This window comes from Arachis ipaensis, chromosome B1, assembly GCF_059453495.1.
Source record: "Arachis ipaensis isolate K30076 ecotype BB chromosome B1, ASM5945349v1, whole genome shotgun sequence".
Taxonomy (NCBI): Eukaryota; Viridiplantae; Streptophyta; class Magnoliopsida; order Fabales; family Fabaceae; genus Arachis; species Arachis ipaensis.
In genome coordinates this window covers 88,260,250-88,332,338 of record NC_142436.1, presented here as the reverse complement: position 1 = coordinate 88,332,338, position 72,089 = coordinate 88,260,250, and the positions used below count along the sequence as shown (strand labels likewise).

The following is a 72,089-nucleotide window of genomic DNA, read 5'->3' as shown; positions in this document are numbered from 1 at the left end:
AACTTTGAGTGGTAAAGGTGCTAGGTAAACTTAGATTATTGGGTTCTCTCTCCTTACCTCAATTTCTGGTTGATTACTCTTTTATGTATGGGATAATGCCTCCAAAACATGAGCTAGAGGGTAGAGTCAACTCTTGAGCTTTGGACCAGTTGAGTTCTTCATTTTTTTCCAAGAAATCAGAACAAAAAATCAGGGTAGAAACAGCAGAGTAGAGTGGCACAGAGGTGTTGGAAAGATGGACAATAATAATCTATACCATTGATATAATTTTTGGCTCCAAGTTTCATTTCTAGCCCTTTGATTTAAATCAGAAAAAGTAACCATTATTTTATTCTTCTTTGTCGAATGGTGTATCCTCTTCAAGGTAGCTTCAAATGGCTATTTTATGTGTACAAGAATGGTAACTCAGCTGCTGTCTTTTTGGTTTTGAGTCACTTCAACTTTTGATTTGACTTTGCCTCTATTATTTTATTTTTTTGCCTTCCCTCTTTGATGTTTAATTAAAAGTAAAACACCTTTTTTTTTGTTTTTAGCTTTATCCGAATTGTTCAACAGCTGAATGTTGCAACAGATAGTGTCTTCACTTGAGGCTTATTTGGAGTGTTATGGGTTTGGTCCAAGTTGATTTTTGAGCTAAACACTGATATACACTCAAAGCATTAGAAATGGGCTGCGTTTTTATCGTTAAACTCTTAAGATGGGAATGCACAAATATATATTTTATTAAACCACTTTTGGACTTTTAACCCAACCAAACTCATGTTTGTCATCATTAATGAATTATTTTTTCTTAACTCAAGGATCTCCTCCTTGATTACAAACATGAATTATAAATGAATTAAAGGGATTGACACAAAGTAGATGTTAGACACTTCCCTTGGTGATTCTATTTTGAATTTCATGGATAGCTCCCCCCTTTCTTTTGTAATGAGTGCTCTCACTTGATGGATTGGAGATAAAGTACCTAAGCTACAAAATTTCAACACTGCAACCAAAAAGTGTACCAAAAAATGCGCTTTTCATGATTGTGAGTTAGTTAAAGTGATTCATCTAAAAACAAAATACAACTGATCGAATCACATATGAGTCAGCCACTAAAATGTAAAATATGTTTTTCATGATTGTGAGTCAGTTAAAGTGATTCATCCAAAACTAAAATAAAACTAATCGAATCACATATGAGTCAGCCACTAAAATGTAAAATACAGCTTATGCAGCACATAAAAAATTAATCTTTTACTTCTTATTTATCCTATCTATCAATATCAACCCTTTTTCTTCTTTTACTCCCCTTTTTGCCATCAAAGAGGGTAAAAGATACTCAAATAGCATTGTACAAGATAGATTAGAGACCAAAAATAAAGTTATCATCAGAAAAGTATCAAAAGATTAGTTATTTGTTAGTAGAAAAATCTCCTGCATTTGTGCTCTGAGCCCTAACAGATACTGAGACCCGAGGTGATTTCTAAGTTAGATGAAAGAGTATTGGAATATTCGGTGAAAATGATTCCAAAGAATAGATTCATGTCTATTTCTGAGTTACTTCAATGGAAAGACAATAGGAATGTGGCGGTGAGTTATTTAGGTGGGGTACTAATGACTGCACATGTTTAGTAGTTTTTAGGGATCTTTTGCATTTACTTAGATTTTAAATAAAAATTTTTAGGTTTTCTAGTAGAATTTTCTAACTAATCAAGTATTTGTAGTTGTATTAGTATTATTTTGATTTCAGGTGTTTTTGTTCTCAAGTAATCAAGAATTAAAGCCTTTTTAACAAGAAAATACAAATACAGTTCAAGGAAGGTCTAACCAGGTCCAAAAGCATCAAACTGAACACCCGACGGCCCTGCTCAAGCTAGCATGGATGCCCGGCGTTCATACATAAAAGTCCGGCGGCCAGCATGTAACACCCCAATTACCCTAAGCTTTACCTCTAGCCATAAAGTAAAGGTTAATTAGAGATTACGACAATCCTAAGGCTTTTACATATTTATATATAGAAGGAAATAATATATTCTAGAAGCTTGATGAAGGATTAAGCTCAAAAACAGAATTTCAGAAGCGCGAAACGTTCACACGAAACTAACGCACAAGACTCAGGGTTTAGATGAAAGAATAAAACATATATATAGATACAATATTATTATAATCATAGAGAACTAGCCGCAGCTTGCGGAGTTTAAGCCGACTTGTTACAGGTAGAAAGATACAGAGGTTTAGAATTAAAATAGCTTATACAACCTATCTCTCAAATAAGCCTCTAAGGCCATAAAGATAAATACACAAAAGGTGAGAGAATACTATGACGAAGTAAAACAGAAATAAACAAGGAACGAACCATACTCTGCTCTGTCACCATATCCACAATCTCACCGAAGTAGATTACGACCTGCATCTGAAAAATAATAACAAAGTATGGAATGAGAACCGGAGGTTCTCAGTATGGTAACAGTGTCCAATGATGTAAGATGTAAGGCTCCAGAACGCCGAAGGCAATCTTAGAACTTCACATCACATACGAATATTCAAGCTTAGAGCAATTATAAGTAAATATATACAGAACTTAAACCATAAATTATAAGCAGGGCTATTTAACTTAGGGAATTTCTAACTAATACTAATCACACCGCTGTATCCCACAGCCCTCGCCAACCTAACCTCTGTGCGATCCCATTGCCACCGCCTACCTAACCTCCTCAGCACCAGACAATCACAATTAATACAAACAACTAAAACACAGATAATATTCATCTACAACAAGTAGTTCAAGAAGCAGATAGGCATGTTATTCAATTAGGCAAGACATTACAAGTAAACACAGCATACAAACAGATAAAAAATGCATATGATGAATGCCTGCCCTACTGGCTGTGATATCACATTGTCGGTTCAACTGCCAACCCGACACATCTCCATGGAGATGTCGCCCTTCGGAATTCTCATATGGGAACTCCCGAGATATAGTGCTCGGATCATTGTCCAGGTACCGGAGCCTGCACGCTCTATAGATCCAAAGGGATGTGAGCGGGATCTATTGCCACCGACCTCACATCTAAGCGCAAGCGGGATGAACCACCGCCCTTACACCGCCGCTGCTACCTCGAACAGGCGAGATCCAACCTCAGCCCTTGCCCGGGCGCATAGCGTCTCTTAGTTTCAATAAAAAGTAGTGTAGTGGTTTTCGAAATATTTTCAATATATCATGGATCCTTCATCTCATTTAGAGTCCTCGACTCATCTCAACCACTATTAATTCAACATTGCCATTCCTCATTCTCACTCTACCAACCCATCCTCAGTACACCAGAAACCTAAGCCTCCATTCTCTAATATTTCATAATAATCATCGACTACAACCCTTAGCCTATTTTCCATATTCCCATACTCGAAATTAAGTTCAAAAGCCTTAAAATGGTGTTATAGAAGCTTACAACCTTGTTGGGAAGGTGAAATAGTTGAAGACAAACTTAAATTTGTGAAACAAGGCGTGTGCGTCCGCACAGGGGTGTGCGTGCGCACGCCTAGGAAGATTTTGAAAGTGTGCATATGCATAGGAATGTGCGTACGCACAGGTACTAAAATATACAAGCCTGTTCACTCGCACAAGCTGTGCGAGCGCCCCCAACAGATGCCCTTCCCGACTTGTGCGTGCGCACAGGGCTGTGCGTCCGCACAGGTCGTAATTCTTCATTGATGTGCGCGCGCACAACCTATGCTAGCGCTGCCACCAGAGCCCTTTCCCCTGCCTGTGCGTACGCACAGGTCTGTGCGTCCGCACAGAATAACATTTTTGCAGAGTTGTGTGTGCACACAAGGCCGTGCGTGCGCACATATCAGAAAATCCTGAAATTCTGCAACTTTGCAGAATTTCAGATTTTCAACACCTACTTTGAATGATTATAACTTCCTCTACAAAATTTCAAATTTTGCAAACTTTATATCAAATCAAAGGGTTTTCAATAATCTTCAAATATAAACCAAATTAAACAAATTTTGAAAACCGAGGTAAAAGTTATGATCAGATCAAGTTCACCAAAAATCCATTTTTCCCAAAGGCCTCAAAACTCCAATTTTTCCAAAACTCACAATTCAAAACCAAACCAACCACAACCCAAACATTACCAAATCAACATAAAAGCCCATACCCTTTCTTTTCCAACTCAACCATCTATAATCCCAATTACACTACTCAATACCATCAAATTCCTTACTCATCAACATCCAAAACTATCATAAATAATCTTTAACCAACATCAAACATCAATCAACTACTTTAAATCCTCATCACTTAACCTCAACATTATCAATCATTGTCCACACTCATATTACCACACTCAACATAAACACTCACCAACATCAACCAACATCACAATTTATAATTAGCACCAATAACATCAATATTCCCCATCAACCTTTATAATCATTAAATACCAACAACATCATTATTCATCATCAATTCTTAAATACCAAAAACCTCATCAACAACACTAATCATCAATACTCATTAACACCACAATTCCTAATAATCATCCTCAACCACAATAATCCAATACAACCCACAATTATCATCAATTCACATATAAATATTCATACACCAACAACATTCAATCCTATCTTAGGGTCAACTAGCCTAAGTGTCCATGAACATTACATATTACATAAAGAAAACTGAAACCATACCTTGGCCGATTCCCAACCGTACCAAACACCAAAACGAAGCCACCAAGCTTGATCCAAACAAATTTTGAAAACCGAGGTAAAAGTTATGATCAGATCAAGTTCACCAAAAATCCATTTTTCCCAAAGGCCTCAAAACTCCAATTTTTCCAAAACTCACAATTCAAAACCAAACCAACCACAACCCAAACATTACCAAATCAACATAAAAGCGCATACCCTTTCTTTTCCAACTCAACCATCTATAATCCCAATTACACTACTCAATACCATCAAATTCCTTACTCATCAACATCCAAAACTATCATAAATAATCTTTAACCAACATCAAACATCAATCAACTACTTTAAATCCTCATCACTTAACCTCAACATTATCAATCATTGTCCACACTCATATTACCACACTCAACATAAACACTCACCAACATCAACCAACATCACAATTTATAATTAGCACCAATAACATCAATATTCCCCATCAACCTTTATAATCATTAAATACCAACAACATCATTATTCATCATCAATTCTTAAATACCAAAAACCTCATCAACAACACTAATCATCAATACTCATTAACACCACAATTCCTAATAATCATCCTCAACCACAATAATCCAATACAACCCACAATTATCATCAATTCACATATAAATATTCATACACCAACAACATTCAATCCTATCTTAGGGTCAACTAGCCTAAGTGTCCATGAACATTACATATTACATAAAGAAAACTGAAACCATACCTTGGCCGATTTCCAACCGTACCAAACACCAAAACGAAGCCACCAAGCTTGATCCAAAGATTCAACCAACTCCAACAAACACCAAAACTCAATCTAATATCACATATATATACCAACATCAAAACCTAATATACACAAAATAACTAAACACAAGGGTTTAGAGAAACCTTACCTTATCCAACGTGATTAGGGGTAAAATCCAATATTTATCCGCTACTAGAGATCACCTAAACAATCAAAATCACAAAATCTACTCAAAAACTAAACTTAAAAATGCAGAACTGCTAGGGATGGAAACTGGGGTGAGAGATTCAAGTTCTCACCAGATTTTCTTAGATAGGAACATAGAGCTCAACAAGAGCTTCGCGTGGCTACAAACGGCTCGTCAATCGGAGCTCCGGATCAAAAGTTATGGCTTCTGAAAGGTGGAGGTGAAAAGTAAAATCTCTCTTCTCCTCTCTTCCCCTAAAACTGCGCCTCCCTCTCTCATTTGGGTGGAAATGAGCTGAAAACCTCATTTAATGAGGGTTATATATGTTGGACTTGGGCCCACTTGGGCCCGGTCCAACCCGCTAAGTGTTTTTGGTCCGTTTGACCCACTTTGGGTCAAAACCTTTAAGATTAGTGTCCGGTTTTCAATTCTAAATTATTTTTGTCTTTTTAAAATAATAAACCAATCCTTCAACATATTATTTTCCAAAATATGCGGTACTGGACAGTCTAGAGCCAGTACTGCCAGCTTAAACGCCAGTATGCATTTTTACAAAAACTTTTTGAAAGAAATACATTTTCCAACTCAGAAAAATTCACTGAAACCAAATTTCTCATTTATATTTTCAAATTAAAACTTCTAAATTTTGAATCTATTCTAGGCACTAAAATTATTTTATTAAAACGATTTTACGTGAAAACGCGGATTCTTACACAGCATGGATGCTCGGTAGCCCTCACCATTCTCGCACACAAGCCTGCCGTCTAACCACACAAGCCCGGCATCGCTTTGTGCAACTAGGCCCACACCCAAATTTTCTCACTCCAAGTACGGCGTTCAACACTTCTCAACTCCGAAGATGTAACACTTAAGGCCCAAATTCAATTATACAAATAATGAGAAGCCTTAATCTCATCCAAAGATTCAAGATTTAAGAGATTAGTTATCATTAATTCCTTTTAGAAATATGCAGATTTGGTTGTTAGGATTTGTTTCTAGATTAGATTTGAATTTGAAATAGGTAGTTAGCTATCTTATACTTCGAAAGATAAGATTAGATTAAGTTTTTGAATTTGAATTCTAGATAGAACTTAGGATATAAATAAGTGAACAAGGTTCATAAGAGAGATCATCCACCGACAGATCACACAATATCTCTCATCATTAGGATTAGTTTCTTTTCTATTATGAGTCACTAAATCTCTCCTGTTGAAGGATAGGAGCTCTATTTGGTTTAAGGATTAATAATATAAGTATTTTTTTATTTTAATTCATGCTTATTTACTTTTTCAAGATTGGGTTTTGTTCTTCATAACTAAGGGTTAGAACTATTAGAAAATATTCTAAATCTATCTTGGATTCTGATTTTATATTTGAAAAAAATTAATTTTGAAATTAATTTAAAACTCATCTCACAATCTTCAATTATCCAGAGCTAGTTTGAATAAGTGACATATAATTCGGCTAGCGATAGTTCTTGAAGACTATGTGGCTTAAAAATCGAAATCGTTCTTCACATCTTCTCTCGTTTAGTTGACCAAGAGATTGGTGATTAATTGAGTTTAGAGAAATTAAATCACTAAGGGATTGAGGTTTGATTATAAATGATTTGCTGTGAAAAGATTTTTGCATGAATTGAATAAGAAAGCATAAGTATTGTTCTTCCAAGAATTAAACATCTCCGAGGCCTTCAACTTTCTCATCTACTGATTTTCTTCCAACTTCAAGCATTCTGCCAAGTCTTTTCTTCTCTATTTCTTTTTTTCTACAAGATCCACAATCCAAAATCTAAGGTTTGATCAATCTAATTATTAATTTAATCAGACGTTGCTTGCCTCAATCCGTTAATCTTGGGGAGAATGATATCCACTCATCGTGGTATTACTTGAACGATCTGGTGCACTTGCTAGTATCCCTGAGCATTAGTTTTCAGTCATCAAGATTTTGGCGCTATTGTTTGGGATTAATTTAGATTGATAACATAGGTCCGGTTAAATCACTTACTTAAATCTTGTTTTATTTCTACTTTTATCTCGTGTTATTTTATTTTCTTTTCTTATCTTTATTCAGTTTTATTCCTCTTTTCTTTTTTATTCTTCTTTTTATTCCATATGTTATGTTTGATTTCTTATTGTTTTTATGCATGATAGGAGAAGAGGATTGCATCCTCTCTGATCTAGAAATTGAGAAAATACTTGCACAAATAAGGAAGAAATCAAGGGCTAGGAGAGAACAGGAAGAAAGAATGACAGAGGATGCGCCTTTTGTATTTACTCATCTTACTATCCTGTCCCCTATCTTTCAAGATGATTCACCATAAGCAAAAACAGAAGTAGAAAAAAAAACATGCAGCAGCCGGTTGATCCATCAGTTGAAGGTGGCAATCCGCGTAGTCACCATACCCCCTTGCTCATCTCTAAATGCACCGAGGACGATGCAAACTTTTAAGTGTGGGGAGGTCGTCCGACCAATCGGCCATTTTTGGGTGAAAAATTCTAATCCTAACACTTTTACATTTCATTTTTTCTTTTTCTTCTATTATTAGGTCTTTTAGAATTTCGATGCACCACTATTTCGTGGTATATTTTATGATTAATTGAGTGGGTTTTATCAACTTTTCTCATATTTATCCAATGAAATAGCATGATTTTATAAATTTTCCTTAATTTGTGCTTAAGTGTAAAAATATGCTTTTTAGGCCTTTAATTTGCTAATTTTGATTCACTTTTGATTCCACTAGATGCCTTGATAGGTTTGTTAGTGAATTCAGGTTGAAAAGGCTAGGAATAGATCCAAGGAGTGAAGAAAAATACATGCAAAATGGAGAACTCATGGAAAATCAAGGATTTGGGGTGCATTCACCAACGTGCACGCGTAGCAGACAGCACGCGTGGAATTCTAGTCGCATGGCGATGCGTACGCGTGACATGACGCATACGCGTGGATAGCAAAAAAGCCAAGCGACGCGTACGCGTGACCCACGCATACGAATCGATGTTCGCACGTGACATTATTAAAGTGAAAACGTTGGGGGCGATTTCTGGGCTTCTCAGGCCCAAATCCAACTCATTTTCTGAGCCTATTACATGCAGAATTGAGGAGAGTCAAAAAGGGGAGGAATCACATAGTTTAGTTTTCACCATGCTTTAGTTAGTTTCTAGAGAGAGAAACTCTTTCTTCTCTCTAGAATTAGGTTAGATGTAGATTAGGAATTCTTAGATCTAGGTTAAATGCATGCTTTGATTTACTTTTCCTTTACAATTTCTTCTTCTTCTACCCTTGCTTTCCTAGTTTTGTATTTCATTACCTGTAATTGTTTACTTGTTGTTGATGCACTCTTGTTTCTCTTATTTTCCTTTAATGCAATTTGAGTTTGATTTCTTTTATTGTTGATTTTAGTTGTTGTTGTTAACTTCCTTGCAATTAGTAGTTATAGATCTACATTTCTTGCAATTTTATCTTGCTTTCCTTTTATGCCTTCCAAGTATTTGACAAAATGCTTGGAAGGATGTTAGAGTAGATCCTTGCTTTCCTTTTAATGGGATTGATCCTTGCAATTATCATGTTGTGGTTAGTAACAAGGATAAAGATCCTTGAACATCAACCCTTGCCAAGACGTTTTTATCATTTGAGTTTCCTTTACTTTCTTGCCATTTATCTTTCATGTTCCTTATTCAAAACCCCAAAATACTTGTCCTATAACCAATAACAAGAACACTTCCCTGCAATTCCTTTGAGAGACGACCCGAGGTTTGAATACTTCAGTTATTTTTATTGGGTTTGTTACTTGTGACAACCAAATTTTTGTATTAGAGAATTGTTTGTTGGTTTAGAAACTATACTTGCAACGAGATTTCATTCATGAAATTCTATACCATCAAATTTTCCCTTCATCAAAATGGCGCCGTTGCTGGAGAATTGCAATGGTGCTATGTTATTGGCTATTGTATATATTATGAATATGTTTGCCTTTTGCTTCTTTTTTAGCTTTGATAGTTGTATGACTTTGTTTTCTTTATTTCTTTTTAGCTCTTGTTTTTATTTTCTCTTTCACTATGAATTCTAATCCTTTTGGATATGAGTGTGGTTCAAACCATGTTGTAGGAAATGAAAGCTAATGAGGATTTGCATCAAAGATTTGGAGATCAAAGGTGGGAAGAGCCCCAAGCTTATAGACAACCTTCTTGGCAACAACCTCCACTAATGTACTATCAACAAGAACCATTCCAGGATGCATACAATCTAATATGTGTGATGACCCTCATTGTGGTTGTTAATCACAATCATCATATGCATGTGAACCCCCTCCTCAATATAGCCCTCCACCATACTCACAAGCCTCATACAACCATTCACCTCCATGTGATCCTAACCCATATCCACCATACCGACCACCATATGAACCATACCTAGAGCCACCATCATTCCGACACCAATACTCCCATGAACCACAAATTCCATACACACCACCTCAAGACTTTCACCAATATAAACCACCCCCAACTATAATACCTTTCCCTCAAACAATGAACCCTCTCTTCCTACACCACCTCCCATGGATGAAGATCTCCATGCCCTTATGCTAAAACAAAGAGATATAAGATCTTATATCCTAAGGCAACAGGAGGAGATGGAAAAGGAGTTTAAGGAGATACAAGCCAAGATGGCTATTATGGTAGAAGCCGTTAGTAACATAGCCTCATCCTGCCTAAGCTTGCGCGATCAAGGCACTCCCATTATTGAATGTGGAGAAGCAACCAAGGAGTTTAGTGAGGGAGTGAATTTAGAGCTTTAGGGTGAAGAAGAGGAGTTAAAGCAAGAAGTGCAACAAGAGGAGGAGGTAGAGATTATTAAACAAGAGAAAGTAGTGGTTGCAGATTTAAGATATGTTGCATACATAGAGGAATCACAAGTTTAAGAGCCCTCTTCCATGAAGCTTGATATTGATGTTGAGGAGAGTGTACAACCCCCGAAGCATATCATGGTTGCAGACTTTGAAGGGGTTGATCAAGAGATGGATTCAATCATTGATGAGTTTCTATCTAAAATTGAATCCTCTCCCATTGAGCTTGACATAGGGATTAAAGAAGAAGGTACCTCACTTTCCACCCACTTGGTGAGCAATGAAGAAGAGAAGGAATTGGAAGAAAGCTACCAAGAAGAAAGGTTGGAAGAAGCGGTACAAGCAACTAGCCCCCCTATATATGATGATTTCATATCAACATGTGATCCCTTTGAGCTTGACAAGTCCTTCCCCACTATGCTTGGAATTGATGATGAGGTAGATTTCACTCAACCTCCTATTTATGACTTAAGTGATGGGAAAGAGCTTGAAGACATTGGTGAAGAAGAATGTGAACTTGAGGAAACTTGGCAAGAGGTAGAGCTTGAAGAACCTTGCCAAGCGGTGGAAGCCTCTAGAAGAAGATGGACGGGAGTGCAGTATACATTATCAAGACCATTGGGAACTTCTCTACCTAGGTTACCATCTAATCCTTCATTTGAGTGGGTAAAACTTTTAACTCTTAGCTTTATTATCCCACTTGAATTCGGTTTGCTTAAAACGGATGGCCAACTTAGGGCGCTTTGCGGAATTAAGCGTAAGAGGAGGATATTTAGTGGTTGGCGTTCAACTCTGGTTTGTGACGTGTTTCTGGCGTTTAACTCCAGACTGCAGCGTAGAACTGGCGTTCAACGCCCTTTTGCATCGTCTAAACTCGACCAAAGTATGGACTATTATATATTGCTGGAAAGCCCTGGATGTCTACTTTCCCACGCAATTGGAAGCGCACCATTTTGAGTTCTGTAGCTCCAGAAAATCCATTTTGAGTGCAGGAAGGTCAGAATCCAACAACATCAGCAGTCCTTCTTCAACCTCTGAATCTGATTTTTGCTCAAGTCCCTCAATTTCAGCCAGAAATTACCTGAAATCACAGAAAAACACACAAACTCATAGTAAAGTCCAGAAATGTGAATTTAAGATAAAAACTAATAAAAACATCCCTAAAAGTAACTAGATCCTACTAAAAACATACTAAAAATAATGCCAAAAAGCGTATAAATTATCCGCTCATCAACGGGTGTGAAAACAAAGTGTGGGATCTCCGATCACATAAAGAGAATCAATGTTGGGAGCCCATGGTTTGTGAATAACTCCATTAAAGCTTGGAGTTATTAACTTTGAATGATGAAGCACAATGGAAGTCCAAGCATTGGTGGATGTTCAAGGATGGATTCAAGCGCAAGCCACCTTGATGAGAGCTCCCCATAACTCCAACTTAAGGACAATAAACAAAAGTGCTAGGTGAGAGACACCCCACCATGGTAATATCTTTCCTTTTCCCTTTTTGTAAATATTGGTAAAATAAGTTTAATTTCTTGTTTTTCTTGATTAGTAGAGTCTATTTGGGAGTCTAGTATGTTTAATAAGGTTTTATGGTGTTTTGGTAGCTGTTTGGAGGTTTGGAATGCTTGGTTTGGTGCAAAAACATAGAAAAAATTTGTAAAACAGAGCACCAATCTACGCGTACGTGTCACCCATGCGTACGCGTGAAATTAAGAATTTCGACCATCCACCCGCACGCGTCGCCCACACGTACGCGTGGATCCAAAATATTCACCCTCCATAGTAAAACCCGAGAGTTATGCGAGTTGCGTGCTGGATATGTGCCCCTAGCACAAAATCAACCCACGCGTACGCGTTATCCCATGCGTACGTGTCGCATCTCTTAATAACCTACCACGCGTACGCGTCTCTCCCATTTCACGCATCCACGCGCACGCATCACCTACGCGTACGCATGGATTCAAATTTTCACCTCCCAGCCAAAAACCAGAGAGTTGTGCCCACTTCATGCCAAGTTTATGCCTGAGGCACAAGTCACTCTAGGTGTACGCGTCGCTCTCTGATTTGCCATGCACGCGTACGCGTGGCTCCCATTTCACCATCTCACGTGCACGCATCACTCCATGCGTACGCATGGATCGCCTTGTTTCAACACTCCTCTTTTCTTCTCTCCTTTCCATTTCTTTCCTTCTTCTTTCTTCTTCTCTTTTCTTTCCACCCTTCACCCATCGTCCAACACTACCAAATACCATCTAATACCATTTCTTTTAGTTAGTTAGTTAATTAGTTGTTTAGTTAGTTTGATTCATGTTTATTTCCTGTTTTTCATTATGAGTGTTGGATTGCTAATCTTGTTTGCTATCCATTGCTGTTGATTACTGATAAGATGTTATTTTAACATCATTGTTGTTAATTATCATTGTTGGATTCTTTGTTGAGGTTACAATTTGCTACTTGGTTTTGAGCTTCTAACACTTAATGTTTTTGAATACCAAATACATATGAGAATTGCCCTCAAGCTTCTTTAATCTTTCTGATTTGCATGATTTGGCCACCATGTGATTTGAATCCCTTTCTTTGATTAGGCAATTTCTTGTTGGATGTTGTGCATTGATCTTCATGCATTGAGTTTCTTGATCATATGCATCCATATATTTTTGGCTTGAATGCTTTCATGCTTCTTTATTGCTTGTTTGGTTGTTTTAACCTACGAGTTAAGAGCATCTCAAGCATACTAGAATGAGTGAAGTGCATGTTCCTTTTTGTGTAACTGTGGCATAGCTTTTTATGCTAGTGTGTATTCTAAACCGCGTACAACTTAGAATGCATACTTGCTTTTATTAATGTCACGCTAATTCACTCACTCAATTCTAGTGATTATTACCTCATTCCAACAACGTATGCTTCCTAGCTTTTGCATTTACTTTTCTTACTATCCTGCCTTCTATTTTCAGGATAAGTCATCATAAGCAAGAACGGAAGTGGGAGATAGAACATACATCAACCGGTTGATCCACTAGCTGAAGGTGGCAATCCGGAGAGTCACTGATAACTCAAGTGTCACCAATTACTCAACCAAAGCCAAGGGAGAGAAATCTAAATCAAATTAAAAGCATCAATAACATGAATTTGAAGAAAGCAATCTTAAATCTGAAATACCTCAAATTGTATTAAATAGGAAGTCAAATTAAACATAAGAATTCATAAACCAAATAGCAACATAAAGTAATCAATGGGGGAAATAGATAAAGTAGAATACTAAGACAAATAAAAGTAGAAAAGAAACTAAATTAAAGGAACATTGAACCTGGAATTGAGAAAACGAAGAAATCCTAATCCTAAAACCTAAGAGAGAGGAGAGAGCCTCTCTCTCTAGAAAACTACATCTAAAATCTAAAATTGTGAATAATTGAATGAATGATTGATGAATCCTTTAATTCCCTCATCCTCCAGCCTCTATTCTGTGTTCTCGGGCTTGGGTTTGGGCCGAGAAGGAGCCCAGAAATCGCTGGGGGCGAATTCTGCAACTTTCTGCACGTGGCGTCTGTCACGCGTGCACGTCATTTGGAGATTTTTCTTGTCACGCGTACGCATCAGTCACGCGTACGCGTCGCTCGTGTTTTGCGCTAGGCACGCGTCCGCGTCATCCATGCGCGCGCGTCGCTGCCATTTTCTCAAAACTTCATTTTCTCGCGTTCTTTCCACTTTTGCATGTTTCCTTTCTGTCCTCTAAGCCATTCCTGCCCTATAAAGCCTAAAAATACTTAACACACAGATCACAGCATCGAATGGTAATAAATGGTGATTAAAATTAACAGTTTTAAGGTCCAGGAAACATGTTTTCACATATATCACAGAATAAGGAAGGAATTCTAAAACCATGCAAATTATATGAATAAGTGAGTGAAGAATTGATAAAAATCACTCAAATTAGCACAAGATAAATCATAAAATAGTGGTTTATCAGTCGCCATACCCCCTTGCTCATCTTTGAATGCACCAAGGATGGTGCAAACTTTTAAGTGTGGGGAGGTCGTCTGACCAGTCGGCATTTTTGGGTGACAAGTTTCTAATCCCAACACTTCTACATTTCATTTTTAGGTCTTTTAGGATTTTTAGTTGCATTTTCTTATTTTGCATATATATACATAATAAGCTTAGTCAAAATAATGAAATTTTCAATATTTTTATCTATAGGGCATTGACATCCCAATTGATTTGAGTAAAAATTTTTCATTAAACTTGCTCGAATTATATCTTGTGAAAAACCACTTATTTTCCTTCTTGTGTGCATTATTCTCTTTCTATGATTGTGATCTTTGATTTGTTTGATTCTTTATGTCCATTATTTTATGTATTCATGCATTTATATGAATGAGGCCATTGTTTCATTTAGCTTACTTACCCAAATAGCCTTACCTTTTATCTTTCATTGTTAGCCAACTTTGAGCCTACGATAAACCCACTTGTTCTTAAATTTAGCACATTACAAGTCTTAAAGCGAAAAATAATAAATGTCCTCTATTTGGATCTTTGAGTAGCTTAGGCTAGTGAGTGTGTATCATTCAAGTGTGGGGAAACTTGGGACATTGATTGAGTAAAAGGTGTGTGTTGTGTCTTTATTGAAGATCTTGGGAATTGGGTACATACTCATGTGTTAATTAAATGTAAAACCATATGCATTGATACTTTTGTATATACTATATTGCAAAAAGAGAAAAAATGAAATTTTTAGTTGCATTTTCTTAGTTTGCATATATATAATAAGCTTAGTCAAAATAATGATTTTTTTTCAAGGAATTTATCTATAGGGCACCCTCATTGATTTGAGTAAAAAATTTTTTTCATTGAACTTGCTTGAATTATATATTGTGGAACATGTTTTTGAGATAAGAACACATAAGCTTATAAATTTTTTAGCCTAATTGTGTGGTTGCATTGCATCATATAACCACTATTTTCCTTCTTGTGTGTTATTCTCTTTCTATGATTGTAATCTTTGATTTGTTTGATTCTTTATGTCCATTATTTTGTGTATGAATGCATTTATATGATTGAGGCCTTTATTTCATTTGAGCTCACTTACGCAAATGGCCTTACCCTTTTATCCACCATTGTTAACCAATTTTGAGCCTATTTTAATCCCCTTTTATTCATAATTTTAGCACATCACTACCCCTAAGTGAAAAATAATAAATTTCTTAATTTGGATCTTTGATTAGTTTAGGCTAGTGAGAGTGTGTATCATTTAAGTGTGGGAAGTTTGGAAATATTGGTTGAGATAAAAGTGTATTTTTGAGTTTTTATTAAAAATCTTGAAAGTTGGGTACATATTCATGCATTGAATGCTGAACCATATGCATTAAGCTTTTTGTATATATTATGTTATTGAAAAAAAAGGAATGAAAAAAATTTAATATAAAAAGAAAAAAAAAAGAGAAAAAGAAAGCAATAAAAAGGGGACAAAATGCCTCAAAGTAAAGTAATAAGAATAATGCATATGGGATGTGAATTAAAAAGGGAATGCATGAGTGCGTGAAAAAGTGAATAATGGGTAGTTAGGTTTTTGCATTTGAATTGTATAGGTTGTTATATGTGTTTAGTGAGAGTTTAGGTTAATCAAAGATGTAAATTTCAAACTCACTTAGCCATATATATCCTTACCTTGACCTCTGCCCCATTACAACTTTGTGAAAAGTCCTCATGATAATTGTATGCATGCATTGAATAATTGTTGATTGTTAGATAAAAACCAAATCTTAGAAAGCATGATTAGAGGAGAATTGAGTGGATCGACCCTAAACACTTGAGCGACTAAAGCGTATACACATCCGGTGAGGGGTTCGATTGTTCAATTCTATGTTTCCACCTATTATTATTTCTTATCTTGCAAGTTGTAAATTCTTTTCTAGAACTCAATTCAATTGTGGATTTGATTTGATTGTGATTGTTTTAGCCCTTATGTTCATATATGTATTCTTGAAAATTGACTTATTTTGACCAAGCAGTTGCATGCCTGTAGATAGGTTGCATTTAGATAGTTTACATGCATTGAATAAATGTTGATATCCTTTTCTTGTCTCTTTCTTGGTTTAGCATGAGGACATGCTTGGTTTAAGTGTCGGGAGGTTGATAAACGTCAATTTTAGGGTTTATCTTGTGTCGAATTTAGTGGATTTTATCAACTTATCCCACATTTATTCAATCAAATAGCATGATTTTGGAAATTTCTCCTAATTTGTGCTTAAGAGTGAAAACATGCTTTTAGGCCCTTAATTAGTTAAATTTAATCCAGTTTGATTCTACTCGATGCCTTGATATTTTTGTTAGTGATTTTAGGTTTAAGAGGCAAGGATTGGATCAAAGAAGTGAAGAAAAAGCATGAAAGATAGAGAATTCATGAATAATAAGGATTTGGTGGATTCAAGGCCATGCGTACGCATGGCCCATGTGTACGCGTAAGGAAGGGAATTCGCCAGGCCATGCATACGCGTGACCCACGCGTACGCGTGACAAGCAGCACGTGACCAACTTAAAGGCAACTCGCTGTGGGCAATTTCTGAGCTCAATGAGGCCCAAATCCAACTTATTTCTGAAGTATTTGAGGCCAAATTCAAAAAGGAATAAGGGGGGGGGGGAGCAATTAGTGTAGTTTAGAAACATGCTTTAGGTCATATTCTAGAGAGTGAAACTCTCTCTTCTCTCTAGAATTAGGATAGATTTAGGATGGATTTCTCTTAGGTTTAGAATTTAATTGTTGCTTTGATTTAGTTTCCTTACAATTTATTGTTCTTACATATTTGTTTTTTTAGTTTTATTTGCTATTTTCTTTTTGTTTCCTTTATGTTTATGACCCTTTGTTGATTTTAGTTTCATTTAATGCAATTTATGTTTTCATGTTCTTATTGTTTAATTGAGTTGTTATTATTGTTATCTTGTAATTGGTAGTCATAGATTTTTATATTTCTTGTTATTTTACTATACTTTTCTTTTATGCCTTCCAAGTGTTTGATAAAATGTTTGGTTAGATTTTAGAGTAGATTTTTATAGTCTTGGCTTGTGATTGAAGACTTAGGTCCCTTGAGATAATTGCACTACCACAAATATGGGTTTAGCGACACCAAAATTTGTAACGCCTTAAAACCGTTCTCTTAGATGGTTTTAGAGAACGGTTTTTTAAACTGTTGCTGTTGAAGTTCAATTTTTCACTATATTATAGCAACAAAATAAAACCGTTCTCTTTGACTATTTTAAAAAACGGTTTTATAACCGTTACAATAATTTGTTTTTAGCCAATAGTTTTTTATTGTTGTTTAAATATTTGTACAAAGGATACGCAAAAAAACCGTTGCCAATATTGTAACACTTTAAAACCGTTCTATTAGATGATCTTAGAGAATGGATTTTACAATGTTGCTGTTGAAGTTCAATTTTTCACTACGTTATAACAACAAAATAAAACTATTCTCTTTGACTATTTTAAAGAACGGTTTTATAACCATTACATTAATTGTTTTATTAAGAAATAATTTTCTAATGTTGTTTAAATAATTTAACAAAAATTATTTATGGAGAAAATAAATTTAAAATAAATATTAGTTTTTATTCCATTTAATTCCCACTCTAAAATTTAACATATAATATTTTTTTACACTTAAAGAAAAAGCCCAAAAAAATATTCAGAACCCTAACACAGACTTCCCGCTCGTTCCTTTTTCCTCCCTCTAGTGAGCCCTAACCCACCACCATAACCCACCATTCATCATCTTTCCTCCCTCTACTAGCGAGTCCTAACCCACCATTCATCATCGTATGTTAGCCATCGTTGCATAACTTCACGCAGCCCTCACCGTACCATCGAGCCCCAACCGACCGTAATATGAACTCTTTATTTTTAGAAATTAATCGATTAAGAGTAATTAAGTTAGTTTTATTGATATTTAGAGTTAAGTTCATTAATATTCTTGTGTAATTTTTATAATTGGTTATTTCACATAATTTAAAATTAAAAATTCAATAATGGAAGAACTATACATAATTTAATTTAAGTAATTTCTATTATGAATAGTTTATTATTTATTTTATTAATTTGAGTTCTGAGAAAATTAATTTATTAGGAATGATTAAATTGATTTTTATAAATACTTCAAGTTTAAGTCAATTAATATTTATGTACAATTTTTATTATAATTAGTATTTTATATAAATTGAAATTAAAGATTTGGTAATAGAAAAATAATGAAAAATTATATCATTTAATTTGAGTCATTGATATTTTTTAGTTTAAATTGTATTTCACAAAATGTGATTAATATGTTTATTTTATAATTTAAAATTCGAAATAATTATTTGAGCTCATCGATATATTCATGAATAAAATTTTATATTCTAATAAAAATAATATTTACAGTATTATATTTGAATTCTAAATTATTATTCTATCTCAAATATTTTATAAAATTATTATATTACTCATATATATTTTACCCTAACTCTAAATTTTCAAATCTTTATCTTTATAGTAATACAAATGGGAGTTTATATGCTGACGTGGCACTCATACGTTGAGTTTAGAAGTTTATTTGCTTAGGTGTCGTCACTAAAAATTTTTAAATTTATATTTATAAATTATAAATTATTATTTGCTGAGATAGTTATTTTTAAATTTTAAGTTATTTGTTTAGGTTGTTATACTTAGGTTGTTATTTTTAAAATTTTAAATTATTTTACTTATGTTGTTATCTTTATTTTTATAGTAATACAAATAAAAAGCTCATAGGTTGTTATTTTTTAAATTTTAAATTATTTTACTTAAGTTGTTATTTTTTAAATTTTAAGTTGTTTTATTTAAGTTGTTATTTTTTAAATTTTAGTAATTTTTTTTGTTGCAGATACGTTAATATATAGGAAATGAAGACCAATACATTAAATTTTAGCTAAAATATATTTTGTTGCAGCTACGTTTAAAAAAATTTAGTTACGAGTCAATTATAAAAATATAAATTATGAGACATGTATATTAAAGTGCATCAATCTCTTCTTTTAAATATATCCAAAATCTAAAATTTCTCTATTTATTCTAATGGCTAATATCAACAAAATTGGAAAAATTAATCCTACAATTGATAATTTGTGTGTACATATACGAATGATACGGTTATGAACACTAGCAAGTTATAGAAATTCTCCATTGTCATACTAAATTAAGATGGTTTGGCTCGATGAAGACGTGAGTTTCCTACCAATTTTTTAAATAATGTAAAATTTATATGATTTATATTTTAAATTTATTCTCATTTAATTGTTCTTTGATTTTTGTTTATCAATTCTAGGGAGGAAAAATACATGTCTCACTTAAGAGGGTTTTTGTGTCTCGATTTATGAATTTTCTAAGTGAAGGAATATCTTACCAAATAAGATATTTTGGTGTTGGACTTAATGTGGGTAACTTCAAGACTACACATCATGAGTATGTGGTTAATTTAAACCAACGTTTCAATGTGCACATACTTCCAGAATCGTCAAATATCCCACGATATGGATTTAATTTTGTGAGTTTTGACACTCTCAATACTTCTGGGTACGATTACACCTATTTGATAGTAAGTTTATTGTTTTAGAAAAAGTATAATTCATTGATTAATTTATTTTTTTATTGATAATTTCGGTTGTATTATTCTCTTAACAAATTGACAATAAACTTTTTTTTTAATTTAATCCATAATAGATGTTATTGGATATTTTGCTGAAATTAGGAGTGAGATGACTCTTGAAAAGGATAGCAAATCTACCAAGTACAATGTTATTGAATTAGAGATTGATAATAGGTAATTGTTTTTATAAATCTAAAAATTTTGATATTGACTTCATTGTAAATCTATGTATTTAAATTTATTTCAAAAGTTTATTTTCATCTTTTTAAATTGTTATTTCAACTTATTTTGTTATGAATATTTTTATATTATTAAACCTTTTGTTTCGCTTGAAGGATTTTAATTTGTTAAAAAAATTTGTTATCAATGAACATATCTTTTTTCTATTTTTTTTTATTAAAATGTCATCAATGGCATGTTAATATTAAAATATAAATAATAAACATAATTTGCAAAAAAAATTTATAATTTTTGAAAAATTCTTGATATTTTTTAAATAAAGATTGATATTATATTGTTAAAATTTTTTACTAGAATTTGACATTAGAACTCATTTATCTAATAAAATAAAATATATTTATAACTAAACTTTTCGAACAAAAATATTTAAAAAACTAATTTGGAGTATTATGGTAATTCTTTCGATGAAATGCTTAACAGATTTTTCAAATAAATAAAATAAATAAAATATTTTCTTATTTAAAAAATATATTTTTATATTATATATATATTTCATAAGTGTATCTTTATTTTTATCTTTATCTTTATCTTTATCTTTATCGTTATCTTTATAGCAATACAAAAAGGAAGCTCTTATACTGACGTGGCACTCATACATTGAGTTTGAAAATTTATTTGTTTAAGTATTGTTACTAGAAATTTTTAAAATTTTATTTATAAATTATAACTTATTATTTGCTTAACTTGTTATGTAAGACCCAGAATTTTAGAAAATCTTATTATGAAATAATTTCAATTTATTTATTCACTAAAGACTTTACTTTCATAAATTATTTTATTAAAAGTAATAAAACAAAGTTTTAATAATTAAAATAAAAAATTTTCTTATATTTTGTAATTATTGAATTATTTTCTATATTTAAATTATAAAGTTTAGTAGTTGTAAAATAATAAGATTTTTATATAATTTGACTTAAATAATTGATTTTTTGTAATTAATGCTTTAAGTTTCATAAATGAAGAAAATTAATTAGATTATTTTATATTTTAAATTAGAGTACTTGATTGAAAGCCAATTAGCAAATTGATACAACAATTTTAAGGATTAAATTAGATTTTAAAATAATACTCTATATCCTAATTTGATTAAAATTAAAACAAACCCTAATTTTTCTACCCTAACTCTCCTAACACTACCCACTGCCATTAACCCTTCTTCCCCAAAATCCAATACTCAGCAGCTTCAGGGAAACCAAAGAAAGAAAGAAAGGAAAGAAAGAAGGAAAGAAAGAAAGGGAGGGCGGAGAGGACCGAGGGAGAAGTAGGTCACGCGAGGAGAGGGGAGAGAGTGCGCCATGGTGCTCGTTCCGCTGCGCTCCTTGCCGCTGCTGTCATATCGCGCCAAGGGCTCAGGACTGAGGAAGAGAGAGAGGAGACGTTGGAGGAGAGGAAGGCCATCGCAGTGCCGCCATCCTTGCGCCAGTCGCTGCCGCTGTCGGTGATGAAGCCCGTCACCGCCATTTGCGCTTCTGTCGTGGTCAGAACTGCATGTCGCTGCTAGAAGGATCTTTAACACTACTGTTGCTCTTTGCGGAGGGAGAGAAAGAAAGTACGCCCAAGGAAGCAAGAGAGACCGAAGCTGCGGGAGAAGGAAGTGACGAACGAAGCTGTCGCAGGAACCACCGCTAGAGGGGGACTTCCCCGCCCCTGTTGGAGTTCACCGGAGCCATGCGGGGGTTGCTGCTATTCTGTCGTCTCGGTTCCTTCTTAGTGCAGTAAGTTGTTTTCTTCTGAAACCCTTTTGGTCACTGTTCTGTTATCTTATGCTGAGGTTTTGCGACGTTAATTTCTATAAGATTGAGTTTTGGTTATTATATATTGTGATTAGAGTTGTTGTGGTTGATGTGGAAGTGATTTGGAGTTGAGGTTGCGGCTGCCGTCGTTGCGGGCCAAAAGAAAAAGAGAGTTTTGAATTAATTTGGTTTTATAAATGACTTAATATTTAAGCCGGATTGATTTTGAAAATGATTTATTATTGAATTTGGTTCGATTTGAAAATAATTTGATATTAGAATTGGTCAAATTTTGGAAAATGATTGAGATTTGGAAATGGTTGAGAAGGGTTTGAGGAATGTTTGGATGGACTCGGAAAGGGTGGTAGAGTCCGAGTTTTAGAGGAGATGCTGCCAAAATTTTATAAAAATTGGAAGCTTCACTTGAAATAATTATTTAAAAAGATTTAGTTTTAAATATTATATGTTTTAAGTTTAATTTATTTAGAAAATAATGAATTATGTTTTGAATTGGAATTGTTGATGTACGGAATGGGAGAATGGATGATGATGATTCAATTTGAATGAAGGATGATGAGGACTGATTTTAAAGTATGATTTTTGAATAAGTTTGGAAATGAGATATAAATTGATGATGAAAGTGAATTAAAAGTAAATGAGACTTGCAAAATTGAGACAAATTGTTGACCCTCTGTACGTAAGATGTGACCAGGCACTTTAACTCTCCGGGTTCTCCCATAGGCAGGAATTCATCATATGCATCTATGTGACATTGTTTGGGTGTGCATATTGTAATTGATTTGCCTATGTGAATAATTCTATTTAATTGCTAATTGCTATACTTGACGTAACTGCTCTTGATTGTGTTTGAACCTCATTACTTGTGTTTGTGATTGAAATTGGTTGGGTTGTGGTGAATTGGATATTGATTGAGTTGTTTGGGCCTGAAGCCATGATTGATTATGTGATGGGCCGGAGGTCGTAATTGGTTTTTGTGATTTAGTAAAGTATGAAATATCAAGCTGGTTCAACATAGACTTAATGAACCTATGTTTGGAACAGGTTGGTCATTCATACTGTTAGAAAACTTTTAAGTTTCTTTTATCTGAAAAGGGAGTTTGGATTTCTGGTTAATTAACTGATTTATTTTAAAAAGGTTTTGGTCTTTTGATGGTTAAATCATCGGTTTTCAAAAGATTCATAAGACAACGTGAATCACTAAGCTTGAATACGATTTTCTTATTAAATATCTTCTTCTGACAATTCTGAAACTCAGTGGTGAGACCGTGTGGTTAGTGACGATGACTGAATTGTAGGTTAGGAATTTCTCAAAAATAGATGTTCATTGCAAGTATAGTTCCGAACCAACAATTGGCCATCAATCAAATTATAATCCTAAAGATGTCACAATCAACACAAAATAACCAGGAGTTTAAAATCTCGGGCCGTCTTCCCTAGGAACTAATGCCAATAAGTGCGCAATTTTGGTTGTGAGAATCAAAGGGGTTTTCAATGATTGCGAGCAATAAAAATAAAGAGATAAAAGAACTAGACAAAATTGAAATTAATAAAGCAATAAAGGAATAAAAGAACTATGTATGTAATATGGACAAGTAATGCTATAAAGTGATGGAAAAGTAGTTCAAAACATAAATGAAACCTTGACTTGGGATGAGTTATGGAGTCCCTTCCTTGCCATAACCACAACTATGATAATTATCATGAGTTAATCTCGCCTAGTTAACCCCAACATCGAGGAGTAAGTCAAGCAAGCATAATTGACCTTAATCCACAAGTCCTAACCAACTTACCAAACTAGTTGATAAAAGGCTAGTTTTAATGGAAACAAGAATCAACTAACTCCCCAAGAATTATCACTAAATGTTGGACATTATAGTTCTAGCAATCCATAAACTCATTTTCCCCAAGTTAAGGGGTGAAAATTTTCCCAAAACTAAGATTGGCATTTCATCAAACACCAAATGGGCATAATCATAAAATATGGCAAAATTGAAAAAATAGTAAAAGCTATGAACCATAAATGATTAAAAGCAATAAAAGTAACTTAAACAAATATGTAATAATCATCAAACATCAAATTAACTAACTAGAAATCCAAAATTACAAAACTATGTATAAATTGACAAGAGAGATGAAAATAAAAGAAAGTGTAGACAAAGAAATGTAATAAAAAGAAACAATTAAAGAAATACTTACAATGTAAATAGCAAATCCAAAAGCAAGACTTGAAGTATAAAATTCTACAAAACCTAATGAAAACCCTAAGAGAGAATTTCCTAATCTATACTACTCCTACTCCTACTATGTGTTTTTCTACCCTACAAGTGAGCTCTCCAAGCTAATGTGTTGAATTCCCTTCATATAGCACTTGATTCCAGCCTCCAAGCCTTCAGAAATGGGCCAAGAAATCTTCAAAATCACCCCCAGCGTGCTGAATTAATGAAGTCACGTGACTGCATCGACGCGTACGCGTGGGTCACGCATACGCATCACCAAACTTGCGCGCCTGTGCGCACGCACGCATCGCTGTGCGCACGCACGGAAACTGAGTCTCCCAAAACTTTATTTCTTCATGCTTTCTCCCTTTTTGCATGCTTTTCTATCACTTCTTCCATCTATATTAGCCTTGTAAACCTGAAATTACTCATCAAACACATCAAGGCACCTAATGAAATGAAAGTGGAATAAAATTGGTTAAATTAAGCACAAAATAGCATGTTTTCACAATTAAGCTCAATTTAGGGAGAAAACACAAAAGTATGCTATATGGATGAATAAATGTAGATTTATGTGATGAAATCCATCCAAATCAAACCAAAATATATCGAAAAATATGGACTCATCAGTTAGGTTCTCACCCCTACAGTTTTATCTTTTTAGGACGGATGAGGAAGTTTGCGGAGTTTTAGTTAAGTTCCTAATTATGATGTTTTTATCTGTATACATACGTTATAGACTTTCCCTTGCCTTTATTATTATATCCTTGTAAGAGGGATAAGAGTCTTAACTGTAATAATATATATGTATATAATAGTTGTAAGTTGTTTGAGTAGAAAGTTTTGAACATATGTATATGCTTGTTTATTTTCAGTTAAAAAGTATTTTCGTTCATTTTAAAAAGAAAATAGATACAGTTTCGAGTCAAAGGCTCCTATTTTATTATTAAGTATGTGAAGTTGTCGTAATTCTTCTTAGTATCAAAGTAGTGGTGCAGAATTTATAACCACAAACTAACCGGCAAGTGCACCGGGTCGTACCAAGTAATACCTCAGGTGAGTGAGGGTCGATCCCACGAGGATTGAAGGACTAAGCAATAATGGTTAATTGATTTACTTAGTTAGGCAAATAGAAAGTAGTGTTTGAGAGTTCAAAAAGCATTCAATTAAAGACAGGCGAATAAATAAGTTGGGAATAAAATATGGGGAAGGCAGTTAAGGTTTTAGAGTTATCTATTTTTTGGATTGATTTTTCTTATTAATTTATATTAATCATGCAAGATTCAATTCATGGAAAACTATATGTGACCAGACCCTAATTCCTTAGACCTTTCTAGTCTCCTCTAAAATTCATCAACAGCCAATTCCTTGGTCAATTAATTCCAATTAGGGGGTGAAGTTTAATTCTAGTTATTATGCCACAAAAATCCTAATTACCCAAATATAAAAAGGATTATATGTAACGTATCCCTTTAAGTCTAGATAATTAGAAATTTAGGAGAATATGTTTTCAAGCTATTGTTCAAGTAAAGAGCTTTTCCACGTTATACAAGAATGCAATTAGAAAGAGGGTCATACTTCCGTTCCACCCAAATTTATAAATTAAAGAACGAAAATAATTCTTGAAATATAAATCAGTACATGAATTAAAATAGAAAATAATATTATCAATCCATACAATAGATAGAGCTCCTAATTAAAATAGAAAATATATTTTTGTAGAAGTGGAATGGAATGTCCTGTGGAATAATTCCAATCCCCTTTTATATCTAATCCTAATTAATTTAAAATCTATCTTCTAAAACTAAAATAATATCTTTTCCTATTTTAAAATAAAAATTAAAGTTTAAATCAGAATTAATAGGAATCAGCGTTTTCTGCACTTCGCACTTGTCACGCGTATGCGTCAGTCACGCGTACGCGTCGATGGTCTTCTTCGCTTTTTCCGCGGAAGCTCCATCAAATTCAACCAAATACTACCTAAAATAAACAGAATTGCACAAAACTCAAAGTAGCATCCATAGTGGCTAAATGATAATTAATTCTTAATTAAACTCAATAAATTAAATACAAATTCACTAGGAAAAGATAGGAAAGATGCTCACGCATCACAACACCAAACTTGAATTGTTGCTTGTCCTCAAGCAACCAAACTAATATAAGCTTAGAATGTGAATTTGCATGAGAATGAGAGTTCGATTAAGCTCATGTCTCTTCTTATAGTGGGGTTTACAACTGCAATCTTGAATAGTTTTGGCATCTCACTCTCCTTTGAATCAGAAGGATATCAGTGTCATTCAGAATTAGAATCCGGATAATATTATGAATTCTCTTATCTTTTGTAACTCAATTTAACCCTTGAACACAACAATTTTTCTTTTCTTTGGTGCTTTACACCTTGAGCCTAGCCGTGACTTTAAATATTTTGTCTCAAGCTTCACTTGACACAGAAACACCACAAGCACTTGACTGGGGAACTCTTTTGAAGTTTTGATTTTTCTTTCAGCTACTCCTAGACAGTGGTGCTCAAAGCCTTTGGCATACTTTGTTAATTGCAATTGATCTCGACTCTAAATGTTTTGTCTCAAGGATTACTTGATACAAGAACACCACAAGCATGTGACGAGGGAAACAAGTCTTTGAGCTTTTAATCATGTCTAACCTCTCTAGTCATTGATGCTCAGAGCCTTGGACCTTGCTTCTCTCTTTTTTTTTTTGCTGTTTCTTTTGCTTCAATGATTAAATTTTTGTTTATTTCAGAGAAGTCATAATAATTTTCTAAATCCCTGTTCCTTGTACATCAACATTCTTTGATTTAAATTTAAATATGCACTGTTCATGTCATACATTCAGAGTTACAGAAAATACCACCACATTTGGATAAATGACATTAATCTAAAAATTAAACTCAATTTCTCATGCAATATATCACTTCTTTTTCTTTTTAGATTTAAGTTCAGTGAGCGGTACATGAGACAAATAACAGAATGAAACTAATTCTAAGAACTGAAAATACTAAAGACCATGCAAGCAATCAAAGCAATAGAAAACAGAAGACAACAAAATAAGAACAGAAGAGAAGTAGAATGAAAGGAACTCAACCACCTCAGTTATACTACTGGTCATCTCATTCCTCCTTGAAGAACATTCATCTCCCTTTGGTGCTATTAAAATAAGCAGAAAAGCCATAAGCGTATCGACAACACCAAACGTAAAGGTTTGCTTGTCCTCAAGCAAAGAAGAACTGAAAACAAAGAAAAAAAACTATTATGATGAAAGAAGAAGAAAAGGATAAAATAACAAGAGAGAATTAGGATTTGAGAGGGAGAGAGAATGAAAATTTAAAACTGGACGGCGAACTAGTGGAGGTGTGCGGCGCAGGCGACGCGTACGAGTACAGCACGCGTACGTGTGGGTCGCCCGATTTTGATAGTGACGCGTAAGTGTTTGGCATGCGTACGTGTGCCCTTGGTTTGTGCGAATCGTGCGAAGGTGGCCGCGCGCATGCACAACTCTCTGTTCGCGTGGAATGGGAACCAAAATTTTCATATGACGCGTGCGCGTGCAGCCATATGTGGAAAGGGCGCACACGCGTCAGGGACGTGTGCGCGTGATGAAGTTTGTGCGTCTGGAACACTTCCAGCCCCAAGCCATCACAACTCTCTGCCCATACACTCATTGACGCCGTTTTTCAGGGTCACGCATACGCATCAAAGACGCGCACGCGTGGGTGGCCATTTGCGCAAACGACGCGCACGCGTCAGGGACGCGTACGCGTGATGCGGCTTATGCGCCCAGCACAGTTCCAGCCCCACTCCTGCTCAACTCTCTGACCAATTTTATTTTTCACGCACACACATATAACGCATACGCGTCAGTGATGCTTGCGCGTCATGTGCTCGTTTTTTTTTGTATCGCCTGAAGTGTTTGGTTCCTATTATAAAATAGCTGCATGATCAGAAAAATAGTAAAAACTCAATAAAAATCAAATAAGTAATAAAACTACTTCTACAATAAATAACTAAGGATACGAAATTATCGGGTTGCCTCCTGACAAGCGCTTCTTTAACGTCACTAGTTTGACGGTCAGTTCTGCTAATTCAGCAGATGAGCGGACTTCTAGCGATCAATCTCACCTCCAAGATAGTGCTTCAACCTCTGGCCATTCACTGTAAATTTTCTCTCAGAATTCTCTTCCTGTATTTCCATATAATCATATGGTGAAGCTCTGATAACCACAAACGGTCCTGACCACCGGGATTTCAGCTTTCCGGGAAAGATTTTGAGCCTTGAATTATACGGAAGCACTCTCTGTCCTGGCTCAAAGACTCTGATGGCAATCTTCTTGTCATGCAGTAACTTGGTTCTCTCCTTATAGAGCTTGGCATTCTCATAGGATGAATTTCTGAATTCATCAAGCTCATTCAACTGAAGCATTTGCTTGATTCCTGCAGCTTCTGAATCAAGATTCAAATATCGGATTGCCCAGTAAGCTTTATGCTCCAGCTCAACTGGCAAGTGACAGGCTTTGCCATAGACCAACTGATAAGGGGACATGCCAATAGGAGTCTTGTAAGCTGTCCGGTATGCCCAGAGAGCATCATCAAGCTTCCTAGACCAGTCCTTTCTTGAAACACTGACGGTCTTCTCTAGAATCCTCTTAAGTTTCCTGTTGGAAACTTCAACCTGTCCACTTGTCTGAGGGTGATAGGGGGTTGCCACTTTATGATGGACTCCATATCTCTGCAGAAGAGAGTCCAGCTGTCTGTTGCATAAGTGGCTTCCACCATCACTAATGAGTGTCCTTGGGACACCAAACAGGCTAAAGATATATCTCTGAAGAAAGCTCATTACCACGTTGGCATCATTGGTGGGCAGAGCCACAGCTTCCACCCACTTGGACACATAATCAACTGCCATTAGAATATAGTTGTTTGAATGTGAGGGTGGGAAAGTTGCCATGAAATCAATATCCCGCACATCAAACAACTCAACCTCAAGAATCCCCTGCTGTGGCATTTCATGGTTGGTAGGTAGATTTGTGGCTTTTTTATATCTGTCACAGTGCTTCACAAATGCTCTTGAGTCTCTGAAGAGAGTCGGCCAGTAAAACCCGCTCTGAAGGACCTTTGTAGCTATCCTTTCACCACCAAAGTGGCCTCCATACTCAGAACCATGACAGTGCCAAAAAATCTGCTATTTTTCTTCATCTGGGACACATCTCCGGATGATACCATATGAACACCTTTTTAAATGGTATGGTTCCTCCCAAATGTAGTAATTTGCATCAGTCAATAGCTTCTTCACTTGTTGCCTATTGTACTCCTTTGGAATAAAATTCATGGCCTTATAATTTGTAATGTCTTCAAACTATGGAGCCTGCTGAATGAGGAACAACTACTCATCCGGAAACGTCTCAGTCACCGCTGTGGGTGGTTGTACTCCTGCTTCAGGCTCAATCCTAGAGAGATGGTTAGCTACTTGATTTTTTGACCCTTTCCTGTCTTTCATCTCAATGTCAAACTCTTGAAGGAGCAACACCCATTTGATTAATCTTGGTTTAGAGTTCTGCTTGGTTAGAAGGTACTTCAAAGCAGCATGGTCAGTATAAACAATAACCTTAGAACCAAGTAAATAGGGCCTAAACTTATCAACAGCATACACAATAGCTAATAATTCCTTTTCTATAGTTGTGTAATTCTTTTGGGCATCATTTAACACACGACTGGCATAGTAAATGACATGTACAAGCTTACCATGCCTCTGTCCTAAAACAGCTCCTATAGCAAAGTCACTAGCATCACACGTTAATTCAAATGGTAAATCCCAGTCAGGGGGAGCTATGATGGAAGAAGAGGTAAGGTTTGCTTTCAGAGTTTCAAAAGCATGCAGGCAATAAGAATCAAAGACAAAAGGAACATCAGCAACCAACAGGTTTCTTAATGGTTTAGCAATTTTAGAAAAATCCTTTATAAATCTTCTATAAAATCCTGCATGACCCAAGAAACTCCTGACTGCCTTAACATTAGTTGGCGGTAGAAATTTTTCAATTACCTCCACCTTTGCTCTATCAACCTCAATTCCCTTACTTGAAATCCGGTGTCCAAGAACAATACCTTCTGTAACCATAAAATGACATTTTTTCCAATTTAAAACAAGGTTTGATTCTTGACACCGTTTCAAGACAAGAGATAAATGCTTAAGGCAGGATTCAAAAGAATTATCAAAAACAGAAAAGTCATCCATAAATACCACAATGAACTTTTCAACCATATTAAAAAAAATTGAAAGCATACACCTCTGAAAAGTTTCTGGAGCATTGCAAAGTCCAAAAGGCATTCTCCTGTAGGCAAATACTCCGAATGGGCATGTGAATGCCGTCTTCTCTTGATCTTGAGGGTCCACTGCAATTTGATTATATCCAGAATATCCATCTAGAAAACAGTAAAAAGCATGACCAGCTAACCTCTCAAGCATCTGATCAATGAAAGGCAGGGGAAATGATCCTTCTTGGTAGCAGTGTTGAGCCTCTTGTAGTCTATACACATTCTCCATCTTGTGACTGTCCTTGTAGGAATAAGCTCATTCTTTTCATTCTTGATCACTGTCATCCCTACTTTCTTGGGAACTACCTGCACAGGACTTACCCAAGGACTATCAGAAATAGGGTAAATAATACCTACTTCCCATAATTTTATTACCTCTTTTTGGACCACCTCTTTCATAGTTGGATTGAGTCTCCTTTGTGGTTGCACAACTGGTTTAGCATCATCTTCAAGAAGGATCTTGTGCATACACTTGGTTTGACTAGTCCCCTTCAAGTCACTAATGGTCCACCCAAGAGCTGTTTTATGGCTCCTGAGCACTGAAATAAGCGCCTGTTCCTCTTCAGGCTTCAGGGAAGAGCTAATAATCACTGGATAGGAATCATTTTCACCCAAGAACACATATTTTAGAGAAAGAGGTAAATCTTTGAGCTCGAGCTTGGGGGCTTCCTCCTCTGCTTTAGGCGTGTGAACTAGTGCCTTCTGGGGTGGTGAATCATCAACTTCAACTAATTCATACTCAGAAATAGGATCCAGAATGTCATCAAGCACCTCAGCTTTCAGTACCTCTTGAACAAGTGGTTCAATAACATCTATTTTTTTACACCCTTCAGAATCATTAGGGTGCTTGAGAGCTTCAAAAACATTAAGGACCACCTATTCTTCATTGACCCTTAGGGTTAATTCACCCTTTTGCATATCAATCAGAGCTCTACCTGTAGCTAAAAAGGGTCTACCAAGTATAATAGAGGATTTTACCTCCTCTTCCATGTCTAATATAACAAAATCAACAGAAAAAATAAATGGTCCTACTTTCACAAGTAAATCCTCAACAACACCCACAGGTAATTTAATAGAAAGATCAGCAAGTTGAAGAGAAATACGAGTGGGTTTTACCTCCTCAATTTGAAGCTTTTTCATCACAGAAAGTGGCATTAGATTGATGCTAGCTCCAAGATCACATAAAGCTCTCTGAATGGTGACATCTCCAATGGTGCAAGGAATGACAAAGCTCCCTGGATCTGGCATCTTCTCAGAAAGGTTGTGTTGAATAATGGCACTACATTCCTTGGTTAACACCATTGTTTCTTGTTCCTTCCAATTCCTCTTGTGGGTCAACAATTCCTTCATAAATTTAGCATAGAGAGGCATTTGCTCAAGAGCCTCTGCAAAAGGAATGTTGATCTGTAGCTTCTTGAAGACATCTAAAAATTTAGAAAATTGCTTTTCATTAGAAGCCTTTTGAAGCCTCTGAGGATATGGCATTTTTGTCTTGTATTCATTAGCCTTTGGCAAGGTAGGATAAGTGTCAAGAGAATCTGGGAATGGGTTGTCAGCACGCTTAGGAGGGGCGTGCTCCACTTCTTCCTTCTTCTCCTCTGGAGCTTTCTTTTCAACTAACTCTTCATTGTCCCTTGTCTCAGAGCCAGCTATTTTACCACTTCTCAATTGAATAACCTTGCAATCTTCTCTTGGGTTCACCACTGTATCACCTGGAAATGTACTTGCAGACCTCTCAGGTATTTGCTTACTCAGTTGGCCCATTTGCACCTCTAAGCTTCTAATGGAGGCTCTGGTTTCCTGCATAAAACTCTTCATCATCTCCCAATTAGAATCTTCTTGGGATTTAGAGTTTTCCTGCTGAGGTGGTTGTTGCTGCTGAGACTGAAATTGGCGGTTATTGTGATTGTTCTGTTGGAAGCCGCCCTGAGAATTATTGTTAAAATTCTGAGGTCTCTGAGGTTGGTCCCTCCATCCAAAATTTGGGTGATTTCTCCACCCCTTATTGTATGTCTTAGAATATGGATCATTGTTGGGATTTCTAGGACCACTCCCCATGTAATTGACCTGTTCAGAAGAGCATTGAGCATAGTCATAATTATCATTTTGCACAAAATTACTTGTCATGTCATAAGAGACCTCTTGAGGTGAGTTTTGGGTGTTGATAGCTGAGACTTGTATGCCACCCATCTGTTGAGTAAGTAGACTTATTTGCTGAGACATAAGCTTATTCTGAGCAAGAAGAGCATTAAGAGCTTCTACTTCCATAACACCCTTCTTCTGAGGAGCCTCAGAGTTCACAGGATTCCTGTTAGATGAGTATAAATATTGGTTGCTAGCAACCAATTCAATCAACTCAATAGTCTCCTCCGGTGTCTTCTTCTTGTGCAATGAACCACCTGCAGAATTATCTAAGCACATCTTGGACATTTCACCCAAGCCTTCATAAAAGATGTCTAGTTAGGTCCATTTAGAGAACATGTCCAGAGGACATTGTCTAATCAGTTGCTTGTACCTCTCCCAAGCTTCATAAAGAGTTTCACCATCCCTCTGCCTGAAGGTCTGAACCTCCACCCTAAGCTTAGTCAGCTTTTTTGGTGGGAAAAATCTAGTAAGAAACTCAGTAACAACCTTGTCCCAAGTATCCAAGCTCTCCTTGGGTTGGGAATCTAGCCATAGCTTTGCTCCATCCCTTAGAGCAAACGGGAAGAGCATGAGTTTGTACACCTCTGGGTTCACTCCATTTGTCTTCACAGTATCACAAATCTGTAGAAAATTAGAAATAAATTAATTTGGGTCTTCGTGGGGAAGACCGTGATACTGGCAGTTTTGTTGCACCAGGGTGACCAATTCTGGCTTCAACTTAAAGTTGTTCGCAGCTATAGGAGGCACCACAATGCTTTTTCCATAAAGATCCGCAGTAGGAGCAGAGTAAGAGCCAATAACTCACCTTTGTTCCTCATTCCCATTCGGATTTGCCACATTGGCATTAACAACATTATTATGATCCATAGTGGATTTTGCAGCCTTACAAAGTTTTGCTTGTTGCAAAAGTCGCCTGAAAGTCCTTTCAGGTTCAGGGTCAAAGTCTAAGATATGTTCCTTGTCTCTGTTCCTGCGCATAAAGAAACAGAAGACAAGAAAAGATGGGATTCTCTACGTCAGAGTGCAGAGAAGTCCCTGTGAGGTAACCTGTGTAAAGTAATAAAATGAAAACACAAAATAAATAAAACAGAAAAATTCGAAAATGATAACTGAAATTAGACAAGAAATTTTGAAAATTAACAGGGAAAATAAACAAGAAAATTAAAATGAAATTAACTAGGCGACACCAAACTTAATTTCAAAAATTAAGAAAAATATTAGTATTAGATTATTTTATTTATTTATTTAAATTTTTTTTCGAAAATATCAAAGCAAAATTTAAATAAAATTAAAACTAAAACGCCTAATCTAAGCAATCAAACAACTAATAGTTGTTAATCACTATCAATTCCCAGCAACGGTGCCAAAAATTTGGTGCAGAATTTATGACCACAAACTAACCAGCAAGTGCACCGGGTCGTACCAAGTAATACCTCAGGTGAGAGAAGGTCGATCCCACGAGGATTGAAGGACTAAGCAACAATGGTTAATTGATTTACTTAGTTAGGCAAACAAAAAGTAGTGTTTGAGAGTTAAAAAGGCATTCAATTAAAGACAAGCGAATAAATAAGTTGGGAATAAAATATGGAGAAGGCAGTTAAGGTTTCAGAGTTATTTATTTTCCGGATTGATTTTTCTTATTAATTTATATTAATCATGCAAGATTCAATTCATGGCAAACTATATGTGACTAGACCCTAATTCCTTAGACCTTTCTAGTCTCCTCTAAAATTCATCAATAACCAATTCCTTGGTCAATTAATTCCAATTAGGGAGTGAAGTTTAATTCTAGTTATTATGCCACAAAAATCCTAATTACCCAAATATAAAAGGATTATATGTCACGTATCCCGTTAAGTCCAGATAATTAGAAATTTAGGAGAATATATTTTCAAGCTGTTGTTCAAGTAAAGAGCTTCTCCAAGTTATAGAAGAACGCAATTAGAAAGAGGGTCATACTTCCGTTCCACCCAAATTCATAAAATAAAGAACGAAAACAATTCTTGAAATATAAATTAGTACATGAATTAAAATAGAAAATAATATTATCAATCCATACAATAGATAGAGCTCCTAACCTTAACAGTGGAGGTTTAGTTGCTCAAGGTTCAGAGAGAAAATAAGGATTTTGATAAAATGTATTTTGGTAGAAGTGGAATGGAATGTCCTGTGGAATAATTCCAATCCCCTTTTATATCTAATCCTAATTAATTTAAAATCTATCTTCTAAAACTAAAATAATATCTTTTCCTATTTTAAAATAAAAATTAAAGTTTAAATCAGAATTAATAGGAATCAGCGTTTTCTGCACTTCGCGCTTGTCACGCGTACGCGTCAGTCACGCGTACGCGTCGATGGTCTTCTTCGCTTTTTCCGTGGAATCTCCATCAAATCAAACCAAATGCTACCTAAAATAAACAGAATTGCACAAGACTCAAAGTAGCATCCATAGTGGCTAAAAAATAATTAATTCTTAATTAAACTCAATAAATTAAATGCAAATTCACTAGGAAAAGATAGGAAAGATGCTCACGCATCACAACACCAAACTTGAATTGTTGCTTGTCCTCAAGCAACCAAACTAATATAAGCTTAGAATGTGAATTTACATGAGAATGAGAGTTTGATTAAGCTCATGTCTCTTCTTATAGTGGGGTTTACAACTGCAATTTTGAATAGTTTTGGCATCTCACTCTCCTTTGAATCAGAAGGATATCTGTGTCATTCGGAATTAGAATCCGGATAATATTATGAATTCTCTGATCTTTTGTAACTCAATTTAACCCTTGAACACAACAATTTTTCTTTTCTTTGGTGCTTTACACCTTGAGCCTAGCCGTGACTTTAAATGTTTTGTCTCAAGCTTCACTTGACATAGAAACACCACAAGCACTTGACTGGAGAACTCTTTTGAAGTTTTGATTTTTCTTTCAGCTACTCCCAGACAATGGTGCTCAAAGCCTTTGGCATACTCTGTTAATTGCAATTGATCTCGACTCTAAATATTTTGTCTCAAGGATTACTTGATACAAGAACACCACAAGCATGTGACGAGGGAAACAACTCTTTGAGCTTTTAATCATGTCTGACCTCCCTAGTCATTGATGCTCAGAGCCTTGGACCTTGCTTCTCTTCTTTTTTTTTTTTTTTGCTGTTTCTTTTGCTTCAAGGATTAAATTTTTTTTTATTTTAGAGAAGTCATAATAATTCTCTAAATCCCTGTTCCTTATACATCAACATTCTTTGATTTAAATTTACATATGCACTATTCATGTCATGCATTCAGAGTTATAGAAAATACCACCATATTTGGATAAATGAGACTAATCTAAAAATTAAACTCAATTTCTCATGTAATATATCACTTCTTTTTCTTTTTAGATTCAAGTTCAGTGAGCGGTACATTAGACAAATAACATAATGAAACTAATTCTAAGAACTGAAAATACTAAAGACCATGCAGGCAATCAAAGCAACAGAAAATAGAAGACAACAAAATAAGAATGGAAAAGAAGTAGAATGAAAAGAACTCAACACCTCAGTTATGCTAGTGGTCATCTCATTCCTCCATGAAGAACTTTCATCTCCCTTTGGTGCTATTAAAATAAGCAGAAAACTCATAAGCGTATCGACAACACCAAACTTAAAGGTTTGCTTGTCCTCAAGCAAAGAAGAACTGAAAACAAAGAAAAATAACTATTATGATGAAAGAAGAAGAAAATGATAAAAGAACAAGAGAGAATTAGGATTTGAGAGGGAGAGAGAATGAAAATTTAAAACTGGACGGAGAATTAGGATGTGAAAATTTAATTTATTTGCACTTAATTTAAAATTTTCAAAAAAATTTTCAAAAAATACATGCCTCATTTAAAAGGGTTCTTGTGTCTCGATTCATAAATTTTCTAAGAGAAGTCGATGATGGATAATCAATTATTATTTTTTAAATATAAATACTTACACATAATAGATGAGTAAAACGAAATCTAGGAATTTTAATATTAACTTCAATATAAGTTTATTTATTTGAATTTGTTTCAAGATTTCATTCTATATATTCAAATTTATATGTTTTAGTATTTTGTATTTAAATTGTTATTTTAACTTTAGTTTGTTACAAAATATTTTATAATTTTAAATTTTTTTTGTACTTGAAGGATTTTAATTTGTTAAAAAATATTTGTTTTTGTGGAAAATAAATATTTTTTCTATCTTTTTATTTAAAATATTATTATTAATATGTTAATATTAAAAATATAAAAAATAAACATACTTTAAAAAAAACATTTTACGTCATTTGATCTTTATAAAATTAAAATAATTAATTATTAATTTTTAAATTGTAACTATTTCTTCAATAAAAAATAATTTATATTGTTTTAAAAATTTTATGAATTTGGTAATTTTTAAACTTTAAAATATAAAATATATATGTATATAGTTTGGTACAATTTTTTTTGTTGTTATTTTTTAAGTTGTAATTAATTTTCTTAAATATAAACACTTACACGTATTAGATGAGTAAAACGAAATCTAAGAATTTTAATATTGACTTCAATGTAAATTTATTTATTTAGATTTGTTTTAAGATTTTATTCTTTAAATTTAAAATTATTTATTTTAGTATTTTTTATTTAGATTGTTATTTTAACTTTATTTTGTTATAAATATTTTTGTAATATTAAACTTTATTGTGCTTGAAAGATTTTAATTTGTTGAGGAAAACATTATTTTCGTTGAATAAATATTTTTCCATCTTTTTATTTAAAATGTTATTATTGGTATGTTAGTATTAAAAATATAAAAGATAAAGCATACTTAAAAAAATGTATTATGAGATCAAATAATTTTATAATTATGGGTATTTGTCTAAACGGAAGGCTGTGTGGAGAACTTTGGCTTATGATATTCATCGGAGATGGTCTTCAGTGATGAGATTAACCTTTTATTTACCTGGAAAGCAAAATATCATCGTTAAAGACGATGACAATTTTGAGAAAATCATGGATCAAGAGAAAGGGAAAGGTACGATGTTCTTAACATGGATGGAGGCCAACAAAGAATTTGAAGGAGGTCAAACTTTAACGTATGCTGAGTTTCCAAATCAATTTGTTCATGATAGAGAAGAAAGGGAATGATATCCATGCAAGAGAGAATATTCTATCGGGAGGTTAAACTATGTTCTACCGGGTACATATGATATCTACTATATGAGAATTTTGTTAATTATTCAAAAAGGTTGCACAACATATGAATCTATTAGGACAGTTAATGGGATTACATATCCTAACTAACAAGATGTTTTCTATTTTATGGGACTACTGTGTGACGATAGAAGATTCATTGCAGCTATTATTGAGGTCTGATCATCAATTGACAAAACTGTTTGTCATACTATTGATATCTAATAGTGTTAACAAACTAAATCGTATTTAGAATGCAACTTAGACATTATTGGTTGACGGGATACTATAATATATGAGGAGAAAAATATTGAAAAACTAAGGTATTTCACTATATGGTAAATCACTATCACATATAGGACTTTACTTGCCAAAATCAGTGTTCACTAATGGGCAATTTTACGTTGCTTTGTCAAGAGTTAAGAGTCGCAATGGTCTGAACATTCTAATTCTAGATGAAGACAACAATCCAAACTCATCAACAATAAATGCCGTGTTCAATGAAGTTTTTAATAATATTTAGATAAGAAAATAGTAATTTCATCTTAGTAACATGTTATGATTTACACTTGAAATCAAGCACAACATTATATGCCAATTGCTTTTCTAATGAGGTTAGTAAAATACTAGGTTGTCGATAAATTTTCATTAGACTTATAATATAAAGTTTAGTATAAAATTGACATGCTACTATTACAGTTATATATGTTCTTATTTTTTTCAGATCTCTTTCTTTATGACTCAAGAATATTATAGACTTCAAACTATTCCATTTGTATTTTACTTTGAATAAAGATAAAACAACATATTAAGTACGTTTATTATATAATGACAATGATAGTGTTATACTAAACTTGAGAAATTTATAATTATAAAATATTATTTCCGATTTATCATGTCAAATTAAAATGTAAGCCTGTGCATTGCACGGGTTTAACACTAGTAATACCCTAATTTAACAATCCCTAACCCTAACATAATTTAAACATACACACAGTCACATACAGAAGGGAAAATGAGATAAGGGGAAACAGAGAGGGGGAAAACGAGAGAAGATGGGGAGCACGAAAGGGGATTAGAGAACGGGAAGGGGAGGGGAAGGGAGAGGCGCTGCCGGTGGTGACCACAGGCACCGTTGCTACTGACCTTGAGGGAAAAATGAGAGTGAGAGAGAGACACGTACAGAATGCGTGACGCGAGGAAGAGAAGGAGCTCATCTTCGTTGCCGTCGTCGCCGCGCCTTGCCACTGTTGCTGTTATTGGAAGCCGCTGCTGTCGCTGGAAGGAACCAAACAAGGATAGGAGGTTGCTATTGATGCTTCCGTAGAGAGGAAGGAAGGGACGCCTGTGAGAAAGTGACGCAACAGAGGAAGAGCCGTTCCTCTGTTACTACCGCCGTCGGAATTCCTAGTCGCCGTCGTCGTTCATGGTGAGTTGGTTGTGCCCTAGCTACCAAAACCATCATTGCTGAACTCTTATTACTCTGTAACAATCTTATAGCTCAGGAAAGTCAATTTTTCGTTGTGAATCTTTTTTTCAAATTGTATTCTGTGTAGCTTGTAGACTTGTTATAATTATTGCTATTTTCATTGTGAATTTAAGATGATTCATTGTTGTCTGTATGAATTTAAGATGATTCATATATATATATATATATATATATATATATATATATATATATATATATATATATATATATATATATATATTCCTCTATTGATTACTATACCTAATCCGAAAGGATAATTCCTCTCTCTCTCTCTTGTGTATCAAAGAAGTGAAGGGTATTTACAAATTTGATTAATTAATATTATTAATATTATTGATATTATTATTAATATTATTAATATTAATAAATGGTTACTAGCCGTTTAGTACCATTTGGTTGAAAGGACACAACTCTTTAAGAGTTGTATATGTTCAAAACATTGTATCTATTGGCTAAAGGGACACAACTCTTTAAGAGTTGTATATGTTCAAAACATTGTATCTATTGGCAATAGAAAAGACACAACCATTTGTATACGTAACTAATCATAATTGCTATGTGCAATATGTATAAATAAGTCCTTGTCCACTATTTCAAGAAAAAAGTACTAAGTGTACAATTTACTCAACCATTAAGAGATTTACTACGTTGAAGAGAGTTGAGAATTTCTTACTATTGCTAATTAAGAAATTCTTAGGTTTCATTGTATCCTGGGAGAGTACTGTCATCAACTCAATAGCAACTAAGTGTGGGGACAAATATCTCTCTAAAGAAAGTGATCTAATCGTGCCTTGAAACAACTACATAAATATAAGATTTTGTCATCTTCTCATACTCATATACCCAACAATTTTAGAGAGATATTTCTTGAAGATGGCACAAGATCAAAACACTACGTTCAAGGTCATGAATCAAGAGTTTGTCAAATTAGATCGCTTTGATGGAATGAACTTCAACCATTGGAAAGACAAGATGATGTTTCTTCTTTCAGTTCTCAATCTTGCATATGTGATTGACCCAAAGACTACACCAATTACCGATGCCGCTGAAAACGTCACACCGGAAGAGAAAGAAAAGATCGTTCAATTGAAGAAGAAACGTGATGAAGATACTTTCGCATGTCGAGGTCATATCCTCAACACTTTATCCGACCGACTCTATGATCTCTACATGTCAATTCAATCACCATTAGAGATTTGGAAGTCTTTGGAAGAAAAGTACAATACCGAACGACAAGGAACATATAAGTTTATCATGATAAAATATTTTGAATTTATTATGAATGATACTATGCCTGTCATGGATCAAATTCACGAATTACAAATCCTTGTAAGTAGACTTCGTGATCTACAAGTGGTGATCCCTGAATCATTACAAGTTGGAGCAATTATTTCAAAATTTCCTTCATCTTGGAATGGTTATAAGAAGAAACTTTTACATCTTGGTGTGGACTTCACAATTGAGAAATTACTAAGGCATATACGTATAGAGGAGGAAACTCGAAAACGTGATGCTGCGTATCTTTCTCAAAGTTCTAAAGTGAATCATATTGATGAAAATAACATCAATAAGAAGAAAAGAAAGTTCTCTAAAGATTCATAGCAAGATAAGAAGAGACAAAGAGAGTGTTATCATTGTCACAAGAAAGGACACTATATCAAAGAATGTAGACTTCTGAAAAAGGAAGCATCAAAGACCAACTTAGTGGAAGAGAAGGATCTAATTGCTATGGTTGTAGAAAAAGTACAAAACATGCATATTGGCATGGTTACAGAAGTCAACATAGCAACACAAGAAAAATCACTTGAGTGGTGGTTAGATTCTGGGGCTACTGTTCACGTTTGCAATGATCGCAACCAATTCAAAACATATGAAGAAGTGAACAATAGAGAAGTCTTGATGGGCAATGATAACTCAGCCAAAGTTTGTGGTCAAGGAAGTGTTGAATTAAATTTTACATCTGGAAAGAAATTAAGTTTAATAAATGTACTTCATGTTCCAGATTTGAGAAAAAATTTAGTTTCAGTTAGTCTCTTGTGTAAGAAAGGATTCAAAGTTGTAATGGAATCCGATAAAGTGATCTTGCTTAAGAATGATGTGTTCATAGGAAAAGGATATTGTACTGAAGGCATGTTTAAACTTAGTATTAATAAAGTGAATGTTTCCTTGTATGTTGTTGATTCTTGTGATTTATGGCATAGTAGATTAGCACACTTAAATTACAAATCAATTGAATATATGCAAAATAATAACTATATTGATCTTAGTAACAAGGATTTTAATAAGAAATGTGATATTTGCATACAATCCAAAATTACTAAGAAACCTTTTTCTAAGGTTGAAAGAAATACACATTTATTAGAATTGATTCATAGTGATATTTGTGAACTAAATGGCAATATTACTAGAGGAGGAAAAAGATACTTTATAACCTTCATTGATGATTGTTCTAGATTTACTTATGTGTATTTGCTTAGAAATAAAGATGAAGCTTTTGAAATGTTTAAGAAATATAAAATGGAAGTAGAAAATATGCATAATAAGAAAATAAAAGTTTTTCATAGTGATCGAGGTGGAGAATATTTTTCTAATGAATTTGATCACTTTTGTGAATTACATGGTATTGTGCATGAATCTTTCGCTCCATGTACTCCGCAACAAAATAGTTTGGCGGAAAGGAAAAACCGTACCTTAGTGGATATGGTTAATTCAATGTTACTAAATGCAAAATTGCCTTACAATTTGTGGGGTGAAGCATTATTGACATTATGTCATATCCATAATAGGATACCATCAAGACATAGAAAGGTTTCTCTTTATGAAATTTGGAAAGGAAGGAAACCTAATTTAAATTATCTTAAAGTGTGGGGGTGTTTAGCCTTTTATCGAGTTCCTGATCAAAAGAGAACCAAATTGGGGCCAAGAGCCATAAAAGGCGCTTTTATAGGATATGCTCAAAATTCTAAAGCATATAGAATATTAGACTTAGTGTCTAATGTAGTTGTTGAATCAAGAGAAGTAGAATTTATTGAAAATAAATTTATCAATGATTCAACTTCTAATTCAGAGTATCTCCAAAATGATACTAATATTTCACAAGAAATAAATAATCAAAATAATAAACGTCTAAACGACAAAGAGTTGATTGAACCAAGGAAGAGCTTGAGAGTAAGAAAAGAAAAGGACTTCGGTCCAAATTTTATTTCTTCTCAGGCTATCACCTTTTGGTAGAAGGAACTAGAAATTCTGTAACAAACAAGATTCCTATTGTGATGAACATAGAGGGTGATCCTCAAACGTTCAAAGAGGCTATGGCTTCAAGAGATTCTGCTTTTTGGAAAGAAGCAATAAACGATGAAATGTACTCAATATTATCTAACAATACTTGGGTCTTGGTTGATTTGCCTCCAGGATCAAAGCCTATAGGATGTAAGTGGGTATTTAGAAGAAAGTATAACACTGATGGTTCATTACAAACCTTTAAAGCAAGGTTAGTGGCCAAGGGGTTTAGACAACAAGAAGGTCTAGACTATTTTGATACCTACGCACCTGTGGCAAGAATGACTTCTATTAGGGCTCTTATAGCATTAGCATCCATACATAAGCTTCATATACATCATATGGATGTTAAAACGGCTTTTTTAAATGGAGATCTTAATGAAGAAATTTATATGGAGCAACCGGAAGGCTATGTACTACCTGGAAATGAAAAGAAAGTTTGCAAATTAATTAAGTCTTTGTATGGGCTAAAACAAGCGCCTAAACAATGGCATGAGAAGTTTGATTCAGTGGTGTTATCAAATGGCTTCTCACATAATAGTGCGGATAAATGTATTTACTCAAAATTTACTAAAGATTATGGAGTAATTATTTGTTTATATGTTGATGATATGTTGATCATCGGAACAAATTTAGAAGGAATTCGTATAACGAAGGAGTATCTAACTTCTAAATTCAAGATGAAAGATTTGAATGAAGTTGATACAATATTAGGCATAAAGGTGCATAAGAATGAAGTTGGTTTTACTTTAAGTCAATCTCATTATATTAAAAAGGTATTGGAAAAGTTTGATCATCTCACAATTAAAGAATCCAATATGCCGTATGATCCTAATCTTAGAAGGAAACATGGGAAGACCTATAGCACAATTAGAATATGCTAGTGCTATAGGAAGTTTAATATATGCAATGCATTGTACTAGACCTGATATAGCATTTTCTGTGTGCAAATTATCAAGGTTTACAGGAAAACCTAGCAATCAACATTGGAAAGCTATAACAAGAGTTCTTGGTTATCTCAAGAAAACCATAAACTTGGGATTACATTATAGTGATTATCCTGCAGTTTTAGAAGGTTATTCCGACGCAAGTTGGATTACAAATCTTAGTGATAACAAATCCACTTCAGGATGGATTTTCACCATAGGTGGTGGAGCAATAAGTTAGGCCTCAAAGAAACAAACATGTATTACACATTCTACTATGGAGGCTGAGTTTGTAGCTTTATCAGCCGCAAGTAAAGAAGCGGAAGGGTTAAGAAATTTGTTATATGATATAAAGCTGTGGCCACAGCAGACGACAGCCATTTCAATCTTCTGTGATAGTGAATCAACCATGTCACGAGCATATAACAAGGTTTATAATGGAAAGTCTAGACATATAAGTTTGAGACATGAGTTTGTGAGGCAACTAATAGATGATGGTGTAATTACCATTACTTATATAAGATCTCAAGGAAATTTAGCAGACCCTTTGACTAAAGGTTTGTCAAGGGATAAAATCAAAGAAACTACTGCTAAAATAGGATTAAAACCTATTATTGCTAAATGATGGGAACCCAACCTTATTCTAGTAGACCACTAGTTTCAAGGTTTAATGGGTAATAACAAGTTATTTAGCAATTGGAGCACTGAGGTATAGGATTTAGTGATATTTACAATAAATTAGGAGGGTGAGTTTAAACTCTTAATGGAATGATAATATTATCTATCAAAAGATTCCACCTATATGAATATAAGAGTGGTGCCGCTCTAATCGAGAATTTTAGAGGATTTATTCTCGTAAATATTCATGAAACCAGGATGAGCACAAGGCCATATAAGTTCTTAAAATTGTAAACTCTTGAACTTGGAGGGTATAAGTAATGTGTGTGATTTTTGGTACTAGCATATGGAGTATAGGTTTAATCGATTAGACACCTATTACTTCGTTAGAACTTTAAAATTTACACTAAAAGAATGTTTAATCTTAGTGACACATTCTTTATGCATATACTTGTATGACATTTAAATTTTGTAAATAGTGGGGGATTGAAGGGTATTTACAAATTTGATTAATTAATATTAATAATCGGTTACTAGCCGTTTAGTACCATTTGGTTGAAAGGACACAACCTTTTAAGGATTGTGTGTGTTCAAAACGTTGTATCTATTGGCTAAAGGGACACAACTCTTTAAGAGTTGTATATGTTCAAAACATTGTATCTATTGGCAATAGAAAAGACACAACCATTTGTATACGTAACTAATCATAATTGCTACGTGCAATATGTATAAATAAGTCCTTGTCCACTATTTCAAAAAAAAAGTACTAAGTATACAATTTACTCAACCATTAAGAGATTTACTACGTTCAAGAGAGTTGAGAATTTCTTACTATTGCTAATTAAGAAATTCTTAGGTTTCATTGTATCCTGGGAGAGTATTGTCATCAACCCTATAGCAAATAAGTGTGGGGACAAATATCTCTCTAAAGAAAGTGATCTAATTGTGCCTTGAAACCACTACATAAATATAAGATTTTGTCATCTTCTCATACTCATATACCCAACAAGAAGGAGACCAATCTATTTTTGAAGATAGCAAGTCAAACTTATTCTTATATATATATATATATATATATATATATATATATATATATATATATATATAGTAATGGTAGTTCTTAAAGTTATATATAGAAGTGAATTTTGGATATATTTCACCAGAGATAAAAGGGAAAAAATGATTAAATAAGAGGTTGTAGTTGAAGCTAGCATTCAATTATTATTTTCATGTGTTAATTAATAGTTTGAATAAAAAGAAAACCTTAATAACTTTTTTAGTCATCAAGTCACTTAATTAGGGAAAATAAATTTAAGACAAGTTGAATATATATTCTCTTAAGAAAAAAAAAAGTAAAATCATATAAATAATTGTTCATTACTATTAGTGTTGTATGTGTTGTGTTTCTTTTTACTACTTTTCTTCATTTGTTTTTCCAAAGTTGAATCCATGTGTTTTGGTACAAATTAAAGAATATACGGTATAGACTTTAGTCATGGTTGATGGATGGAAGACCCGCATACTGCGCTGTTAGCCATCACAGCACCAGTGATAACTTGTGAACAAGTTTAACTCTACAATCATTCATTCATTCATGTCACTCTCTTTCTTTCTCTCCACCAACCAAACGTACTACTCTCTTAATTCCCTGCCAGCAGCCTCTTAAGTAGAGTACTATATATATTTATAGCAGCCTCCTAAGTCGATCAATCCATCTTAAATTCATTGTTATAGTCAATTATCCTTTCATTGTGAATCATCTTAATTGTGAATCCTATAGCTAGTAGACTGATTATAGTTATTTCTATTTTCATTCTTGTGGATTTTTCATTTTGGTAATTACTGATTGATAGAATTTTCTCCTTTATGTGTGCTGCAGGTTCACTATTATGAGAGGTTATCACCCTTGGTGCCGTTGAAGGTCCCTCTTGGATCCTATTCTAATATAAGAAATGGTGATTACATTGTAACCTTTTCACGTCGAGACATTTACAAAATAAAGGTGAGATCTTACAATTTTTATATCGTAATATTTTTTGTGTGAATTTACTTGCATATTTCATTCGCTTGTCTTATATAAACAATGGACTAACTGGTAAAAGTTGGCATTCATATTGTTCAGAAGAAAATTGAGAATTAAGGAAAGCATCTTTGTTTAGTAATATATGGCTCACTACCGCCAGAAACTAGAACAAGGCAGGTGATGAGGGGATATTTTATACGCTTTTTGGCATCACTTTCATATAGTTTTTAGTAGTTTTTATTTAGTTTTTATTAAGTTTTTATAGGTTTTAGTGTTAATTTCACATTTTTAGATTCTACTATGAGTTTTTGTATTTTTGTACAATTTCAAGTATTTTCTGGCTGAAATTAAGGAGCTGGAGCAGAAGTTTGATTCAGAGATAGAGAAAGCACTGTAGATGCTGCCCAAATCTGACCTACCTGCACTCGGAAGAGCTTTTCTGGAGTTATAGAAGTGCAAATAGAGCGCTCTCAATGGCTATGGAAAGCTAACTTTTAGAGCTTTTCAGAAATATGTAATAGTTCATACTTTGCTTTGGATTAGAAGGCCCAAAACTGGCGTCCAACGCCAGCTTCCTGCCCCCCTTCCAAGCGTCCAGCGCCCAAAGAGAGACCAATGCACAAATGCCCAAAGAGGACCCCCTAGCTGGCATTCCACGTCCGAGAGACCTCATAGCACGTGGATCTCATCAAAGCTCAACCCAAACACTCACCAAGTGGGCTCTAAAAGTAGATTTTAGCACTAAAAAGATTATTTTATCCTTAGTAGTCACTTGTTTAGTATTGAAGGGATTTTATTTATGTAATTCGTACACTTTTCATATCTCATTCAACATACACATTTTTACTTTGTATTTTTCTTTCAGTATGAGTTTTTAAACCTCCTAAGTTGAGGGGAGGAGCCCTGCTGAGTCCTATGAATTAATAAAAGTATTACTGTTTCTCTTCAATCTGTGTTTGATTAATTCTAAGATGTATATCTGATCTTCATCATGGTGAATAGGATGACCTAACAAATTAGCTCTGTTCATCACATTAAGACGAATGTGCCTGACAAACACCCGTGACTACTTGGGTTCAGAATGCGTCTTTCATCGGACAAGGACAAACCAACAGCTATGTTTATACATCTCTCAGACGGCTAATCCATGTCTTCATTGTGGACTTCTCGAGACATCAGTTCAGCCAATTTTCGGGGAGATTAGGGTCTCTGTGGTAGAGGCTAGAACCCAAGGTGCAGCATTCTCTTATCCAGAAGATCCGACCTTGTCTGTGGCGTTTTGAGTAGGATTATTAAGGAGAATGAACTGTACGAGCTTCACCCTCAATCAGAATGGATCCGCACTAAACCTGGGGTTCAGATCTACAGGAGTATTGGCAGCTGCTCAAACAAGTGTCAATTACATACAGCCTGTCATTGAAGAAATCACTCACAAGCAAGGAAGACAGTAATACTAGAGTTAATTCAGAAAGACAAAGCAACTCCAATCCTTAACCCTGTTCCTATCAGTATTTTCTACCTCTTTTGCTTTATTCCTTTCAAGTCATACATTACTCTTACAACTACAAATTACATATATGACATAAAATCAACAACCTTCTGATCTGCCTGACTAAGACCTGCAAGATAACCATAACTTGCTTCAAGCCACAATCCTCGTGGGATCGACCCTGACTCGCTCAGGTATTACTTGGACGACCCAGTGCACTTGCTGGTACAACAGTACGAAGGTGTGGGGATTCGTACGCACTAAGTTTTTGGCACCGTTGCCGGGGATTGTTGAGTTTGGACAAACTGAAGAATTGTCTTGCCCCATAGATCAGGTAATGTTTATTTTGTTGAGTCCTTGATTTTGATTTTCTTCTTCTTCTTCAAATTTTCGAAAAAATCAAAAAGTTTTTTTTTAAAAAAATATTTTTTCTTTTCTTTGTTCAATTTGTGTTCTTACTGAGTCTTTAATTTTTATTTTCTTCTCTAATTTTCGAAAATTTCAAAACCTTTTTAAAATTATTTTTATTTTCTTTGTCTAATCTTTGCTCTTTGTTTGAGTCTTTTTGTTTATGTTCTTGTTGAAATTTTCATTCCTTTTGAGTTTTCTTTTCAAAAAATTTTCAAAAATAGTTTCTTTGTTTAAATCTTGTGTCAATTCTTTAAGTTTGGTATTTTCTTGTTTATTTTCTTTTGATTTTCAAAAATTTATGTTTGGTTTTATAAAAATTTTAAGATTGGTATTCTTTTTATATTCTTGTGTTCTTTGAGTCTTTGAATTTTGTTCTTTGTATTCTTGTTAGTCTTCAAATTGTTCTTGAGTCCTGTATGTGTTTTGATCTTAAAATTTTTAAGTTTGGTATCCCCTTGCGTTTCTCTCCAAAATTTTCGAAAATTAAGGGCGCTAGATCTAAAAATTTTAAGTTTGGCGTCAATTTGTTATTTTTCTCTCTCCTCATTAATTCAAAAACAAAAAAAATATCTCTTCTATTTTTATTTTTTATTAATTTTCAAAATTCTAACAAAAAATATTCATATTTTAATTTTAAATTTTTATCTTATCTTATCTTAGCTTTCAATTTTCAAAAAGCAAATCTTTTGAAAATAAAAAATCATATCTTTTTCAAAATCTTATCTTATCTTATTTCAAAATTAAAATTTCAACTTTAAAAATTTCAAAATTTCAAAATTCAAATTTCAAACTTCAAAATTCAATTTTTCAAAATTTCAAAATCCTTTTCAAATTTCTATCTTATCCTGTTTCAATTTCAAAAATTCAAATTTAAAACTTCAAAATTTCAAATTTGAATTATTAAGAATTCAAATTTCACTTTTCAAAATTAAATCTTTTTCAAAATCAAATTTCAAAATCTTATCTTTTTAAATTCTTTTTCAAATCTTTTTAATTTCCTACCTTATCTTTTTCTTCTTATCTTATTTTAAATTCAAAATTTTTTTAACCACTTATCTTCTCTCTTTTTTTTTTCAAAACTTCCTAACTAACTCTTCTCTCTCAATTTTCGAAAATTACTTCTTCTATTTCTCTTCCCTCTTTTTCAAAAATCAACATTTAATTTTCAATTCTTTTTAAATTATTAACTTAATTTTTGAAAAGAATTAATAAATAAAATAAAAATAAAAATATTTTAATTCTTATTTCTTTCTTCTACTTCTATTTCTTCTTCTATTCCTATTTCTTCTTCCTCTTCTTCTACCTTCCTTCACTATGAACCCAAGTGGGAATGAAGAGTTCAGAAGAACTCTGGGATCATATACAAATCCTACTACTAACTTCTATGGAAAAAGTATCAACATACCTCACATCAGAGCTAGTAGCTTTGAAGTGAACCCTCAACCCATTACTCTAGTGCAGTAGAACTGCCAGTATTCTGGGCTTCCTCAGGAAGATCCTATAGAATTCTTGACAGATTTCTTAAAGATTGCTGACACAGTACACAGTGAGTGAGTAGACCAAGATGTCTACAGATTATTGCTTTTTCCTTTTGCTGTAAAGGACCAAGCAACAAGGTGGTTGGATAACTAGCCTAAAGCTAGTTTAAAAACTTGGAAACAATTAGTGGACAAGTTTTTAAATCAATATTTTCCCTAAGAAAGATGATCCAGCTGAGGCTGGACATCCAAGGCTTCAGACAAGGAGATAATGAATCTCTTTATGATGCTTGGGAAAGGTATAGAAGGATGTTAAGAAAATGTCCAACTAAAATATTTTCAGAATAGGTATAATTAGACATCTTCTACTATGGACTTTCAGACATGACCAGGATGTCTTTGGACCACTCTACTGGTGGCTCTATACACATGAGAAAAACCATAGGAGAAGCTCAAGAGCTTATTGAGACAGTTGCCACTAATCAGCATCTGTACTCATCTCCTGAGCCTTCTATAAAAGGAGAGGTTAAGGCAGTAGTTACTGAACCTAACCCTCCAGAGCAGGATGGCCCATTGACTCAGCAACTGCAAGCCCTTGCCCAGCAACTGTTGGAACAGAAAGAGGCTTTGCGAGAAACTCAGGCTTCTAATAGGAATGTGGAAGCCTAGTTGAGTCAAACAAGGAAGCAGTTATCTAAGCAGATAACAGATGAATGCCAGGCTATTCAACTGAGGAGTAGGAAAATCTTAAGCACCTAACCTCAGCGGATAACCAGGTCTTTGCACACGATGACTCTGGGCGTTTAAACACCCAGAAAGATATCCCTCTTGGCATTGAACGCCAGGAAAGAGCAGAGATTAGGCGTTCAAACGCCCAGAGAGGTATCCCTCTTGGCGTTGAACGCCAGGAAAGGGCAAAGATTGGGCATTAAAACGCCCAAGGGGACAGCAGCTTGGGCATTGAACGCCCAAGCAAGGGAGGCCAGCACATAATGATAATAGCACTCCGAAGCAAGCTAGTAACCCCCTTCCAACACACATGGCACTCAGCCTTCATCAACCAAGATTGACGAGTATAAGGCTAAAATGCCATTTCCTCAGAGACTCTATCAAAAGGAAAAATGAACAGTTTGCCCGTTTTGCAGATTATCTCAGAACATTAGAGATCAAAATCCCTTTTGCAGAGGCTCTTGAACAGATACCTTCTTATGTTAAGTTAATGAAGGACATTTTGAGTAATAAGAAGGATTGGAGGGAAGTAAAGACAGTAGCTCTTACTAAGGAGTGCAATGTAATCATTCAGAGGAACCTTCCTTAGAAACTGTAGAGACACCCTAACACTTTTCTCAGAGCCAAAGAAGTAAATCTAAGAGAAGAGTGTCTGACCCTCATTAGTACCAAGGAGGCCGAACCTCAGAAGCATGCTACTGAGGAACTTAAGGTAATCACGGACCAGAAGGATCCTAAGAACGCCATTGAGCACGCCCCTACAGAGGAGAAGGAATCTCGGGTTGATTCTTCTCTAGGTGTGCAAGGGGAGCCTATGACTCCCACAGAGCACGCCCTTGCAGAGGTGAAAGAGGCTCAAGAGTCACCTTTCCTTAGCGTGCAGAAAGAACTGGCAGATGAGCAGTTAGCTCATTTCCCAGCAGCCCTTAAGGAGCTGCAAGTCAATATCTCTTTTACAGAGGTATTGAAAAAAAAACCCCTATGCATATTGGGAATCGGCCAAGGTATGCTTTCGGTTTCCTCTATGTAATATATAATATTTCTTGACACTTAGGCTAGTGACCTATAGGGTAGGTTGGATTGAATTAGTTGTTGAATTTGTTGAATGATGATGTATGATGATTTGATGAATTTGGGTTATTTTGATGGAAGTTGGTATTGATGTTGATAAATGATGTTGGATGTTGAAATTGAAGTTCATTTCTCATGATTAGTGGTAATAGAATGATGATTGATGAGTTTGTTATGTGAGAAATGGTTTAAAGCGATATAATTGATAATTGGGTTTGAGAATTTGATGATATGAGTGGTGGAATGTGATACACATGGTAAGAACTAATGTGAGTAGAAGTTGGTGTGGTTTTGGTTGAAAATTTTGGTAAATTGAGAAATTGGTGAACTTTTGTAAAAATAGATTTTTGATGAACTTCAACGGATCATATCTTGAGCTACAATTTGTTAAATGGAATGAATTTTATATTAAGTCAAAGATAATTTAAAGAGCTTTAAAATGGTATAAATTTTGTAGAAATCTGAATTTTGTATAAAAAGATATGATCGTTGCAATTTGATGTCTTAAATCTGAATTCTGTGAATGCTGCAGAATTTGTGATTTCTAGTTTGTGTGCTCACGCACACCCCGTGTATTTTTAAAAACGTGCGTACGCATGGCCTTGTGTGCATGCACACAAGGGCATATGACTGCTGTTGGGAGCACTAGCACGTTCTGTGCAGACACACAACCAACGAATTTTTGCAAGCTTTACGCACGCACAGCCTTGTACGCATGCACACGCTGGAAGGTGCATTCTGTTGAGGACGTTCGCACGCATCGTGTGTATGAGCCGAACGAAAATTTTTACTTAGTTTGTGTACACACACTTCTATTCGTACGCACACTTCTTGAAAATTCCTATAGGCGTGCGTACGCACAACCCTATGCGTACGCACCATTGCCTTGTTTTCAATAAAAACCTTGTTTTTAACTGTTTCACCTTCTCGGCAAGCTTGTAAACTTCTACGACACTTATCTAAGAATCCTTGGCCTGTTTTTTGGATGTCAAAACATAGAGAAGGTCCTAGGTGAATTTAATTCGGTATTTCTGGTAAAAAGTTAGAGAACGGAGGCTTAGATTTCTGGTGTACTGAGGACGGATTAGCTGAGAGAGATGACGAAGTCCTGTAATAATGATTGATATAAAGAATTGTGGAAATTATGAATTGACAGTGGTTGAGATGAGTCTGGGACTCAGAATGGAACTTATTAAATGACAGTGGTTGAGATGAGTCTGGGACTCGGAATGCAATGATGAATTATTGATATACTGAAAAATTAATTTTCTGAAAACCACTGGATTACTATTATATACTGAGAATTATTGAGACGCTATGCGCCTGGCCGGGACGGCAGGTTAATCCCGCTTGTGGAAGTCACGGTAGCGGCGTAAGGACGGTAGGTTTATCCCGCTTTACGCTGAGATGTGAGGTCTGTGGCTAGAGTATCCTGCTCGCATCCCTTCGGAATAACTATAGTGTGCAGGCACTGTCATCCTGGACCGTGATCCGAGCACGATATCTCAGGGGTTCCCATTAAGAGATCGAAGGGAAACATCTCCATGGAGATGTGTTGGGTAGGCAGTTGGACCGACAATGTGATATCACAGCCAATAGGACAGACATTCTTCATGTGCATCTTTTATCTGCTTGCTTGCTTTGCTGAGTTGAATTGTATGCCTAATTGTATAACATGACTAATTGCCTATTTGAATTACTTGACATATATGCTTATACTTGTGCTTTACTTGCATTGTATTAATTATGCATTCTACTGGGATTAAGGAGATTTGGAAGGCGGTGGTGATGGGATCACATGGAGGATAGGTTGGTGAAGGCTGTGGGACAGCGGAGAGTTGTTAGTTTAAAAATCCACTAAGTTAGATTACCCCTTTATCATTATGGTTTTAAGTGATGTTTTAATGTTTTAGTTATGCTTTAAGTTAAATCTTGTGATGGATATGAAGTTCTAGGATTGCCTCTGGCGTCCTGGAGTCTTATATCTTACATCACTGGGCACAGTTACCATACTGAGAATCTCCAGTTCTCATACCATATTCTGTTATTATTTTTCAGATGCAGGTCACAACCCACCTTAGTGAGTTGCTTTGGTGGTGACAAAACGGAGGACCTTTATCCTATTTTAAAGTCTCTTTTGATTATTTTGTATAGATCTCTCACTTTTATATCTATTTGGCCTAGACGCTTACTTAGAGAAGAAGTTTGTATAAGCTGTTTTACTTTCAAAACTTTGTTTATTTGTATATGACTAGCCGGCTTAAACTCCGCGGGCGGTGGCTAGACTCTTATGACTATCATACTTGATATATCTATATATATGTCTTGATATCGGTTTGTATATCTTGTGCCTTAAGTTGTAGCTTCGTGTGAACGTTTTGTGCTTTTCAAATTCTATTTTTGGGCTTAAATCCTTCATCGGGATTTTAGAATATATTATTTCTTCCTATATAAATATGTACAATCTTTAGAATTGTTGTAACCTTTGATTAACCTTTGCTTTATGATTCAAGGTATGCTTAGGGCAATTAGGGTGTTACATTTAGTGGTATTAGAGCGGTTCGGCCTCGTGAGCCTGAGGAATCGACCGATTGTGCTTCATTGTATACTCTGTATCTTTTTCTTTGATGCTATTTAGGTTATCTCATTGATATTGCATAACATGTTTGTTTGTGAGTGCCTTTTTAGGATAATTGAAGCACTTGGCTTTTGATATTCAGACTGATCACCTTGATATTGATTGTTTGGTGTAGACAGGAACCCTAATGGCTACTCGAGGACGAGGTTGTATGCGTTCACAAGGAGATACTAGAAATGAACAACTGGCCGATAACCATGCCGAGTTCATGGTGGCAATGGCTAATTGATGAGCGGATAATTTATACGCTTTTTGGCATTATTTTTAGTATGTTTTTAGTAGGATCTAGTTACTTTTAGGGATGTTTTCATTAGTTTTTATGTTAAATTCAAATTTCTGGGCTTTACTATGAGTTTGTGTGTTTTTCTGTGATTTCAGGTATTTTCTGGCTGAAATTGAGGGACTTGAGCAGAAATCAGATTCAGAGGTTGAAAAAGGACTGCTGATGCTGTTGGATTCTGACCTCCCTGCACTCAAAGTAGATTTTCTGGAGCTACAGAACTCGAAATGGCGCGCTTCCAATTGCGTTGGAAAGTAGACATCCAGGGCTTTCCAGCAATGTATAATAGTCCATACTTTGCCCAAGAATTGACGACGTAAACTGGCGTTCAACGCCAGCCTTCTGCCCAAATCTGGCGTCCAGCGCCAGAAAAGGATCCAAAACCAGAGTTGAACGCCCAAACTGGCACAGAACTTGGCGTTCAACTCCACAAATGGCCTCTGCACGTGCTACACTCAGGCTCAGCCCAAACACACACCAAGTGGGCCCAGGAAGTGGATTTATGCATCAATTACTTACTCATGTAAACCCTAGTGACTAGTTTATTATAAATAGGACCTCTTACTATTGTATTAGGCATCTTGGGATTACCTTATGATCCTTTGATCACGTTTTGGGGGCTGGCCATCTCGGCCATGCCTGGACCTTCACTTATGTATTTTCAACGGTAGAGTTTCTACACTCCATAGATTAAGGTGTGGAGCTCTGCTGTTCCTCAAGGATTAATGCAAAGTACTACTGTTTTCTATTCAATTCTTCTTATTTCGCTTCTAAGATATCTATTCGCACCCAAGAACGTGATGAAGGTGATGATTATGTGTGACGCTCATCATCCTTCTCCCTTATGAACGCGTGCCTGACAAACACTTCCGTTCTACATGAAATAAGCTAGAATGAGTATCTCTTAGATCTCTTAACCAGAATCTTCGTGGCGTAAGCTAGAATGATGGCGGCATTCAAGAGAATCCGGAAGGTCTAAACCTTGTCTGTGGTATTCTGAGTAGGATTCAATGATTGAATGACTGTGACGAGCTTCAAACTCGCGAGTGCTGGGCGCTAGTGACAGACGCAAAAGGAGGGTGAATCCTATTCCAGCATGATCGGGAACCGACAGATGAATAGCCGTGCCGTGACAGGGTGCGTGAGCATATTATTCACTGAGAGGAGGGGATGTAGCCACTGACAACGGTGATGCCCTTGCATAAAGCCAGCCATGGAAAGGAGTAAGACTGATTGGATGAAGATAGCAGGAAAGCAGAGGTTCAGAGGAACGAAAAGCATCTCCATTCGCTTATCTGAAATTCCTACCAATGATTTACATAAGTATCTCTATCCCTATTTTATTATATAATATTCGAAAACACCATTATCACTTTATATCTGCCTGATTGAGATTTACAAGGTGACCATAGCTTGCTTCATACCAACAATCTCCGTGGGATTCGACCCTTACTCACGTAAGGTATTACTTGGACGACCCAGTGCACTTGCTGGTTAGTTGTATCGAAGTTGTGACAATTATGAATTAAGATCAGAGCACCAAGCTTTGGAGCCATTACCAGGATTTGTTCGAGCCTGGAGATCACAATTTCGTGCACCAAGTTTTTGGCGCCGTTGCCGGGGATTGTTTGAGTTTGGACAACTGACGGTTCATCCTGTTGCTCAGATTAGGTAATTTTCTTTTTGTTTTGTTTTCAAAAATCTTTCAAAAAATATTTTCCTTTGTTTTCGAAAAAAAAAAATTTACTAAAAATAATGTTTTCAAAAATAAATTATTCTATGGCTTCAAAATTTTTAAGAATGAATTCTAGTGTTTCATGAAGCATGCTGAAGCCTATCTGGCTGTAAAGCCATACCCAAACTGCTTTGGGATTGGCTAATCACTTCAGTGGAGTCATGCCCAATCCTTTTGGATAGGGTATGTTAGGCTTGTCATGTCTGAATTACACTCATATTTTTATTAAAGCTTGGCTAGCTATTAAGCCATGCCTGACCCTTTGATTGGAGCTTTAAGACTAACATGGCAAGATTCCTGGAATTCATATTAAAAATTTTGAAATCCTTATTCTTACTTCTCACAATAATTTTCAAAAAAATTAAAAGAAAATCCAAAAAAATTAGAAAATCATAAAAATCAAAAATATTTTGTGTTTCTTGTTTGAGTCTTGAGTCATATCATAAGTTTGGTGTCAATTGCATATGCATCTTGCATTTTTTCGAAAATATCATGCATTCATAGTGTTCTTCATGATCTTCAAGTTGTTCTTGGTAAGTCTTCTTGTTTGATCTTGATGATTTTTTGTTTTGTGTCTTTTCATGTTTATCATATGCATTCTTGAATTCTTAGTGTCTAAGCATTAAAGAATTCTAAGTTTGGTGTCTTGCATGTTTTCTTTGCATTAAAAATTTTTCAAAATTATGTTCTTGATGTTCATCTTGACATTCAAAGTGTTCTTGGTGTTCATCTTGACACTCATATCATTCATGCATGCATTCATTGTTTTGATCTAAAAATTTCATGCATTGTATCATTTTTCTTGTTTTTCCCTTGCATCATAAAAATTCAAAAAATAAAAAAAAATATCTTTCCCTTTTTCTCTCATCAAATTCAAAAAATTGAGTTGACTTTTTCAAAAATTTTTAAAATCAAGTTGTTTCTCATGAGTCAAATCAAATTTTCAATTTGAAAATCTTATCTTTTTCAAAATCTTTTTCAAAAATCAAATCTTTTTCAAAATTCTTAGCTATTTTCGAAAATTCCAAAAATATTTTTCAAAAATCTTTTTCTTATTTTTATATAAAATTTTCGAAAATAACTAATCAATTAATGTTTTGATTCAAAAATTTGAAGTTTGTTACTTGCTTGTTAAGAAAGATTCAAACTTTAAGTTCTAAAATCATATCTTGTGATTTCTTATGAATCAAGTCATTAATTGTGATTTTAAAAATCAAATCTTTTTCAAAACTAATTCCTATCATATCTTTTCAAAATATCTTCTTATCTTATCTTTTTCAAAAAAAAAAAATATATCTTTTCAAAATATCTTTTCTAACTTCCTAACCTCTTATCTTTTCAAAATTTGTTTCAACTAACTAACCAACTTTTTGTTTGTTTCTTAACTTTTTCAAAACCTCCTAACTAACCCTCTCTCTCTCATTTTCGAAAATATCTTCCTTCTTTTTCAAAAATATCTTTTCAAAATATCTTTTCTAACTTCCTAACTTCCTATCTTTTCAAAATTTGTTTCAACTAACTAACTAACTTGTTGTTTGTTTCATATCTTTTTCAAAACCACTTAACTAACTCTCTCTCTCTCAATTTTCGAAAATATCTCCCTCTTTTTCAAAAATTTCTTTTTAATTAACTAATTGTTTTTATTTTTAAAAAAAAAAATTCGAAAAAAAAATACTAACAATTTTCAAAAACCATTTTTCAAAAATCACTAACTCTTTTTCAAAATAATTTTCGAAAATTTTCCTTCCCCCATCTCATTCTACTTATTCATTCATATCCTAACATCTCATCTCACATCTCAAAGCCTCCTCACAGTTGTGTTTCTTCCTTTACATCACATCCTTTATCTCCCCCCTCTTCTTCTACTCACACAGGGATCCCTATACTGTGATATAAAGGATCTCTATTATTATTATTATTTTTCTGTCCATTCTTCCTTGTATATGAGCAGGAGCAAGGATAAGAACATTCTTGTGGAAGCAGATCCAGAACCTGAAAGGACTCTGAAGAGAAAATTAAGAGAAGCTAAAATACAACAATCCAGAGGTAACCTTTCAGAAATTTTCGAACAGGCAGAAGAGATGGCAGCCGAAAATAATAATAATGTAAGGAAGATGCTTGGTGACTTCACTGCACCTAATTCCAATTTACATGGAAGAAGCATCTCCATTCCTGCCATTGGAGCAAACAACTTTGAGCTGAAACCTCAATTAGTTTCTCTGATGCAGCAGAACTGCAAGTTTCATGGACTTCCATCTGAAGATCCTTTTCAGTTCTTAACTGAATTCTTGCAGATATGTGATACTGTTAAGACTAATGGAATAGATCCTGAAGTCTACAGGCTCATGCTTTTCCCCTTTGCTGTAAGAGACAGAGCTAGATTATGGTTGGATTCTCAACCCAAAGACAGCCTGAACTCTTGGGATAAGCTGGTCACGGCTTTCTTAGCCAAGTACTTTCCTCCTCAAAAGCTGAGCAAGCTTAGAGCTGATGTTCAAACCTTCAGACAGAAAGAAGGTGAATCCCTCTATGAAGCTTGGGAAAGATACAAACAGTTGACCAAAAAGTGTCCTTCTGACATGCTTTCAGAATGGACCATCCTGGATATATTCTATGATGGTTTATCTGAGCTATCAAAGATGTCACTGGACACTTCTGCAGGTGGATCCATACACCTAAAGAAAACGCCTGCAGAAGCTCAAGAACTCATTGACATGGTTGCTAATAACCAGTTCATGTACACTTCTGAAAGGAATCCTGTGAGTAATGGGACGCCTATGAAGAAGGGAGTTCTTGAAGTTGATACTCTGAATGCCATATTGGCTCAAAATAAAATATTGACCCAGCAAGTCAATATGATCTCTCAGAGTCTGCATGGAATGCAAGCTGCATCCAACAGTACTCAAGAGACATCTTTTGAAGAAGAAGCCTATGATCCTGAGAACCCTGCAATAGCAGAGGTGAATTACTTAGGTGAACCTTATGGAAACACCTATAACTCAACATGGAGAAATCATCCAAATTTCTCATGGAAGGATCAAAAGCCCCAACAAGGCTTTAATAATGGTGGAAGAAACAGGTTTAGCAATAGCAAGCCTTTTCCATCATCAACTCAGCAACAGACAGAGAACTCTGAACAAAATGCTTCTAATTTAGCAAATCTAGTCTCTGATCTATCTAAGGCCACTGTAAGTTTCATGAATGAAACAAGGTCTTCCATTAGAAATCTGGAAGCACAAGTGGGCCAGCTGAGTAAAAGGATCACTGAAATCCCTCCTAGTACTCTCCCAAGCAATACAGAAGAGAACCCAAAAGGAGAGTGCAAGGCCATTGACATAAGTGCCATGGCCGAACCTGTGAGGAGAGGAGAGGACGTGAATCCCAAGGAGGAAGACCTCCTGGGACGTCCAGTGGTCAATAAGGAGCTTCCCTCTGGGGAACCAAAGGACTCTGAGGCTCATCTAGAGACCATAGAGATTCCATTGAACCTCCTTATGCCCTTCATGATCTCTGATGAGTATTCCTCTTCTGAAGAGAATGAGGATGTCACTGAAGAGCAAACTGCCAAGTTTCTTGGTGCAATCATGAAGCTAAATGCCAAATTATTTGGCATTGATACTTGGGAAGTTGAACCTCCCTTGTTTATCAATGAACTAAGTGATCTGGATCAACTGACATTGCCTCAGAAGAGACAGGATCCTGGAAAGTTCATAATACCCTGTACCATAGGCACCATGATCTTTAAGGCTCTGTGTGACCTTGGTTCAGGAATAAACCTCATACCCCTCTCTGTAATAGAGAAACTGGGAATCTATGGGGTGCAAGCTGCTAAAATCTCACTAGAGATGGCAGACAGCTCAAGAAGACAGGCTTATGGACACGTAGAAGATGTATTGGTAAAAGTTGAGGGCCTTTACATCCCTGCTGATTTCATAGTCCTGGATACTGGAAAGGAAGAGGATGAATCCATCATCCTAGGAAGACCTTTCCTGGCCACAGCAAGAGCTGTGATTGATGTTGACAGAGGTAAAATAGTCCTTCAATGGAATGAGAACTCCCTTGTATTCAAAACTCAAGGATCTCCCTCTGCAACCATGGAGAGGAAGCATGAAAAGCTTCTCTCAAAGCAGAGTCAACCAGAGCCCCCACAGTCAAACTCTAAGTTTGGTGTTGGGAGGCCACAACCAAACTCTAAGTTTGGTATTGAACTCCCATATCCAAACTCTAAGTTTGGTGTTGGAGAGTCTCAACAAAGCTCTCCACATCTGTGAGGCTCCATGAGAGCCCACTGTCAAGCTATTGACATTAAAGAAGCGCTTGTTGGGAGGCAACCCAATGTTTATCTAATTCTTATTTTTATTGTTTTTCATGTTTTCTTAGGTTCATGATCATGAGGAGTCACAAAATAAATATAAAAATTGAAAACGGAATCAAAAACAGCAGAAGAGAAATCACACCCTGGAGGAGCATTTGTCTGGCGTTCAAACGCCAGGACAGAGCATAGTTCTGGCGCTGAACGCCCAGAATAGGAGCATCCTGGCGCTGAACGTCCAGAACAAGCATGGTTCTGGCGTTCAACGCCAGAATTGGCAGCAAATGGGTGTTGAACGCCCAAAATGGGCACCAACCTGGCGCTGAACGCCCAGAGTTGTGTGCAAAGGCATTTTACATGCCTAATTTGGTGCAGGGATGTAAATGCCTTGATACCTCAGGATCTGTGGACCTCACAGGATCACCTCAGGATCTGTGGACCCCACAGGATCCCCACCTACCTCATCATCTCTCTTCCCATTCATGATCATCCCTTCTACTTTCCAATTACCACTCACATCCATACACCCACTACCTTCAAAATTCAACATCTCTCTCCCACCCAATCCCACCCATATGGCCGAACACACACTCCCATCCATCTCCTCCATATCTTCTTCTTATTCTTCAGTCTTTCTTCTTTTGCTCGAGGGCGAGCAACATTCTAAGTTTGGTGTGGTAAAAGCATAGCTTTTTTGTTTTTTCCATAACCATTGATGGTACCTAAGGCCAGAGAAACCTCTAGAAAGAGGAAAGGGAAGACAAAAGCTTCCATCAAGGGTCTATAGCTCAGTGGTAGAACATTTGACTGCAAATCAAGAGATCCCTGAGATACCTCAGGGGATACATTTTCTTCCACACAATTATTGGAAGCAACTAAGGGTGGAACATCTAGAGCACTCCATCATCCTTCATGAAATCAGAGAAGATCTAAAAGCAATGAAGGAGGAGCAGCAAAGACAAGGAAGAGACATAGAAGAACTCAAGGACATCACTAAGGTGGACTCATTCCTTGTTCTTACTTCTTCTATTTTTCGTTTTCTATGTTATGTACTTATCTGTGTTTGTGTCTTCATTACATGATCATTAGTAGTTAGTAACTTTGTCTTAAAGATATGAATGTCCTATGAATCCATCACCTCTCTTAAATGAAAAATGTTTTAAATCAAAAGAACAAGAAGTACATGAGTTTCGAATTTATCCTTGAACTTAGCTTAATTATATTGATGTGGTGACAACGCTTCTTGTTTTCTGAATGTATGCTTGAACAGTGCATATGTCTTTTGAAGTTGTTGTTTAAGAATGTTAAATATGTTGGCTCTTGAAAGAATGATGACTAGGAGACATGTTATTTGATAATCTGAAAAATCATAAAAATGATTCTTGAAGCAAGAAAAAGCAGCAAAGAACAAAGCTTGCAGAAAAAAAAAAATAGGCGAAAAAAAAAATAGAAAGAAAAAGAAAAAGCAAGCAGAAAAAGCCAATAACCCTTAAAACCAAAAGGCAAGGGCAAATAAAAAAGGATCCCAAGGCTTTGAGCATCAGTGGATAGGAGGGCCTAAAGGAATAAAATCCTGGTCTAAGCGGCTAAACCAAGCTGTCCCTAACCATGTGCTTGTGGCGTGTAGGTGTCAAGTGAAAACTTGAGACTGAGCGGTTAAAGTCAAGGTCCAAAGCAAAAAAAAAAAAAAAAAAAAAAGAGTGTGCTTAAGAACCCTGGACACCTCTAATTGGGGACTTTAGCAAAGCTGAGTCACAATCTGAAAAGGTTCACCCAATTATGTGTCTGTGGCATTTATGTATCCGGTGGTAATACTGGAAAACAGAGTGCTTAGGGCCACGGCCAAGACTCATAAAGAAGCTGTGTTCAAGAATCATCATACTGAACTAGGAGAGTCAATAACACTATTCGAAATCTGAAGTCCCTAAAGATGCCAATCATTCTAAACTTCAATGGATAAAGTGAGATGCCAAAACTATTCAAGAGGCAAAAAGCTATAAGTCCCGCTCATATGATTGAAGCTATGTTTCATTGATAGTTTGGAATTTATAGTATATTCTCTTCTTTTTATCATATTTGATTTTCAGTTGCTTGGGGACAAGCAACAATTTAAGTTTGGTGTTGTGATGAGCGGATAATTTATACGCTTTTTGGCATTGTTTTTAGTATGTTTTTAGTAGGATCTAGTTACTTTTAGGGATGTTTTCATTAGTTTTTATGTTAAATTCACATTTCTGGGCTTTACTATGAGTTTGTGTGTTTTTCTGTGATTTCAGGTATTTTCTGGCTGAAATTGAGGGACTTGAGCAGAAATCAGATTCAGAGGTTGAAAAAGGACTGCTGATGCTGTTGGATTCTGACCTCCCTGCACTCAAAGTGGATTTTCTGGAGCTACAGAACTCGAAATGGCGCGCTTCCAATTGCGTTGGAAAGTAGACATCCAGGGCTTTCCAGCAATGTATAATAGTCCATACTTTGCCCAAGAATTGACGACGTAAACTGGCGTTCAACGCCAGCCTTCTGCCCAAATCTGGCGTCCAGCGCCAGAAAAGGATCCAAAACCAGAGTTGAACGCCCAAACTGGCACAGAACTTGGCGTTCAACTCCACAAATGGCCTCTGCACGTGCTACACTCAGGCTCAGCCCAAACACACACCAAGTGGGCCCAGGAAGTGGATTTATGCATCAATTACTTACTCATGTAAACCCTAGTGACTAGTTTATTATAAATAGGACCTCTTACTATTGTATTAGGCATCTTGGGATTACCTTATGATCCTTTGATCACGTTTTGGGGGCTGGCCATCTCGGCCATGCCTGGACCTTCACTTATGTATTTTCAACGGTAGAGTTTCTACACTCCATAGATTAAGGTGTGGAGCTCTGCTGTTCCTCAAGGATTAATGCAAAGTACTACTGTTTTCTATTCAATTCTTCTTATTTCGCTTCTAAGATATCTATTCGCACCCAAGAACGTGATGAAGGTGATGATTATGTGTGACGCTCATCATCCTTCTCCCTTATGAACGCGTGCCTGACAAACACTTCCGTTCTACATGAAATAAGCTAGAATGAGTATCTCTTAGATCTCTTAACCAGAATCTTCGTGGCGTAAGCTAGAATGATGGCGGCGTTCAAGAGAATCCGGAAGGTCTAAACCTTGTCTGTGGTATTCTGAGTAGGATTCAATGATTGAATGACTGTGACGAGCTTCAAACTCGCGAGTGCTGGGCGCTAGTGACAGACGCAAAAGGAGGGTGAATCCTATTCCAGCATGATCGGGAACCGACAGATGAATAGCCGTGCCGTGACAGGGTGCGTGAGCATATTATTCACTGAGAGGAGGGGATGTAGCCACTGACAACGGTGATGCCCTTGCATAAAGCCAGCCATGGAAAGGAGTAAGACTGATTGGATGAAGATAGCAGGAAAGCAGAGGTTCAGAGGAACGAAAAGCATCTCCATTCGCTTATCTGAAATTCCTACCAATGATTTACATAAGTATCTCTATCCCTATTTTATTATATAATATTCGAAAATACCATTATCACTTTATATCTGCCTGACTGAGATTTACAAGGTGACCATAGCTTGCTTCATACCAACAATCTCCGTGGGATTCGACCCTTACTCACGTAAGGTATTACTTGGACGACCCAGTGCACTTGCTGGTTAGTTGTATCGAAGTTGTGACAATTATGAATTAAGATCAGAGCACCAAGCTTTGGAGCCATTACCAGGATTTGTTCGAGCCTGGAGATCACAATTTCGTGCACCACTAATCTCGCGAATACCATGGAGGCGAATGCTGCTGCGACTCTGCAAGCTGTGCAGAGGTTAGATCAAGCAGCTGGAAACAGAAACAGTGATAGAAACGGGAATAATAATGGGGAAGGAAATGGTAACGACTTGGGAGGCACCCCCAATGACTTTGACTTCATTCCTTAATGTTCACCCACCGACTTTCAGTGGTTCGAACAACCCGACTGAAGCAGATAATTGGTTTCGAGCTATGGAACGCGTACTACAAGCTCAGCATGTCCCGACTAATCAATATGTAGAGTTCGCGGCCTATCAATTGTTAGGAGAGGCACAACATTGGTGGCAAGGAGAGTGCCACTTGCTGCAACTTCCGAATGCAGAGATACCTTAGGATGTATTCCAGAGAGTCTTCTGCAAGAAATATTTTCCTGAAACAGTTAGAGAGGCGAGGGAGTTGGAGCTTATGCAACTGAAGCAAGGCTCTTTGTCTGTGGCGGACTATACTAGTCGATCTGAGGAGCTTTGTAGGTTCTCTAGGGTGTGTCAGGGTGCCACAGAGACCTATGAAAGTTGGAAGTGTATTAAGTACCAAGGAGGCTTGAGGGATGCTATTATGACCGCTGTGGCTCCTCTTGAGATCCGAATCTTTTCAGAACTAGTGAATAAAGCGAATGTTATTGAGGATTGTGTGAAGAAAGTGGCAACATCAAGAGATCCTAGAGGAGGAAACACTAACCGTGGACGTGGCAAGTACTTTCAACCGAGGGGTCAGAACTTCAAGTGGGGAGGACATGCCTTGATGCCCCTCATGGTCAAGGCAATGTTAGGAGACCCACTTTTGATTAGTACCACCAGGCGAGAGGGAGAGGTAATCAGAGTAAGGCTTTCCTGCATTTAACTTGTGATCGTTGTGGGCGTTTTCATCCTAATGACTCTTGCAAGATTTGTATAGGTGGTTGCTTCATCTGCGGATTGCCTGGTCACATTGCGAGAGATTGCACTCGTGGGAGGAAGACTCAGAATGCGGGCCAGAACCAACAAGGCCGGGTGTTTGCTGTGAACGCCCAGGATACAGCAAACGCGGATCCTTTGATGAGAGGTATATGCTTAATTGGTGATAAAACATTGCTTGCATTATATGATACTGGAGCTTCGCATTCTTTTATTTCATTTGATAAGGTTGAGGAACTAGGATTGAAGGTGTCAAAATTAGCATTTGATTTACATGTGCATACCCCATATCAGACAGTTATGACTAGGTCAGGTTGTAGGCAAGTAGCTTTCAGGCTTGAGAATAGAGAATTTATCCATGACTTAATTTGTTTGCCAATGTGGTTGGGTTGGAAATGATTTTGGGGTATGACTGGATGTCCAAGAATTGAGTTTTGTTGGATTTCTTTGAGCGATCTATTCGGTTTGTGCCAGAAGGAGAAGGAGGAGCAGTGGTAGCCGAGGGTTATTACCTGAACTCTATAATGGTGAATTGCAGTGGGGAAGAGTGTCAGGGTTATATATTATTGGTTGCTAATGCTTTGGATGATTGATAAAGAGAATTCTTGTGTGGTTCGAAATCAATCAAAACAAGCATCAATTCGTTGGTAGCATAGTCCAAACCAACAATGAATTCTCAAGATCAAATATTAAATCCAATACAAAATAACCGAGAGTATTTAATTTCCGGGTCGTCTTCCCTAGGAGTTGCAATAAAATGTACAATTATTGTCTATTTGAGAGAGCATGAGGGATTGGGAATGAAAGCAAGAGAGTAAGAAATGTAAATAGCAAGAGCGTAAATGAACATGCAAGGAATGTAAATGGCAACTCTTGGCAAGAATTGGGTAATCTAGGCTTCCTATCCTAGTTATGGACTACAAACATGGCAATGGTGTGGAAGAAATTCAAACTAGTCAATCCTCCTTGAGAATTAGTCATAAGGTGTCATTGATCTCAATCCATAAGTCCTAGTCAACTCACTAATTACTTAGTGAAAGACTAGCGTCAATGGGAACCAAATTAATTAACCATTCTCACACAATGCAGAATGGACATCCACAACTCAATTCCACCCAAATATCCAATTTCTCAACCAAGAGTGTAAAAATTAAACATGCAAGAAATTAAACATCAAAGCAAATAAAAGTCAAAGCAATTAAATGCAAGTAAAGGAAACTTAAAATGCAAGAAATCTCTTGGCAAGTAATTGAAGGCTAAGGCTACATATCCTAGTCATTGACCATAAGCATATGATGATTATGAAGAGTTAATCCTACTTAGTCAACCTTACATCGAAGATAAGTCAAATAGGCATAGTTAATTTCAATCCCTAAGTCCTATGTCAACACTAACGGGTCACATAGAGTCAAGGGAAACCAAATCAACTAACTACTCTAATATATCAAACAAGAATGGACATCACTGACTCAAGGATCACCAAAGTCAACAATTTCAAGCCAAGAGTGGAGAAAAACTAAGTGAAAATTAAGCCAAGCATTTTATCAAACACCTGGTGTGCATGAGAATAAAATAATATTAAATTACAATAAAATAAATTCTAAAACTACCAAAGCAAGAAAGTGACAATAACAACTAGAGAAAGCAATAAATGACATGGAAACATACATTTGCATTAATTAAAATTAAAGTAATAAAGAGTGCTCATAACATGAAAAGTGACATAAAAGAGAAATAAACAAAAGAGATGAAGAAGATAAAGACAAGAAAGCATAAAAATATAAATGAAACTACATTAAAACAAGAACTAAAATTAGAATTACAAGAAATTAAACTAACAAACCCTAATTCTAGAGAGAGGGGGGCTTCTCTCTCTAGAAACTAAGAGAAAACATAATAAAAAATAAACCTAATTGCCCCCCTTCAGTCCTCTTCACTTTGGCCTTAAATAGCTTCAAAAAATGAGTTGGATTGAATTTTAGAGGCCCAGAATTCGCCCTCATCGATTTACATTAATGAGCTCACGTGCAGGGACCTGTGCAGACACACAGATGTGTGCGTCTGCACACATGCTGAATTCTAACTTGTGCGTACGCACAAGTACCTGTGTGTATGCACATGTAGACTTATGTCCACTACAGCAAATTGCATATCATTTTAAAGCCCTGGATGTTAGCTTTCTAATGCCGCTGGAACCGCCTCATTTGGACCTATATAGCTCAAGTTATGACCAATTTAGTACAAAGAGGTCAGGGTTGGCAGCTTTCCAAATCTCATTTTCTTCATGATTTCTCCCTTTTTGGATGCTCTTTCTTCACTTCTTCAACCCATACTTGCCTTGGAAATCTAAAATCACTTAACAAATATATCAAGGCACCACATAGGATTAAAGTGAATTAAAATTGACTAAATTAAGCACAAAAGAGCATATTTTTACTCTCAAGCACAATTTAGGAAGAAATCTCAAGAGCATGCTATTTAGATGAATAAATGTGGGTTTATGTGATGAAATTCACTCAAATCAGACCAAAAGATATCGTAAAATATGGACTCATCAGTGACGCACAGAACTTAGAAAGGATTTCGGTAGTTAGAGACTTTCCAGAAGTATTCCCAGAAGATATTCCTGTATTTCCCACCTCAAAGGGAAACTGAATTTGCGATTGACTTGGTGTCGGGAGTCGGATTAGTGTCGATTGCACCGTATTGAATGCCTCCGATAGAGCTGGCTGAACTAAAGGCTCAGTTGGAAGAGCTTCTGAACAAGAGGTTCATTCGACCGAGTGTGTCTACGTGGGGAGCGCCAATTTTATTGGTGAAGAAGAAGGACGGAGGAATGTGACTTTGCGTGGATTATCGGCAGTTAAACAAAGTGACTGTGAAGAACAAGTACCCGCTGCCAAGGATAGATGACTTAATCGATCAACTGCAAGGAGCTAGAGTGTTTTCTAAGATTGACTTAAGATCCAGTTATCATCAGATAAGGGTGAAAGAGGTTGATATTCCGAAAATTGCGTTTAGGACGCGCTATGCACACTACGAGTTTATGGTGATGTTCTTTGGGCTGACGAATTCACCTGCTGTGTTCATGGATTACATGAACAGAGTATTTCGTCCCTTCTTGGACAAATTCGTGGTGTTTTTCATAGACGACATCTTAATTTATTCTAAGACAGCGAAAGAACACGAAGAGCACTTAAGAATTGTGTTGCAAATCCTGAAGGAGCGAAAGTTGTATGCCAAGTTGTCAAAGTGTGAGTTTTGGAAAGAAGAAGTAAAGTTCTTAGGTTACGTGGTGAGTAAGGACGGAATTGCGGTAGATCCTTCGAAAGTGGAGGCAGTGATGGAATAAGAGAAACCGACTACAGTGACGGAGGTTAGAAGTTTCTTGGGTTTGGCCATATATTACCGGAGATTCATTGAGGGATTTTCCCGGATTGCACTACCGATGACTAAGTTGACAAGGAAAGAGGTACCGTTTGTGTGGATGTTGGAGTGTGAGGAGAGTTTCCGGACTTTGAAATAAAAGTTGACTTCAGCGCCTGTTTTAATCTTACCAGAACCACACAAACCGTTTGACGTATACCATAATGCTTCATTGAAGGGTTTGGGTTGCGTATTAATGCAACACCGGAACGTGGTGGCTTACACATCGCGTCAGTTGAGACCACATGAGGTAAATTATCCAACTCATGACTTGGAATTAGCGGCGATTGTGTTTGCATTGAAGATTTAGAAGCACCACTTGTATGGAGTAAGATTTAGCGTCTTTTCTAATCATAAGAGTCTCAAGTGCATCTTTGATCAGAAAGACTTCAATATGCGTCAAAGAAGGTGGATGGAGCTTCTGAAGGATTATGATTTTGAACTAAGTTTTCACCCTGGAAAGGTGAACGTGGTGGCGGATGCGTGAGTCGAAAGTCTTTAACGATAGCTTGGATAAGAATCAAGGATGAGGAGTTAGTGGATAAGTTTTTGGATCTCAAGTTGGATATTGGTTAAGTTGCCACAAGAGCTTGTTTGAACCAGTTACAAATTTCAAGTACGTTTAAAACGGAGATTCAGAGGGTTCAGCAAGATGAGTAAGGACTTCAGCGATTATTTCAACCAGTTGGCATGCAGAGGCATGAAGAGTTTACTAAAGATGATGAAGGATTATGGAGGTATAAAGGGAGAATTTCTGTGCCAGATGTTGGGAGTCTGAGATAAGAGTTGTTGTTGGAAGCTCACAACAGCGGGTTTTCCATTCACCCAAGAAGTACGAAGATGTACTATAATTTAAAGAAGATGTTCTGGTGGCCTGGGATGAAAGGTGATGTAGCTACTGTTGTATCTAAATGTTTGACATGTTAGAAGGTAAAGATAGAGCATCAGAGACCATCGGGAATGTTACAGCCACTTGAGATTCCTCAGTGGAAGTGGGAAGGAATTGCAACGGATTTTGTGACCGGTTTACCGAGGACTAGGTCGGAATTTGATGCGATGTGGGTGATAGTGGACCGCTTAACCAAATCCGCTCATTTTCTACCTATCCGAGTGAACTATTCTATGGAGGATTTGGCGAGGGTGTACATCAAGGAGATCATAAGGTTGCACGGTGTGCCATCGAGCATAGTGTCGAATCTTGATCCCTGATTCAAATCAAGGTTTTGGAGAGCTTTCCAAAGAGCTTTCGGTACGAGATTATGTCTCAGCACGGCATATCATCCACAAACGGATGGACAGTCAGAAAGGACTATTCAGACGTTGGAAGATATGCTGAGGGCGTGTGTCTTGGATCAACCAGGATGTTGGGACCGTTACATGCCGTTGGTGGAGTTTGCGTACAACAACAGCTTTCATGCAAGCATTGGGATGGCTCCGTATGAGGCTTTGTATGGATGGAAGTGTCAGTCTTTACTGTGTTGGTATGAAGCCAGTGAGGCAAGTGTTTTAGGTCCTAATTTGGTAGCCGAGACTACTGAGAAGATTAAGAAGTTTCGAGCTAAGATTTTAACTGCATAGAACCAACAGAAAAGTTATGCGAATCAAAGAAGGAAACCGTTGAAATTTGAAGTGGGAGAGCATGTATTTCTCAGGGTTACACCAACAATTGGCATTGGAAGAGCGATTAAAACAAAGAAGTTGAATCTGAGGTTCATTGGACTGTTTGAAATTCTGAGGCGATTCGGGCTGGTGGCATATCAAGTAGCTTTGCCGCCTCACTTGTCTAACTTGCATGACGTATTCCATGTGTCACAACTCTGTAAGTACATGTCGAATGCAGCTCATGTGTGAGAACCCGAGTCGGTCTAGTTGAGGGAGAACTTGACATTTCAAGTAACACTGGTGCGTATTGACGACACTAGTGTGAAGAAACTGCATGGAAAGGAAGTTCAACTGGTTAAAGTTGCTTGGAAGAGAGCAGGAGTGGAAGAGCATACTTGGGAATTGGTGTCCGACATGTGGAAGGATTATCTCGAGCTATTCTCAGGTAATCACTAAATTTTGGGGACAAATTTTCTTATTTGGTGGGGAGAATGTAAGAACCACGATTAATTAACCGTTTAATTAAGTAATTAAATTGCCCAAAATAGGATTCAAAAATTTAGAATGTGAATTAGATATTTTGAATAGATTTTCAGACTCAGTAGATTTTTCTGAGTTGGAAAATGAAATTTTCTGCAAAAAACTGCATAAATATGCGAATCGATAAATGAACTGGCAGCACCGGCTTAAACCGGTACGGTGCTGTAAGAGAATAATTAAAAACAGTATAAAACCTTAGGAAAATATTTAGAGTTGAAAACTGGGTATTAATTTTAAAGGTTTGGCCCGAAATTGGGCCAAACGGGCCAAAAACGCTAACGGGTTAGACCGGACCCAAGTTGGGCCCAAGCCCAACATATAAAAACACATTAATGACCCCATCCAGCCACCATAACCATTAAAGAGTGAGAGTTGCAGCTGAAGTGAGAAGAGAGGAAGGGGTTTCAAAAATACTATTCACTCCTCACTTCCGATGGACATATCTCGAGCTACGGTGCTCCGATTTATGTGCCGTTAGCGGCTACGCAAAGCTCTCACCGAGCCCGTCACTTCTAGCTAAGTATTGTGATAAGCTTCTCGAAATTTCTTGTCCAGTTTCAAGCCCTTGTGAAATTCAAAAATTTGGTTTTGGTTTTGGTTTTGAGTGAAATCTTGTGTTTTTGGGGTGTTTAGGTACACTCTAGCACCTAATTCCTATTGGTTTTGACTCAATCAATGTTGGGTGAGGTGATTTTATTCTAAACCCTTGTAAAATTGTGATTATGATAAACTCTAGGTTGATTAGCTATGAATTATGTGTTTATAGCTTGAATTGGTGTTTTATGGAGAATGTTGGTAACTTGAAAGTGGACTTGGTGGTTTGATTGAGTTTGAGAGAGCTTGTGAAAACTTGGTGGAGTCAATTTGGTGATTTAGTGCATATTGGGAATCGGCCAAGGTATGGTTTCGGTTTTCTCTATGTAATATATAATATTTCTGGACACTTAGGCTAGTGACCCATAGCGTAGGTTGGATTGAATTGGATGTTGAATTTGTTGAATGATAATGTATGGTGATTTGATGACTTTGGGTTATTTTGATGGAAGTTGGTATTGATGTTGATAAATGACGTTGGATGTTGAAATTGAAGTTGATTTCTCATGATTAGTGGTAATAGAATGATGATTGATGAGTTTGTTATGTGAGAAACAGTTTAAAGCAATATAATTGATAATTGGGTTTGAGAATTTGATGATATGAGTGATGGAATATGATACACATGGTAAGAACTGATATGAGTAGAAGTTGGTGTGGTTTTGGTCGAAAATTTTGGTAAATTAAGAAATTAGCGACTTTTGTAAAAATGGATTTTTGATGAACTTCAACGG

General features: G+C 35.8%; 1 protein-coding gene and 1 non-coding gene across 2 annotated transcripts; one reads left to right on the top strand and one right to left on the bottom strand.

The window, feature by feature from the left end:
* The first annotated feature begins 40,364 nt into the window (after nt 1–40,364).
* LOC148577383 (uncharacterized) lies at nt 40,365–41,093 on the top strand. The gene has a single exon (XM_088502872.1). The coding sequence runs from the start codon at nt 40,365–40,367 to the stop codon at nt 41,091–41,093; it is 729 nt and encodes a 242-aa protein (XP_088358998.1).
* Nucleotides 41,094–58,645: 17,552 nt separating this feature from the next.
* Nucleotides 58,646–58,753, bottom strand: LOC148577382 (small nucleolar RNA R71). The gene has a single exon (XR_015903269.1). It is a non-coding gene; the product is annotated as a small nucleolar RNA R71 (small nucleolar RNA).
* Between the last annotated feature and the right edge of the window lie 13,336 nt (nt 58,754–72,089).

What these genes read in the sequence shown, in the direction of transcription:
- LOC148577383 (XM_088502872.1), top strand. Translation starts at nt 40,365, where the DNA reads ATGGCACAAGATCAAAACACTACGTTCAAGGTCATGAATCAAGAGTTT.